The sequence below is a fragment of the Bos taurus genome, chromosome 7, assembly GCF_002263795.3.
Source record: "Bos taurus isolate L1 Dominette 01449 registration number 42190680 breed Hereford chromosome 7, ARS-UCD2.0, whole genome shotgun sequence".
Lineage (NCBI taxonomy): Eukaryota > Metazoa > Chordata > Mammalia > Artiodactyla > Bovidae > Bos > Bos taurus.
The window spans coordinates 88,788,746-88,860,834 of NC_037334.1; the positions used below are offsets into that span (position 1 = coordinate 88,788,746).

A 72,089-nucleotide genomic window follows, 5' to 3' on the forward strand; every position below is an offset into this window, starting at 1 on the left:
AGGTACGTGATTAAGAAGAAAAAAAAAAAATGTCTCTGCCTGTGTGAACTCCCGTGTGAAGAGCTTGGAGGCAGATATTTAAGAGATTTGTAAAGTGTATCCTGACTGCACAGTGACTGGACAGGTGACCTCCATTTCCTGCAGCCGGGATTGCCTCCTCGTGTTTTTGCTTTAGTACTTTGCCAGCAACTCAAACGGGTATAGTTTATATGCATGGCACCTTTACACTTTTAAGGAGCAGAAAGAAAATAAGTAATGTTATTAAAAGCTGTGTTTGTCAGTTCATGATATGTCAGTTACATTTTCAATTTAAGTTTTTAGTATCTGTTTCTTTAGCTGTGGTGTTTTCCTTTATCTTGATTCACAGTCAATAATAAATACAAAGTCAGTGCTGGAGCCTGGCTTTGAAGGAATCAGAGCAATTTCTCTCAAAATTCTTGTCTTTCCACCTCTTAATTCTTTTTTTTTTCGACATGAAGAGCATTACCAGTGGAAAGTGAGGCTGATTAAAAATAAATAAATAATGTGTGCATGTGCACACGCATGCACACACAGACACACACACACTTTACTTCTCAACAGGGGGTTTGGGAGCCTGAGGTGTCTGAATCTGTCTCCCATGCTTGTTTCTTGTTTCTGGTGAGGAGCCATTTTTCTTGTTTTTTCTTTTGCGGCTCCACCTGGACTCCACTTGCTGCCACAAACTCGGCAATTATCACACACTTATTTAAGATTTGGGGGTGTGATCTGATAGTGACTGATTGAAAGGTGAAGCAACAATTAGCAGTTGGTCAATATCAGTCTCCTCTCCTGGTGCTGACTACAGAGTGAGTGTTTCATCTTTGACAGAAAATTCTCTCTCCACAGATAGCCCAAGCTCTTGGATCTCTAGTAAGAACTTTCAGTGTTTGGGGGCCTCCACATTTAAATCGCTCTTGGCCATTTTAACTTTTGCTTTCACGTTTTGAGTGCTTGAGTGTTTCCGCAACAGAGCATGGAGCCTTGAAGTAACCCATGTGGTGTTTGCTTGTGAAGAATTTCTCATTCCGCTTTTACCACAATTTCTTTATGATTCAGAGTTGAAGTATGCTGGTTCTCTCCCATGCAAGAGAGCAAATGCAGGAAACAAGCAAGAGCTCTTCTTTTCCTGGTGGAGCACTGGTGTGAAACACCGAGTTTTGAGACTGGTGATAAGCAGCCATGCACAAGTGTGGCTAGTGCAGCAGGGCCTGTCTTCCCAGCAGGCTGAGTCCTGCAGAGAAGCTTGCGGGGATGGAAGGTGTCATGAATCTTGTTAAAGGAGGCTTGGAGGAGTTGGCCACACTGCTTTTCTTTGTGTAGGTGGTATTAGCATTCCCAAAGCACATTTACTTACTCTCATTTGCTTCCTCAGCTAGGAATATGTCACCTGGGTGCTGAGTCTTAAGAGATGAGCAGCTTGCTTTCAGATCACCTGGATGGTGAAGCAGCAAAGCTGTGCTTTCTGACTCCAAATCCGGTGCTCTTTGTCCTACCCCATGATTGCTTATTATTAGAGCCACAGACTTGGAACACGTTTGTGTTTCAACTCCCAATTAGATTGTTTAAGTGTGAATTTCTTAATAATACTGATATGTTTTATGACAGGGCTTTGCACATGGTATACACTAAATGAGTACTTTTGATTAATGAGCTATCTGGTTTTCTTCCTCCCTTTGTGTGGTGTGGCGTTTAATCACATCATAGACATTTACAGACATCACAAGGACTTATGTTGGATATTGGGAATGCAAGGTGAACGCTATGGACTAGATGTTTGTGCCCCCCTCCCCAGCATTCATCTGTTGAAGCTTTAACCAGCCCCTACCCAGTGTAGCTGTATTTGGAGATGGGGCCTCCAAGGAAGTAATTAAGTTTGATGAGTTCATAAGGGAAGAACCCTGATCTGACAGGATTAGCACCCTTAAGTCCTTAGAAGAGACAGCACAGAACTCCCTCTCTTTCTCTCTGCTATGTGAATGTACTAAGGAAAGGCCACGTGAGGACAAAGCAGGAAGGCAGCAGCCTTTAAGCCAGGAAGAGAGCTCTCACCAGAAACTGAATTGACTAGCACCTTGTTCTTGGACTTCTCAGTCTCCAGAACTGTGAGAAAATAATTCTCAGTTGTTTAAGCCATCCAGTCTATGATATTTCCTTATGGCAGCCCAAGCAGACTAATACAGTTATTAAAACCAAACCTTGCTCAAGCACTGCATTACCCTGCAGAGTAGAAAGAGAATAGCCATAGTCAAACAGGTGGGTGAGTCAAACATGTTCATGTGCGTGGTCCCTTTGGGAATCAATCTCAGGGTTATCATCATACCACTGGGGTTCAAACACCCTCAAAGTCAGAATGGTTCAAAACATGCTGTAGTTTTTAGAACTGCATGTAGCAGTACTTGAGTGTGTATGGTCAGGGTGAAAGTGAGAAAGATGGCAAAAGCCTTCAAAGAGATGATGTGAATCTGTGTCATGGAGAGTGACTAGTGTGTTTCCAGGGAATAAGGCAGAAGAAAGTGCTCTGTTTTCGTCAGAGGAAACAGAAGTATAAATGAACATGGTGGAATCCTGGATTCTGAGACTTTAATTAGTTCATTAGGGCTGGAGCTTAGGATGGACATGGAGGAGTTTGAAAGATGAGGTTGGGAAGATAAGAAAGAGCTAGTTCCTTAAAAAATGTTCATGCGTTCAGCTTAGAAATTGGACTTTAATCTGTAAGCGATATGGGTGATATAAAAGAATTTAAACCTGTGTAGTTTTGTAGTTCTGAATCAGATTTGTAGTTTAGAAATCTACTTTGTATGTACTGTGGAGATTGAACTGAAACCTAATCTTGGGGTTAGGGCTTGGGATGGGATTTCAGGGAGTGATGCTGGCTCATAAATTCTCTATGAAAGATTTCACAAAAAATCAGGATGCTGCCTTTGATTTACCTCCTTAGCTAAAAGACACACTTCGAATTTTCAACCATTTTAGAATTCAAGTAAGCCTTCTTGCTTTTAATTATGGCATTGGAATAGCTCTTTTTAAAATTTTTTTCTGGAAGAAGAAGTGACTTTTGTTCATGGGAATGCCACACATCATGAGTGACACCCATGGCTCTGGTCCTCCTCCTCAAAACCAGAGTGGCTCCGAAATGAGCAAACCAGGGGCCTGGTGTGAAATTCAGCATTCTCTACTTCTTCTTCTGAACACTCTCTGGTTTCATTTTTAGGAGGTACCCCATTTTGCTATGCTGCTCACTGGAGCAACTTGAATGTTCTTAATTGGATGTTTCAGAGAGCAGTTAAAGAACAAGTAAACGTGCTCACTGAGCAATTCCTAATTCAAGCCCTGAGCCCAGAATTCATAAAAGACACAATCTCACCTTCACCTGGTCAGGGCGATTTAGCCTGCAGTTAGTTGAAGCACAGGGAAAAGTTCAAGCTTTTGTGGTATGAATTGGATGCTTGTGTGTGTGCCTAACTTATGTGTTTATAGCAACTGGGAACTCGCTCCTCTTTGACTCTCTGAAGAGTAACTCACACGTGGAAAAAGGTGGACAGACTGTCCTGTGGTCACTGTGCCTTCCTCTCAGCCTTCTGTTCATTCTTTCCTCTTCAAAGTGTCAGTCCACTGGAGAGGGACTGTTCTCACTTTTATGTGTCACACAGAATCCTAAAAACTGACGTTACCTGTTGGTGCTAACGACAGTGGTGACTGGGTGTTGTGACACCTGCAAACGCCTTTCTTCCTGGGCGCTCATTGTCAATCTGGGAATTTTGTCACCCCGGTTACCCCAGAATGTTTCCTTATGACTACATTCTTACTAGCTCTAAGTAACTCTTTTACTCAACGGGAACAAGGGCCAGATGGCATGCAGACATGTGCTTGAGACTGGGTGAGTCTTATTTGTTCTCTATTTCTTGTTACTTACTGTCACTCCTCAGCTAACCACACATAAGGAACCCACCCTGTGGGCTGTGTTTTTTTTTTTTGCTGTGCATATCTGAAACATGATTATAGTAATGTGCTTTTTATTAACATTATTGCTATTATGGGTTTCTTTTTGTTGTTGTTGTTTCAATCCACCTCATTTTTTGAGGGGGAAGGTGAGATATAAATAAATTCAACAATGTCAGCAGGTCAGCCAGAACACAGATGTGTAAATACAATGAATTTCATCCCCTTCTAATTAAAAAAACCTTGAAATTGTTCCAACAACACTGTTATAGCTCAAAAATAATTTTATTTGGAAAATTCTCTTTTGAAAAATGTCTTCAGAGCTTTTGCCTATCAATCACAGCAAATCATTGTTCTCTGAGGGTGGATTTGATCTTTTTTTTTTTAATTATTGAACAAGTAATTATTAGGTGCTTACTAAGTGGCAGGCAGTATACCAGGTGCAAGGAGCAAGACAGACATGGTTTCTGCCTTCAGAGACATTTAAGATCAAATCTGAGATGAATGTCTGAGCCCTGGAAAATACCTTTACTGATAAGAACAAGATGTGACTGTACAATGACAATCTTAACTGCCGCAAATGACAATTTTAAAGAAGAGATTTAAAACATTTTGAGTAATGGCAGCATCTCTGGAATAACTCAGACACACTGCGTGGAAGACAAGCACTGATTTTTCTTCATGCATCCAGTATAGTTCTATATAGTTTATAAAGCACTTTGTATATATTATGTTAGTCTCTTCTCTCCGGAGCTTCAAATTAGCAATCAGGTTTGAGTACCAGTTTCCTCCACTGGAAAATGAATGATCTCTATGTAGGTGTCTTCTAGGCTAAACATTCTGTAATTCTTATGTCTCCGATCCCATGCATTTATGCTGTGTCCATCACTTAGAATAGTTCCTTGTGATGTCTTTTGCCAAGGACTTTCCAAGCAGAGATGGAAGTCTAGTATATTCTCCTGGGGTGGCGAGCAGTGGTAGGTGGCCTGGCGTTCCACTGAGCTGAGCATTTAGAAGCCTGGCAAGGGATGGATTGAGCTCATCTCTCAGCCATAGAAGGAGGAGCAGAGGGAAGCTGAAGTTGAAGTACTAAGTGAGGAAACTTCCTTTGCAGTGAAGAAAGTCTGAAACAGCAAGTTCAGGGGATCAGGCAGAAGGAGAAATAAGACTCAAAGACTGAAAAAAAAAATTGGCTAGATAAAGAAGTTGAAGAGGTAGAACTTAAAAAGCTACCTGAAGAAACACGATTTATTCTTCTGGGTGCTAGAGTGAGAGCCTAAGAACCACTAGAATGATAAACAAACAAACAAAAAAAAACGGAAAAAAAAATTAAGTTGATTTTTTCCTTAACACCATTAGTGGCTGGACACAGAAAATAAAGTGAAAATGTAGCTCTGTTCTACAACATTACCTTATCAAATTTCCAAACCAGAAGCCCATTCCTGTTAAAAAAAAAAAAAAAATGCAGAGTGTTCATCAAAGAGAACATCTTGATGATTTCCAGATAGAACAAGTATTTAGAGATTGAAATGGAAATTTGTCTTGACAGCTCATCCTCAGCATTTTGGACCTTCTTTGTCCACATCGAAAATAAGATGCCAGTCAAAGTATTAAGTAGATATAACAATCTCTTCTTATGAAAAAAAAAAATTGTATACAGCATAAAAAATACAGAAGTTTTATTTTAAGACTTTGCTGCTGGGGACTTCCCTGGTGGTTCAGTGGTTAAGAATCGGCCTGCCAATGTAGGGGACACCAGTTGGATCCCTGATCTGGGAAGATCCCACGTGCCTCAGAGTAACCGAACCTGTGAGCTACAACTACTGATGCCCAGGTTCTAGAACCCATGCTCCACAACAAGAAAAGCTACCTCAGCAAAACACCCACACACCGCAGCTAGAGAGTAGCCTCTGCTCGCTGCAACTAGAGAAAGCCCACTCACAGCAAAAGACCCAGCACAGCCAAAAAAAAAAAAATAATTACTTTTGGTTATAATTCTACTAAAAATCTTCTCATAAAAATACTTTGCTGCTCATCCCAGAAAAGTAAGTGGAGTATTTGCAAATGTCATAGCCATAATAAGAGATCAAAGAAGCCCCTGGTGGCTTTGGCCACACACACACACACACACACACAGAGACACACAGACAACACACATACACGTTATGGATTCAGGAGAAATTGTGAGAGCATCTCCAGGAGCAGTGGGTATGACAGGGCCTCTTTGCTGAAACTTTTCCTTTGGGCCCAGCATTCTGGCTCATTTGTACTGCATGTTCAAAGTTCATACCTGTGTTCTCCCGGCACGGCTTACCCATGAGCACAACAAATTGTTCCAGGTGGGAAGAAGATACAGCGGATATAAGTATACAGAAATCATGGGTGTAAAAAGCTGCTGATAATGTGTTTCTAGTTTTCTACTTATGTTTTTGTGTCATTTGCACCTCTAGACACATTTTGGTAGCCGCATTTCAGCCTCATCTGCAGTTTGATTTTGCTTGCTGTCCTGCTTACTTTTCAACCTTTTTCTGGAAGTTTCCTAAGTATCTAGGTGTTTTGCTAGTCAGCCACCTTCCAGAATTTCAGCACCAAGAAGTCTGCTCACAGTACTTTTTGTTTTGCTGTTGCTGTTTTCTCTCCCTCAACAAATTTGTAGCAGTAGGTCACACTTTTATCGAGAAACTTTATTTTACATTTGCTCTCCATTTTGGCTCTATTATTAGGCTATGCTTCTGGTATTCTGATCCCGCTTCATTTCCAGGATGCTTGTTGACGTCAGTGGGGGACCTAGGTAGAAAGGTGGGCACAGTCCTTGGCTGGGCTCCACGGACTGTTTTGGGAAAAAGTGTATGGCCTCCTGGAGGTGGGACATCTGTAGGATGGACCCCTGTTCATTTCCTACAGACAGTGGAGCCTCTGCGTCATGTTTAATGCAACTGCCGGTACAGGATGATATACTTGCTCAACCACCCAAATATATTGACTTTCTGTTAAAAGGCTTTTAACATAAATTTTAGGAGATTAACAAAACACATCACAGACTGTTGCTGAGAAGGCAGGCTTTTTAACTCTGTTTCTCCTCCATTGATTTTAGTTAATATATTTCCACCCCCCTCCTTAGTTTACTGTACCTTTTAATTTGTTATTCATTTGTTTGAAACCAGAACTCTGCTGAGGCGCTCTGGACCCACAGGAACTGAAATAGTTTGCCTTCATTATCGGGTAGACCTGCTCGAGTCTGTAGCCCCTGACAGAAACCACAAGACTGTACAAACTGGCAACTGTGGGTTTGTCTGTTCTCTATTGATTCTATTTCTGGAAAAAAACACGAACCAATGGGTGAGCCATGTGACTGTACAACTGACCCAAGGCTCCCATCAGAAGGGGGATGGAGACCTTTTTCAGACTGGCCGTAATGGGACCTTGACACTTTTCAGTTTGCTTCTTAACCATGGCCTTTGATAGCTCTGACTTAGAAGTTTAACTCCTTGTATTCTGGAATACAAAACTGCTATAGAATCTTAAGATTCTAGAGAATGTTATTCAAGATGCCATCCAACCATCTTGTCCTCTGTTGTCCCCTTCTCCTCCTGCCTTAAAAAAAAAAAAAAAAAATTGGTCATTTTGTCCCAAATATTTAATACAAACGTGATATAACTTTGCTTATAAAGTGTCTTTGTTCTTCTAATGTGAGAATTACAAGACAACTCCACCCAAACACTTCAAAAGAAAATGATACACGCGTACCTTTTAAACTATGGAACTGCAACTGCTGTAGTATTTATTTTTCTTGAGCTTTGGTACTGGCGCTAAATACCAATATTCAAGTAAATAGAACGCATGACGCCTATGTGGTATGGCCTAATGGGAGAGTTCTGGCCTTGCTGTAAACAAGCTCTGTGTCCTTATCTTCTCGTTCCTTCTCCCATTACATGTGAGATGACCAGATGATCTCTTAAGATCTATTCTAGCTCTAAGATTCAGAGTGAGTAAAAGCTCTTGATAACACCAGAGAGATCCAGGTAGGGAGAACACATCCTATTAAACACACACACACTCAACAGAAAAACCAAAATAGCTCCCCACACCTCCTCCCCCAACAATGACAATGCAGCCATCTGTTGGACGTTCCATTTCACTTAGCAGCTGCTTGCAGATACAGAAATCTGCATTCCTCCCGCTCTCGTGCTGGTATGCATGCAGCATGTGTGGGTACTAGCATTTGACTCTCCCACCCAAAGGAATGGCTTTCATTGAATAAAAATGATCACAGAAGGTTTCCGTACTCTCCCAATGCTGTTTTCCTGATAATAAGCATTTGGAACTATGTCTCCTCCCCTGTGTATTAAAATAAACCCTCTTAAAGATATGCACATCAAACAGTCATCTGAAAATTGAAGAGGACAACCAGGAAAAGGCTTCCGTGAAACTCCTGTTTTGTCAGAAACTTCCGCTTTGCAGGAGCGTGGGAGAGGTTGGAATGTAAAGTTCCATTTTATTTCTATTTTGTCAATACCTCCAACACTGCACTTAAGCTCTGAGAAATAAATATTGTACAAAAAGGAACCAGGAGGCTTTTAAAAGCAATAATAATCTCACCCTCAAACTAAATGAAAAAAAAAAAAAATAGGATGAATCTCCAAAGGGGATAGAAAGTGAAGTCCTTTAAATCCTTTCACCCCCACCCCCTTGCCTCTTCTCCAGGGCTGAATTTTGTCCTCTACGTGGTGGACTGTATAAAGTGGTATATCATTTAAAAAGAGGCACTTGGGTTGGGGGTTGAGAGGAGCCGCAGTTACGAACAACAAAAAGGGGTCCTACAAGCCATGCAGACGGAGAACCTTGGGTAAAATTGGATCTGCTTTTGAGTACATAATTTAGGACATTTGTTCCAAGATTACTGTGGTTTTCTATAAATGTTAGTTTGCCGTATTATTTTCCATGAACTACTTTTCCAAAATGCAGAATATTTTGCCCCCCAAACATGGAAGCACTAAAGCTCAGATGAGGCACTGATTCATGGGGAGTCACCCAGAAACAGCTGGTCAGCCATCTGCAGCCCCAGAGCCCTCTTATTTTTACTTTGTTCAGCTAATTCTTTATGTAGAGGGGAGGAAGATGCGTTGGTCCTGGGAGAAGTGTGTGACTCGTGTAAGAAAACGATGACTAACTCCTGCCCGAGACTGGGATCTGGTGGCCTGATGTGCTGATTTGGAGGGCACACGTTTCCTATGTGCATTAGGCTCTCAGCTCTTGACTACATGTGCATTATTTTCTGTGCATCCGGTTCTTTGGGAAAAGGAAAGAAATGATGATATGCCATTGATCGTTCTGTGGGAATTGTTCCAGGTTAGAGCACCCCAGAGAGCCATAACCAGTCTTTTCAAGGCAGGCAGAAGAGCCTGCAGAATCCAGGACTGGTCTGGAAGTCAGACCCAAGAGTCTGCTCCTTCCTCCCTCAAGGGCCCCCTGAATTAGGCCTTCGAACTGCCCTAGAGTCTGTGGTCAAAAAATGGTGGGGATAAAGGCACTGGTTGACACCATTTAAAAGAAAAACCATGGCTCAGTGCCATAGTCATGTGAAGTCAAAACGCGGAGTAAATGTTTAGGTGGTGCTGTTTGATTTTACATTTTGTCGTTACTCTCATAAAGCTGTGGCTAATTCAAGCAGAATAGCCGTTTGCCTTCCAGAGTGAGTCAGGGGGTCTTGTTGACAGAAGGTGGATACTTCCATTATCCCTCCCTTGTGGTACCCAAGGCAGTTCATTCAGATGACAGAGCCAGATGACTGTGTGGGAAGGAAAATGCTCTTCCGGTTCTAGAAGGAAGGTTTTTTGGTGCACAGGTGTATGCTGCTTACAGGTAGGTGTAATTATAGTTTAATCAGATTCTTCAGTGTCTCTAGAGACCACTTTTGGCACACCATTTAATATTTTCCTCAAATCATCAAAATCTTTTACCCATTCCCCCCAAAACATGAGTATATGTGTGTGTACGCACACATACACAATACATATGTATGTGTATCTTCCTTGTTTGATTGAATTTTTTAATTGAAGTATAGTTGGTTTACAGCATTGTGTTAGTTTCATGTGTGCAGCAAAGGGATTCAGTTACACATATATACATATATATATATTTTTCAGATTCTTTTCTTATATTGAGTATAGCTTCTTGTGCTATGCAGTAGGTTCTTATCAGTTATCTATTTTATATATAGTAGCATGTATATGTTAACCTCAAACTCCTAATTTATCCTCCCCCCTACCTTTCCCCATTGTTTTCTATGTCTGTGGGTCTACTTCTGTTTTGTGTATAAGTTAATTTATATGTTTTCTTTTTATATATCCCACATACAAGCAATATTTTACGATATTTGTCTTTGGCTTACTTAGTATGATAATCTCTTTTTTATTTTGGCTTGTTTTCACTAAGGTTTTTAGTTTCCTTAATGACTTTCATAACTACATTGCAAGATAAATCGTAATGTTTCTCCATAAAAGGTAGAGAAGAGAAGCTTTTACTGCTACATGTCACCTGTGGGGCATTAACCCAGGATCTAATTCACCAACCACTTCTAACTTTTCCTGGTGTACAATTATGAAAAGGCTCTCGGACAGTTAACCAGAACAAAAGACAAGCACCTTTAATTGATGAGGCATACAGTTTTTAAAAAAGAATTGAAAAACCATCTGTACTGTCAACTTTTGTGTCTCTTATTCATTCCTGTTTACTCTGCTATTCAATCCAAATAAAGATTGTTTCCACCTCAGCAACACAAAAATCCCATGGACTACCCTTCAGGCTGTCAGTCAGAGGAAAGATATACATATGCCTAGAGTATACACTTGTGCTTGTTCACAGTGTTATTTGGGGAAAATATGTTGCATGTTCTCCTGGCTCTCCTAGTTTTACATTTTGAATTAATGCAATTTATTCTAATTTATGACAACTGTTTGAAAGGCTTGCTCTCCATTTTCCCATTTATAAAGAAGTTATTTACATAGAGGGGAAGAGCAGTAGGAGAGAATTGCTCTGTGTGGTCAGCTGGAAAAATCCAGTGGACTCTGTCTTGGAGTCAGCATTGTGCCCTGAAGCTGATGGTAACTCTCTCTTCTGCCACTTTGGTGATAGGAATGAAATTATGAGAACCTTTCTCCTACTTCTTAAAGAAAGTCTTATACAATTGAGCTAATTACCTCCCCCTCCTCTCTCGTTCTCTCTTCCTGTATTTATATAGCAGCTATCACCATAGTACCTACACTCGTTGATAAGAGTGCTATTTTAGAAAAAAAAGAAAAAAAGGCACAAGGCAAGGGGGGAAAAAAAAAAACCTAGATTCTTCCTTGTCATAGTATAAGGATCCTGTAAGGCCAAAAATCATAAGTCTGAATGATTTTAGAGATTTTTAAAGAGCCCTAAATAAAAGAGATTAACCTCATTGTACCTGGAACAGTGCTTCAACTATAGTGGGTATGCATAAAGGATGTTTGTTGATTGGCATCACTAGTATCTATTCTGGAGAAGGCAATGGCACCACACTCCAGTACTCTTGCCTGGAAAATCCCATGGACGGAGGAGCCTGGTAGGCTGCAGACCATGGGGACACGACTGAGCAACTTCACTTCCACTTTTCCCTTTCATGCATTGGAGAAGGAAATGGCAACCCACTCCAGTGTTCTTGCTTGGAGAATCCCAGGGACGGGGGAGCCTGGTGGGCCGCTGTCTATGGGGTCGCACAGAGTCAGACACGACTGAAGCGACTTAGCAGCAGCAGCAGCAGCAGCAGCAGCAGCAGCAGTATCTATTCATCTCAAAATTCTTATTTAAAAATACAGTCTCATCCCTGAGTGCTCTGCTCTGCCTTCATTCTTACCTTCTGAGCTTGTTCACCTCATGGTGAAGAGGGAACTCAGAAAGATGGGCAGGAATATGTATTGACTTCATTATAGAATTGGAGAAGGCAATGGCAACCCACTCCAGTACTCTTGCCTGGGAAATCCCATGGACGGAGGAGCCTGGTGGGCTGCAGTCCATGGGGTTGAGAGGAGTTGGACACGACTGAGCAACTTCACTTTCACGCATTGGAGAAGGAAATGGCAACCCACTCCAGTGTTCTTGCCTGGAGAATCCCAGGGATGGGGGAGCCTGGTGGGCTGCCGTCTATGGGGTCGCACAGAGTCGGACACGACTGAAGCGACTTAGCAGCAGCAGCAGCATTATAGAATCTGGTTCTTACTTGGGGCTTTCATGAAATTCTTTTGGCATATGGTGCTTATCCAGCTAATTGTGCATACACACAAAGTTGTATATGGATACTTATAACTTCAATTACTTATATCATTAAAAGAAATCACAAGTCATAGAAACTAAGACTTGTTTTTATGGGCCAGATATTGTTCTAATTCATTCATTTTATTAACTCACTTAATTCTCATAACATCTCTGGGAGGTATCAGTTCAGTCAGTTCAGTCTCTCAGTAGTGTCTGACTCTTTGCAACCCCATGAACCACAGCACGCCAGGCTTTGCTGTCCGTCACCAACTCCCAGAGCTTACCCAGACTCACGTCCATTGAGTCGGTGATGCCATCCAGCCATCTCATCCTCTGTCGTCCCCTTCTCCTCCTGCCCTCCATCTTTCCCAGCATCAGGGTCTTTTCAAATGAGTCAGCTCTTTGCATTAGCTGGCCAAAGTATTGAATTTTTAGCTTCAACATCAGTCCTTCCAATGAACACCCAGGACTGATCTTTAGGACGGACTGGTTGGATCTCCTTGCAGTCCAAGGGACTCTCAAGAGTCTTCTCCAACACCACAGTTCAAAAGCATCAATTCTTCGGCGCTCAGCTTTCTTTATAGTCCAACTCTCACATCCATACATGACTACTGGAGAAACCATAGCCTTGACTAGACAGACCTTTGTTGACAAAGTAATGTGTCTGCTTTTTAATATGCTGTCTAGGTTGGTCATAACTTTCCTTCCAAGGAGTAAGCATCTTTTAATTTCATGGTCACAGTCACCATCTGCAGTGATTTTGGAGCCCCCAAAAATAAAGTCAGCCACTGTTTCCCCATCTATTATAAATTAAGAAGCTGAGCAATGGAGAGGTTAATTAAATAGCCCATGATCATACAGTTGGTAATAACCAGTGAAAGGGATTTGAACCCAGGCATACCACATTATCATGGAGTAGGAAATGGCAACCTGCTCCAATATTCTTGTCTGGAAAATACTATGAATAGAGGTGCCTGGTTGGTTCCGGTCCATTGGCTCGCAAAGAGTCCGATGCAACTGAGCACATACCACGTTATGCCTTCTCTGTCTCAAACAATTTCATATTAGAAACTAGGACTACAACAAAAGCCCTCAGGGTAGTATGATTTTAGGGCCTGAATCTTGCCAGTACGTACTAATCTGCTGAACCTCAAATTTAATCTAACATCAGGGTAGGTAGAACTGTTCCATATTATTATTTGTTTATGTAGCTTTAAAATGTTTAATGCAGGGCCTACTTAGTCTGTGAAGTCCATGGCTTTACACTAAAACCATACATTCATTATGTAGACATTTATTGAGCAACTACTATATAAAATGCTGCACATAGAATGAGAAATCATTTTGCTTTTATGGATAGCTCAGTCTGTTGGGTGGGAGAAACTCAAATACATTAACAAATGGTTTAAATGATGCTTAAGTGTCACTGCCAGAATCTACAAAATGTGGCAGCAAGGAGGAAGGACTTTGGTGTGTGGATAATAGGGGCTAGGGCTGAGTAGAGGCCGGGCTACATGAGAACTAGATTCTTGAACTGAAGGTTTGCAGAGGCAACTCAGTGAGAACAATCTAGGGAGTGGAAGCAGTTTGTTTAAAGACTTGAAGGTATGAAAGAGCATGATGCTGAATGTGGTAGAGCTGAAGCGAGATGCCAAGGTGATGAGCCCTGAGGTTAGAAGCGTAAGCAGGGATCAGACCGTGAAGGACCACCTCTGCCCCTCGTCTGTAGGTAAAGGCAAACGTGAGGGATGACAAGAAGGGTGCTCCGCCTAATCGAGTTTCTTTTTTGGAAAATGAGCTCAGAATGACCTCATGACCTGGAGGTCCTGATAAAACTAAGGGGAAGAGGGACAGTGAAGGGATATTCTGGCGTAGTATTAGAGACTGAACATGCTTTTAATGCTCATACCAAGCTTGTGTACCAGGTATTATCTCCAGTGCCCTGCACTGTCCAGATCTTCTTCCTAACCCTTCGACCACATCTCCCCAGCCGCTTCTGCTGCCTGTCTTCTTGAGCTTTCTTCTTGGCTCCTCTGTTTCTCACACTTCTCAGCCCAGCACACTCCTCTTCTTGTCCTCTGCTCATGCCCTTCTCTCCCCCTTGAAAAGCACTCCTTCTGAAGCAAGCCCCTACATTTCACACGTTCCATTCAGAAGTCCGGGAATCAGAAGCTCAGGAATCATCTTGCTCTCATGACTTCTCTCTCAGTACTGAACTCAACCCCATGTCCTGTTTCCAGTCTTAAGTATCTTTTGACAAGTCTCTTTGTTGCAGATTTGGTTAAAGTGAAGCTTGTTCTTACCTCTACTCTTGCAGCAGCATTTTAGCTAGTCTTAACTATATCTGGCTATCTGAGTAATGTTTTTTACTAGTAACCTGACCTCTACTCTTCTATTTAAAATTCATTGGCTCCCTATTGTGTTTGTGTGTGTGTTAGTAGCTCAGTTGTGTCCAACTCTTTGTGACCCCACAGACTGTAACCTGCTAGACTTCTTTGTCCATGGGATTCTCCAGGCAAGAATACTGGAGTGGATTGCCATTCCCTTCTCCAGGCTCCCTATCAAACAAATATATATATATATATACACACACACACAAATATATATATAATATATATATATACACAAATATATATATACACACAAATATATATAAACATATATATATATATATAGTTTTCTAAGAATGATCTACAGGGACCCCTAGATTGGGCCAACAATTTCATCTTAAACCTCATTTCCCATTGCTAGCTAGCACATGGCCTGGCAACAGTAAGAACTCAAAAAACATTTGTTGGATGAATAAATGAATGAATGAATGACCCCCAACTTGCTTAAACTGCTGTGTTTAAAAGAATTAGAGGTATAGATAATCTAAAATACCTTCATTTTCATTTTCAGTTACTATCCCAAGGTAGCTAGTGATACTCAAAATATTAATAATCAAAGCCTCAGCATTGACCAGTTAGAAGGGGCATGGGCTGCGTGTCACTGTACATGTTCACTATCAACCTGGCTGGACTTCTCTTTTCAACACAAGTTGAGTGTGTTCTCATTTGCACCAGGCAGAAGTGGTTCTGCATAGAGTTCTCTGCCTTTGGACATTATTCTAGAAGCCTCCTCCAGCCCCATTTTGATTCTTCTCTGAAGCAGCTTAAGGGCCAAGAGACTGGAAGGATGGTTTTATAGATGAGAGATTCACAGATCTTTAAGATGAGAGCAGCCCCAGTGTTCCTGGTGGATGTGATTCAGGGAGGACAGGCACTGTACACATTTTGTTGCTGTCCCTCCAGAATAGCCTTGGAGGGTACACATAGACTTTCCCTTTTTTTGAACCACTAGTGTTCCGTGAACTTTTCAGTCAAACCCTCTTTTCTCCCATTATACTCACCCCTTTCTCATCTTTTTCTGTTACCTATGAGTGTTTCAACCCTCCCAATGCTTCTTCCTCCCTTTCTTCCTCTTCCACAAACATTCCCAGATCCTTACTTGAAGAAAATTGTGATCTGTCTTATGAATTGCGAAAGGAGTACATCAAGGCTGTATATTGTCACCCTGCTTATTTAACTGTACATGATGCAGTGTACATCATGCGAAATGCCAGGCTGGATGAAGCACAAGCTGGAATCAAGATTGCCGGGAAAAATAACGATAACCTCAGACATGAAGATGACACCACCCTTATGGCAGAAAGTGAAGAAGAGCTAAAGAGCCACTTGATGAAAGTGAAAGAGGAGAGTGAAAATATTGACTTAAAGCTCAACATTCAGAAAACCAAGATCATGACATCTGATCCCATCACTTCATGGCAAATAGATGGGGAAATAATGGGAACAGTGAGAGACTTTATTTTGGGGGCTCCAACACTGCAAATGGTGATTGCAGCCATGAAATTAAAAGATGCTTGCTCCTTGGAAGAAAAGCTATGACCAACCTAGACAGCATATTAAAAAGCAGAAACATTACTTTACCAACAAAGATCCTTCTAGTCAAAGCTATGGTTTTTCCAGTAGTCATGCATGGATGTGAGAGATGTACCTTAAAGAAAGCTGAGCACCGAAGAATTGATGCTTTTGAACTGTGGTGTTGGAGAAGACCCTTGAGAGTCCCTTGGACTGCAAGGACATCCAACCAGTCCATTCTAAAGGAGATCAGTCCTGGGTGTTCATTGGAAGGACTGATGTTGAAGCTGAAACTCCAATACTTTGGCCAGCTAATGCAAAGAGCTGACTCATTTGAAAAGACCCTGATGCTGGGAAAGATTGAAGGTGGGAAAAGTGGATGACAGAGGGTGAGATGGTTGGATGGCATCACTGACTCAATGGATGTGAGTTTGAGTAAGCTCTGGGAGTTGGTGATGGACAGGGAGGCCTGGCGTGCTGCAGTCCATGGGGTCACAAAGTCCGACACGACTGAGCGACTGAACTGAACTGTCTTACATATTTAGCATATTCATTAAGAAACATCACCTAAGAATCAAATAAATATTGCTTTTGTGCCTCCTCTCACAAAACAAAATTAAAACAAGACAAAAAGGTAACTTTTTTACTTGACTAAAAAACAAAAATAAAAATTGATTTTTTTTTTTATTCAGTGAGGCAGTGATTTTTATTAACGAGGCAGTGATTTATTGTATTAAAAAACAAAAGAAACCAAAACCCTATTGTGGCCAGAGTACTTAAACAGATTAAAAAAAGGCGAATGAAAAGAGAGACTGATAAGGAGGAGGAGGAAAAGGTGCAGGAAGAGAAGGAGATTTCACAGGTCAAAAATTAAAAGGGAAGAGTGAAGTCAAAGAAAGGGAACTGGACAAATATATAAGTAGCCTGTAATGACCACACCCCCTTTCTGGTTGTCAATCTTTCCCTTCTCAACTCACATGGAATCCCTGTTCAACCAAAGGAAGATGAGCCAGAAGGGAAGAAATTACATCTGATTTTGTTCACAAACAGGGTAGAGGACCCACTGTGTACTCGGTATTGTTCTAGACGGTTGGGAATCTTTACCAGTAATTTATGTTGTGGATCTTCTGTGTTTCTTTTTATGTTAAGAGGATGTTCTTTTCAGAGGAACATTTATTTTGTCAGCCTCCCTTTTTGTCAGTTGCTTTGTGCGCCAGCCAAAACCAAAGGCAAAAAAGTAGGTAAAAAAAAAGCAAAAGAATAAAATCCTGCACATAAAAACCTTACAGAGATTTATATTCAGTATGCTGCAGCGAGAAGGTTCAGCCCTTTTCTTGTCGTATTTGCATCTGTTTCACTATCTCCAAAAGGAATTAGCAGAATAAACCCCCACTGTACCTGGTGGAAGTAATTCACAGCGGCAACTTCACTGGTGCGGCTGGATATTCATGCTAATGTACAGGAGTTAAATATAGCACAGAACAAGTGTGTCAGAAGGAAAAAACAAAGCAACTGACTTGACACTGCAAGGGGTGGGGTGGGGGAGGCGAGATGATTATACTTTTAAGCACCAGCATAAACTGCAAACTCGGTAAACTGATGAGACAAGAATGTGGTGACTACATTGAACTGAGTCATGCTAACCTAATATCCTCAGTGGTAAACAAACAAACAAACAAAACCCCCCAAAAGAACAACTAAAAATGCTGCCTAGATGAGTGTGGATAAGAGAGTCTGGAATAGAAACAAAAATGTGGTAATGTTGATTAATAAGCAGGTTCGATAGGAGAGATGCGGTTCTCTTAAGTTTTCTGGGGTTTTCCCCCATTTCTAATGGGAGACGGCGCTAAGACCACACACCATTGGGTATAATCAGCAGTTGCATATGCTTGTCGTGTAAATCGTATAGTTCCCGTTGCCTGATTGTTACATACCACTTTGAAAACTCTAGAGGAAATGCCTCATGGGCAGTGACTTAAAGGAAGGAGCTCTGTTCTGAGAAATTGATCCACGGTCATGAGATTTTTGCCTCTGGCTGTGGAAATGTGGCTTCAACACGTAAGTACCCCATTCTTCCCCCAGGAGACCGTGTGATGTATGAACAAAAGCACTGGATGCGGAATCGCGACAACGGTTAACGCTTCTTTCACTAACGTTAGTGCCGTCTTGAAAAAATTAACTTCTTAGATGTCATTTCTTTATTTCATTTCTAAAGTAAGATGGTTACGCCAGATAACCTCAACCCCTCTTTCTGGCTCTGACATTCCAGATTCTCAGTAGATTGAAATGCCAAATGCCCCGTTCATCACTAAATGTAGAAATGGGGGAGGGGGAAATGCCTCAACCACAGAGGATGGAGTATGGCTTTCTGTGCTTGGAGGCTGCTGTGGACGAGCCTACCCTTCCTCAGGGCATTGAACACCATCTTTAGGGGGACTTATTTACGTTAAACCATAACTGCATTATCTATACCTTAGCACAGCTGGTTCTGTATAGCTACTACCTCTTTAGTTAACTGATATGTTCCCAGGGCTTGGTACAGTCACTAGCACTTACTGAGTACTCAGAAAATCTTTGGTGAATGAGTGAAATAATTATCTCCTGGGAAACTGATACCTAAATGAGATTTAGAAGGCTGTACAGGATAATGAGCACTTTCAGGGCAAAAGATACTGAGTGCAGCCATGGATAAGAGCAAGACCTTGGTGTTCAGACCTTGACTCTTATCACTTACTATCTTGTTGACCTTAGGCAAGTGACTTAATCTCTCCAAGTCTAATGCTCTTCCAGAGAAAGTGGGGTTAAAATGTTATCTCTCTCATATGGACAAGGTGAAGGTTGAATGAGTACTGAATTATGAGGAAATGAACAGATTGCCAGCTAGTATCCAGAGAAAAATAAATTCAGCAAAGAGAATGTACAGGATCTAGATTGGATGCAGGATGTGATATGAGCTTTGGCTGAGGCATTAATACAGGGCTTTCTGTGGGGAGAGTGAGCTGGAACCATAGTGAAGCTCATTTCCTGGGGCAAAGGGCACTGGCCAGGTCAACTCTAGTGCCTGGCTAACGTGAAGGCAGAGTATTCAGAGAATATTGCCCAAATTCATGTTGGGTCCCAGAAAATATGGGACTGGTGGTGTGCACATGGAATGGTAGAGAGTTTTCTGACGTTCTCCAGATGCTTTTGGATTTGAAGGTAGCCTCTCTGTGTAGGGCAGGACCAGTTTCCCAGGTGGCGCTAGTGGTAAAGAACCTGCCTGCCAATCCCGATGCAGGAGATGTAAGAGACGTGGATTTGATCCCTGGGTTGGGAAGATCCTCTGGAGAAGGAAATGACAACCCTCTCCACTATTCTTGCCTGGAAAACCCCATGGACAAAGGAACCTGACAGGATGTAGTCCTATAGAGTCAGACACAACGGAAGTGACTTAGCACAGCAGACAGTGACTGAAGGGCTAGGAAGCAAGGGATTAGAAAGTGTTGGACAGGGTGTTAGACCTGGAACAAGTGAGGCTGAGATTCAGGATGGGCCCAAATCTTCTAGAACTAACACCAAACGAAGATGCCCTTTTCATCATAGGGGATTGGAATCCAAAAGTAGGAAGTCAGGAGATATTGAAATAACAGGCATGTTTGACCTCGGAGTACAAAATGAAGCAGGGCAAAGGCTAACAGAGTTTTCTCAAGAGAACATGCTGGTCATAGCAAACACTCTTTTCCAACCACCCAAGAGATGCTTCCACACATGAACATCGCCAGATGGTCAATACTGAAATCAGATTGATTATGTTCTTTGTAGCCCAAGATGGAAAAGCTATATACAGTCGGTGAAAACAAGACCTGGAGCTGTCTGTGGCTCAGATCATGAGCTCCTTATTGAAAAATTCAGGCTTAAATGGAAGAAAGTAGGGAAAACCACTAGGCAATTCAGGTATGACCTAAATCAAGTCCCTTACAGTTATACAGTGGAGGTGATAAATAGATTCAAGGGATTAGATCTGATAGAGTGCCTGAAGAACTACGGACAGAGGTTTCTAACACTGTATAGAAGGCAGTGACCAAAACCATCCCAAAAGAAAAAAAAAAAAAAAAGAAGGCAAAATGGTTGTCTAAGGAAGCCTTACAAATAGCTGAGGAAAGAAGAGAAGCAAAAGGCAAGGGAGAAAGGGAAAGATATACCAAACTAGATGTAGAGTTCCAGAGAATACCAAGGAGAGATGAGAAGGCCTTCTTCATTGAGCAAGGCAAAGAAATAGAGGAAAACAATAGCCTGGAAAAGACTAGAGATCTCTTTAAGAAAAGTAGAGATATCGAGGGAATATTTCATGTAAGGATGGGCACAATTAAGGACAGAAATAGTAAGGACCTAATAGAAGCAGAAGAGGTGGCAAGAAAACACAGAAGAACTATATAAAAAAGGTCTTCATGACCCAGATAACCATGATGATGTGGTCACTCACCTAGAGCCAAACATCCTGGAGTATGAAGGCATGTGGGCCGTAGGAAGCATTACTATAAACAAAGCTAGTGAAGGTGACAGAATTCCAGCTGAGCTACTCAGAATCCTAAAAGATGATGCTGTTAAAGTGCCACCCTCAATATGTGAACAGATTTGGAAAACTCAGCAGTGGCCACAGAATTGGAAAAGGTCAGTTTTCATTCTAGTTCCAAAGGCCAGTGTCAAAGAATGTTCAAACCACTGTACAGTTGTACTCACTTCACATGCTAGAAAGGTTATGCTTGAAATCCTTCAAGCTAGACTCCAGTGTTATGTGAACTGAGAACTTCTAGATGTACAGCTGAATTTAGAAAAGGTAGATCAACCAGAGATCTAATTGCCAACATTCATTGGATCATGGAGACAGCAAGGGAGTTCCAGAAAAACATCTACGCTAAAGCCTTTCACTGCGTGGATCACAAAAAATTGGAAAATTCTTAAAGAGATGATAATACCAGACCACCTTACCTGTCTCCTGAGAAACCTGTATGCAGGTAAGAAAGCAACAGTTAGTCTTGGACATGGAACAATGGATTGGTTCAAAATTGGGAAAGGGGAATGTTAAGGCTGTATATTGTCACCTTGCTTATTTAAGTTCTCTGCAGAGTACATCATGTGAATGAGAGGCTGGGTAAACCACACACTGGAATCAAGATTGCTGGGAGAAATATCAACAACCTCAGATATGCAGATAACACCATTCTAATGGCCGAAAGTGAAGAAGAACTAAAGATCATCCTAATGAGGGTGAAAGAGGAGAGTGAAAAAGCTGGCTTAAAGTTCAACATTCACAAAACTAAGATCCTGGCATCCCATGACATGGCAAATAGAAGGGGAAAAATTGGAAATGATAACAGATTTTACTTTCTTGGATTCCAAAATCACTGTAGACAGTGACTGTAGTCATGAAATTAAAAGACATTTGTTCCTTGGAAAAACAAACCTAGACAGCACATTAAAAAGCAGAGACATCACTTTGCCAACAAAAGTCCGTATAGTCAAAGCTATGGATTTTCCTGTAATCATGTACGGATGTGAGAGTTAAACCATAAAGAATGTTGAGCACCAAATAGATGATACTTTCTAACTGTGGTGCTGGAGAAGACTCTTGAGAATCCCTTGGACTTCAGAAAGACTAACTCAGTCAGTCCTAAAGGAAATCAACCCTGAATGTTCAGTGTAAATACTGATGCTGAACCTGAAGCTCCAGTACATTGGCTAGCTCATGTGAAGAGCTGACTCATTAGAAAAGACCCTGATGCTGGGAAAGATTGAAGGCAGGAGGAGAATGGGGTGACAAAGGATGAGATGGTTATATAGCATCACCCACTCAGTGGGCACAAATTTGAGCCAACTCCAGGAGATAGTGAAGGACAGAGGAGCCGGTTGTTCATGAGGTCTCAAAGAGTTGGATATGACTTAGTGACTGAACAACACCACCACCACCAATAGCAAAGCTTAGAAGAAAACTAGGCAAGAGGCTTGGAAAAAATCAAGGACATGGCTTTCCATTGAGTTAAAAATAACAGGAGGGGAAATAGAGATTTAGGAGAGAGCACTTTAATTTAGAGACCGTAGGGCCACCTACGTCTTACTCTGCTCATGGATTAAATATCTCGTAGGCATAAGAGATTAATTCCAAGTTGCACCATGTGAGATTGACAGTACCCATATGCGTTCTGCTTTGACACCATTGGCTCAGAAAGTTAAGCTGGCTGTAGAGACAGATGATAAAGAGACTTGGCAGGGGCTAGCAGCAGAGCTACAGACAAGAAATAAAAGCAGAGAGGAATAAGGAGAAAAAACATGAAGCTAAACAACACTGACCACAGTAAAGAGAACTAAATGGTAAAAAAAAAAAAAATGAATAAAAGGCATATTTCTCAGATCCAGGAGGCAAAACAGACTGATCCCAGTGACTGAAGAATTTTCATCTGTTTCCAAAGGGACCAGACCTAGGGCTTGATAAATGATAAACAGAATGCTTTCTTCCCCCACCTACTTCTCTTGGTGATCTAAGAGGCTAGGAAGAGTGATCTTATTAAATCAGGATAAAAGGAGGCTGATGTTTTCCAAACAGTCCATAGGTCAGGGTTCAAAGAGAAATCTGGAAAAGGAAAGTGACATCAAGAATTACCTGGAGCAAATCACTGAAGGCCAAAAACAGCAAGCATCATGATAAGAGAAGAGAGAGCTTGTCAGTGTAAAGCCCACAGGCATATTATGTCCCCATACAGGGCAGACATCTGCTGATCAGTTGCCATAGGAGAGGTACTGAATATGCAGTGGTGGGATGATGTAGCTGGGATGAGCTCTCAGCAGGAAATATGAAGTATACAAAGTAAGAAAAGGCCTAGGAGTCTGGGGTGTAAGTTTTATAATAGTAACCTCACAGATTTTTGAGGAAAGGTAAGTGGAATATGCAAACCCAGCTAGAGTGTTCCATAGGGGTGCCGTGTTTTAGTACCATCTTAGTCCATTTGGACTGCTATAACAAAAACAGCATATACCGAGTGGCTTAAGTAATAAACATTCATTACTCACAGTCTGCAAAGTCCACACATACTTAAGGCACCGGCAGATTCAGCAGAGTCGGTGTCTCACGAGGGTTTTCTTCCTGATTCATAGATGGCCGTCTTCTCACTGTGTCCTCTCATGACAGAGGGGTGAGAGAGCTCTCTGGGGTTTCTTTTCCAAGGGTACTAATCCCATTCATGGGGGCTACATCCCATGACCTTATCACTTCCCAAAGACCTCACCTTCTAATGCCCTTCCGTTCCACTGGGGGTTAGGACTTCAACGTATGAATTCGGAGAGGTAACAGAGCATAACACCAGTTCAGCTATTCTGTCAAGTTTTAACTCCTTGATCAGATCTTTACTGTTGCCCACTTTGAAACTTTACAGACATCTAGAATATCAGTTAAAATGCATTATAGGTCCAGGTAATTTTAGATCATTCCTTGCCTTCCTAAGGGCTTCCGGGTGGTGCTAGTGTTCAAGAATCTGCCTGTCAGTGCAGGAGATGCAAGAGATGTGGGTTTAATCCTGGATCAGGAAGATTCCCTGGAGTAGGAAATGGCAACTCACTCCAGTAATTCTTGGCTGGACAATTCCATGGACAGAGGAGTCTGGTGGGCTACAGTCCATGGGGTCACAGGCAGAGTCAAACATGACTGTATGACTGAACATATGTGCACGCTTGTCTTCCTGCATGACTTCAGGTATTCTTAGATGCCACCCAACTGATATGATTTGCAAGATGCCGGTGACTTACACAAATTCCTTTATGTCACTGTCAAGATGCAGCTATTTTCCTTGTGGCACCACGTGCTGGGAATTATGAGTCATGAGCTTAGTTTTGGCAGAAATTTGCCTGATAGATCTGAGGGGCTGAGGTCTAGGAAAACAGGAGAAACAAAGCATGACCAAAGTGGACTTGCACTTGAGTGATTGGTAGCAAAACTTAGAAATGATCTAGATCAGTAGTGATAATCATGGGGCAGCTTTATGAGTTCAAATAGAAGAATAAAATTATAACACTACCGTCTCTGGGGTTGCACAGAGTCGGACACAACTGAAGCGACTTAGTAGTAGTAGTAGACTTCCACTCATTTACTCACTAAAAATTTATAAATAGTTAACAACTATAGGAATAACATATTATTGACTCATTCAAAGCATACTTGAAAGTATTCTTTTATTAATGTCTATTATAATGAAATTTTTTTGTCAGCATTACGGGAAATTTGCAGAGCACAGTCAGGGGGTATGATATGACCAAGCAAAGGATCTGTGTGATTTGAGGGGCAGTGGAGAACAGAACATTTGTTTGGCTTAAATTGGGCAGCTTGATTTAAGAAGCACCAGAACAATACACAAAACTACATATGCCATCCAACCCTGTTAAGAAATACCATTCCAATGCTGCAGAGCTGTGCCAATTCAGCGTAGAGTGCCATCTTCAGCCAGCCTCATATGGCAGTGAAGACTCAGTGAAGAGTCAAGCCATTTCCAGTTTTCTTTAATCCTGGGAAATGAATTCAAGCGGCCAGCATGTCTTTTCCACATTGCTGGGAAAATAAAGCAGCAAGCACAAGCCTCTGTGAGTTCTGCTATCTTCATAATGCTATACAGAGCAAGGAATCTTCTGATACATGTTGATTTTTATTGAGGACTGCAAACTGACAAATTCCAGTTCTTTGTAAAACAAAATAAGACAATGAATACTGAATAGCAGCTTCAGGTTAGGCCAAGTGAATTGATTGGTAGGAGTTGTTTTTGTTTTTGTTTTAGGTGATGTTTAGGTCAGTCTACCATTGTCAAAAGCTTACAGTCCTTGACAGTTAAGGTTCCTTCATAACCAGGAGGGATCCTGGAGACTTAATTTTGACAATATGATGGATTCTGAGATTCCATCTTTAAGAGTCTTAGCCTCATGGCCTCCAGAGGATTAACAGTAGAAAGGGCACTTATTTTCACTAGTGACCAGAGCAAAAAAAATCTTATTGGATAGCACAAATGAATTCAGTGTTATAGTAGAAATGGATTACTTTTGATTTTTATAGACACAGACACAGCCTTCAATTCAGCCAGGAAGCTGGAGCATCCTGAACTTTTTCTTTCTAATCCCCTGAATTTAGATAATCACCAAGCCTCCTCTGACCTGCTTTCTAAACCGCTCTTTTGCTCTCCCTTGCTCTGCATCTCCACTGCCACTGCCTGATCCTCAGCTCTCATCCTTTTTTCTGGGGTGTCCGATTGGCCTTGTTGGTGATCCTGCCTTTCTGTTCACAGCAATCCAAATCAGCTTGCATACTCCTGAAAGTGCGAATTTCCTGACATTCCTGCCAAATGACGTTAACTATCCTGATTTAAAATAAAAAACAATGACAACAGTAAACCAAGGAACAAACTTTGGTGACTGCCCATCACTTGAAAGACAAAGTTCGATTGTGTATCAGTTCAGTTCATTTCAGTCACTCAGTCATGTCTGACTCTGCAACCCCATGGACTGCAGCACGCCAGGCCTCCCTGGCCATTGGCAACTCCCGGAGTTTACTCAAACTCATGTCCATTGAGTCAGTGATGCCATCCAACCATCTCATCCTCTGTCGTCCCCTTCTCCTCCTGCCTTCAATCTTTCCCAGCATCAGGGTCTTTTCAAATGAGTCAGCTCTTGGCATCAGCCGGCCAAAGTGTTGAAGTTTCAGCTTCAACATCAGTCCTTCCAATGAACACCCAGGACTGATCTCCTTTAGGATGGACTGGTTGGACCTCCTTGCAGTCCAAGGGACTTGCAAGAGTCTTCTCCAACACCACAGTTCAAAAGCATCAATTCTTCGGCGCTCAGCTTTCTTTATAGTCCAACTCTCACATCCATACATGACTACTGGAGAAACTATAGCCTGACTAGACAGACCTTTGTTGGCAAAGTAATGTCTCTGCTTTTTAATATGCTGTCTAGGTTGGTCATAGCTTTCCTTCCATGGAGTAAGCATCTTTTAATTTCATGGCTGCAGTCACCATCTGCAGTGATTGGAGCCCCCACAAAAAGGACTTCTAAATAGATTCCCATGCTGGGCCCTGCCTATCTTGCTAGCCTTAACTTCTGCCTCACTTGCTCATGCTTCCAGTGTGCTAGCCAGACAAAACTATCTGCATTTGTCTAAAAGCTTCTATGGTTTCTCCTGCCACTGTGCCACTGTACAAAATGCTCTCTGTTATCTGCCTTGCAAATTCATCTCTGAATCACCCTGGTGGAATAGAGCTGCTTACCACCAGGGACATCCTCTTTGGAATATTGTGTGAGCAAGGGATAACCTTCATTTATATTTGAGCAGTTATGGAAACTGGAGTCTTGTTGCTCCTATGGTCTGTATTGTCCTAATTCATTCATTCATTTTACAGCCATGACATACAGTTGCTCACGTGCATGATCATGTAACCTTCTTGTTAATCATCACTACGCCGTGTTTTCTACTTGGTGAAGGAGAGTGTCTGTTATGGAGAAGCCAGGATCTTTGAGCTTTGAGTATTCTGCCATAGCTTCATTTGTATCTTCTGTCACAAGTCTGTGACAATCTTGATTGGTTTCTTTAAGAACTTATTATGAGTATCCAGAGTCGCTGCTATTCAAAACTATAACTGAGCATAATTTAGGAAAATATGTTCCTTCCAGAGGTACATGGCTTATCAGAGGGAGTGGAAGGAGGCAGTCCTTTTGTGGCAGACTGGGTAGATGGGTTAGGAAAAGGGTCCCCCTTTTTGGTGACACAGACTGTGTCATATGGGTTGATCAGACAGAAGGACTATCCTTATTTTTCATAGGTCCACTCCTCAAAGTTTGTGTGTATGAATATGTAACCATGAAAAAATTTCATAGTCATACACAGTGGCCCAAGAGTTACCCGTGTGTATATGAAGGACTTGACTAGGAAGAGCCAAGATGGACGTGTGGATTAAGGCCTCAAGGAGGCCTGAATAAGAAACTCTAGCCTAAAGGGCAGTGTGATGAATTCTTACAAGTGTACAAGTCACAGAACATCCAAGGAGGGAAAGAGCACTTATAACTCAAAATAGTTTTATGTAGAAATTTGCATCTCTGCTGGGCCCTTAAAATTGGTAGATTTTGATATCCAGAAAATAAAGAGTACAGGAACATTCTATGTAGTTGGAAGAGTGTGGGAAAGATATTAAGATGCCTAAATGCATATAGTTATCTAGTTTATCTGGGATATGAGAGTGGAGAAAGATGAGAGTGGAAAGATAGGTTGGAAACATCACAAAATTGTTAAATGTCATTATAGGGAGCTTAGAGGTTGTTTTGGGCAAGGAGGATCCATGAAAAGTGAAAAAGTGAAAGTGAAGTTGCTCAGCCATGTCCCACTCTTTGCGACCCCTTGGACTGTAGCCCACCAGGCTCCTCCAACCATGGGGTTTTCCAGGCAAGAGTACTGGAGTGGGTTGCCATTTCCTTCTCCAGGAGATCTTCCCAACCCAGGGATTGAACCCAGGTCTCCCTCATTGTATGCAGATGCTTTATTGAGCCACCAGGGCAGTCTGAGGATCTATAGTAGGATTTTAACACAAATGTTCTGTAAACTGTATAAAAATGGAGTTGGAGGGAGTAACCTCAAGCTACAAAGACAAGTTAGGGAAGTTTGGAATTATTTGGGCAAGCAGTTGAGAGAGTATAAGTTAGGCCAATGGCAGTGAGCAGAGAAAGGAGGCAATTGATGTTGGGAAAAGCCTGGAATGCTTTTAGAAGTGAGGGAGAAGACAGAGGGAAGAAAAAGTGAAGCTTAAGCTTTAGAGGCTGAGTGTGTAGAAGAAAGTGATAGACTTAACAAAGATTGGAATGCCATGAAAAGGCACAAGTTTTTGTAGAAGATGAGTTGATTTGGGACTCAGTGTGTTTGATTGGATCTATACACAGAGACAAGTTTTACATCCTGTGTCCCTCTTTGAGTCGTAAATAGCAAACCCTTAAGAAACTCTAACTGTATGCCAGGCACTGCTCTAAGCACTTTAAACATATTAACTCAATAAATATTCCAGGAACAGTGAGGTACTTCCTAATAGTAAACTCATTAGGCTGAGAGTTGACAGGCTTAGAGTTACATAGGGAATGACAGAGTGGGGATTTTAACTTAGGAAGCCTGACTTAAAAATCCATGCTTTTGGAACTAGCATAATACATGGTTTATTATAAAATCAGGGAAAGAACACTCCAGAAACAACCAAGAAAGTATAATGTGAACATTTAGTAACGTTTCTAATAATTATTTCTAACTCCCAATTCTGCTAGTGCCTTTGTTTCTCCTTCGTTGAGTAGGAGAAGCGTTCTTTGGAAGCTTCCAGACCAGTTAGGGGCAATTAAATAGATAGTAATATTTTTCAGATGGGGAAAAAAATGTACAGAAACATATGGGAATGAGGAAAAAGGTAGAATTTGGTGTTAGGTTCTGTCATAGAGGTGATTTTCAAAAATAATAGCATGTTAGTGGCCCATGACAAACGTGGGAATAGTTTGTCAGGCTGGGCTCTCACACTCGCCGTCTTCTCTATGGTTGGCCTTTAGCCAGAGCCAATCCTCCCAACTGGCAGCTGTCAACTGTCACAGGTTACTGATTAAAGTGGCAAACTATTCAGAATGATGGATAAAAATACTACAAACTCAGAAGTTCTTGAGAAGAGTCCCTTTTAACTAGATTCCGAGCATTAGGAGTAGATGTCTCTCTCTCATACCCGTCTCTGGAGCAATTTTGGCTTTGCATGGAAATAATTCATTAATGTTACTTTATAGCTTATTTGGACCCTTAGTTTCTTCACCGCTTCTCTGTCTAATTCAGATACATGTGTGTCCAGTAGTCCAATTCTGCCATGTTTTATTCATATCCTAACATTGGAAAAGACTCTGATGCTGGGGGGGATTGGGGGCAGGAGGAGAAGGGGACGCCAGAGGATGAGATGGCTGGATGGCATCACTGACTCGATGACGTGAGTCTGAGTGAACTCTGGGAGTTGGTGATGGACAGGGAGGCCTGGCGTGCTGTGATTCATGGGGTCGTAAAGAGTCGGACACGACTGAACGACTGAACTGAACTGAACAGAACATATTTCCAGTGAGAAATGACTGGTTAATTATTAGTAAACTGATACTTATATGAGATCTGGCATGTGAAGGGATCCAGTATAGAGGGTGATCTGGATGAAAGTACACCCCAATTTGCTCCCAACCATCCTAATTTGGTCTTGATGTTCCAGTGTAATTATTATGACCTCCCTTTCACACTCTCAAAAATATTCTGGTTTGGTCCCTAAAGTATATGGACATCCTGTTGACGGGGAAAGCATCAGAATTCTTGGCCATAAACTTATAGGCCTAATTCTATGTCTGTAAGTAATTAAGTATTGTCAGTCATTTGAAGGCAGTCTCAGAACTGCCTTCACACAAAAATGAAGTGTAATAATGAGCCGGGGTCTTACTGATGTACCCCAGAACTTTATTTTTATCTTCACTTTATCTATAATTTGATTATTGAATGTTGAACATCTGGATTATTAAGACAATTAGGAATCTAAACCTGAACAAATGATAGGTAACGGGAGTTATGCTATGATTGTAGGAAGAGAAGCAGAGGTGGTGAGCTGCCCATCCCAACATCTATTCTCCCCCTCCTCTTTCGTGTAAGAACTCTGAATACATTTCGGGTGGCAATGTGTCAAGCTAAAAAGACTATGTTTCCTAGAGTAATTTGCAGCATGATTTGGCAGTGTGACTAAGTCGTAGTTGAAAAAGTATATTCGAAGTGTATGGTACTTCCAGGAAGTCTTATTAATAAGGAAGGAGCAAAACTTTTTTATTCTTGCTGTCTGGAATGCAATGGAATGACTGGAACTGAAGCCATCTTCAGCCATAAGTCAAAAGACTGGGAGTGATGAAGGAGCATGAAAAAGGAGGCTGGTTTCCTGAGAATCTTGGAACCACTAAGTTATAGACCGTTTGCCTCTGGGTATCGTTCCTATGGACAAAAATAAATTCTTCTTGTTTATGCCACTGTTATTTTTCCTTGTGGTTACTTGCAGGCAGACTTAATTCCAGTCAACTCAGGAGAAAAAAAAAACAATCATGAAAATTCCATACACAGGGTTCAGAGTGAATAGCATTGACCACTGAGGAAAGTGGGATGTAGTGGAAGGGAAGGGTGCAGCAAGGGAAGAATTTCTTTAAAGTATTCACAGTACTTAAAATGGTTCAAATTACCATTTGGAAGAAATGAAACTACTGAAAAAAAAAAGTCATGTAATCTTATGTGTAGCAATGGTGGTACTTCAGGTACGAGCAGTCGAATGCCCTAAGTAGATCACAAGTGTTCCTAGCTTTCTTAGCTGAACTAAAACCAATCAAGCATCCAAGCGTCCATGCTTCAGCCTGGAGCCCTGAAAGGTCCAGACAATTTTCTTTAAAGGAAGGCATACTCTAAAGTACTATGGTATCAATAGACTACAAAATGCTTTCACAACTTCCCAGAAGAGTTTCAGCTCATTTCAGCATAACATGACCGGGTATGACTACCCATTACAATATGCTAGCATGTGCGTTCATTATGTGCACTATCTAAGCCCATCAATGTTGATCTAAGCATTTCAATGGCCGGAGCTCATAAATCCATCTTAATTCAAAGTCTGAAGCTTTGACTTTCAGGAATACATCACGGACCCATTGCCTTACCTCTTTGTGGAATCAGAGGGCTTACACTTGGGTATCTAAGGGCTTGCTAGGAGTGGGAGCAGATGGTAGTTTTTATATGTTCTTTTTATAAATGCATTTTGAGCAGGTTTTTTTTTTTGCATGAATATTTCATTTATGACAGGGTGCTGCTTAGTTATATAAAAAGTAAATACATAACGAGCGAGGTGTAAGTATAGCAGCAATGTAGTGTTGAGGCTAATGGGTGGAGAGGATTTTAAAAATACAAAGAATTCTCATTTTCAAAAAGTACTTTGCAAACTTTAAGATAAATGACTTGTTTCTTTCCTACTTCCTTTATCTCCATTTCCCACCCCCATTCTGAGTACTTGTCCAGGGAAAGGAGGAGCATTATATTCAAGAAGCCAAGCATTGGATTTTCGATCCTTATTCGGAGCACTATTTGACAAGTTTGGGAAAGGACAGAAACAGCCTACATAAAGTGAAAATAGTAAGGGCAAGTACCACAAAGAGTAGCAGTGGGAGGTTAGGAGACCCTAGATAACTGGATATACAGCCAGCAGCAGGAAGAAATGAGGATGGAAAACAACAGCTGCCATAAGCAGAAACGATGGGCCTTCATCTTGGGAAGGGACAGGTGGCCAAGATATGCCATATACTTCCCATTGGGCAACATCATGTATATGGTCACCATGTTCTGGGCTTCAAAAAATATTTCCAGCCTTATTCTACCTAGAAAAAAAAATGGTTTCAGGCAACAGGAGAAAATAGTGATATGTCAAATCCCATTTTTCTATGGAGTTGTTTTAGTTCATGTCTATTTGATCTGTTGCCACAATTAATTGGAGTAGATATTTCTGATTCTTAGCCTTATTTTAACCCAAGCTGTATTAGCTAGTACCTACAACTAAGAAGGCCTTCACAGGTCGCTCAGTGGTAAAGAATCTGTCTGCCAGTGCAGGAGACGCAGGAGACACGGGGTTCAATCCCTGGGTCGAGAAGATCCCTTGGAGTAGGAAATGGCAACCCACTCCAGTATTCTTGCTTGGAAAATTCCACGGACAGAGAAACCTGCAAAGAGTCAAATGCAACTGAGCAACCACAACTAAGAAAAAAAAACCTACCCCCCCACCCCCCAAAAAACAAAAAAACAGCTTTAGTTTTTAGTCAGCATCTTAAATCTTGTGTGGTAGGAAAGTAGATACTGTAGTGATTTTGTGCACAATTTTTAGAAAGATATAAATAACATGGATGTCCTGATCTTAAGGTGTAATTAAAATGGCATTCATGTCTGGAATACTATGAAGACAATTCAGGTTGTAAAAAGGTAACTTGGCAAAGAATTTTATATTTTTCTAAATGATCCTTGAAGATAAAGACTTTATTATTTTTTATTAATTTAATTTATTTATTAATATTAAGGCAGGCCCTTAATATTCATGAGGGATACCGCAGTCCCAAATTCATTAGCATCAGTTTGGCATGTAATTGTCTCCATAAAGCTCCTATTTTCTGGTTGAGAACCATCACTTTCTTGGATAGTTTTCCTTCCACTTTACTTTCATCACCAGAACTAGCTGATTTTATTTTGAAGAAAAGTATTCACAAAGAAAATATTTTTTTTTTTTAAATCATGTCATGAGAAATAGTACAGAGTAACTTGACCACAAGTAGAGAATATCTAAACCACTGTGAGAAGATATATGAGCCAGTCATCTAAGCACGCTCCAGCTAAAGGATTCCTGCTAGAGACCCGCCTCTTGCCACATGTAATTCAATTTCATGCCTCAGCAGAATTACAAATTGCTGCATGTCATGAACCTTTGACTATTGCTTGAGGGTAGTCAAAGTAGCAGTATAAATCCTGTCAGTAACATATTTCTTTGTATTCTTGAAAAATTGCCTACTATAATGCCTTATGTGTAGTAGATCATCAGTGAGCTTTTGGGTTAGTTGATCATCTGATTGATTCCTTTAAGTGTATCTATTTTAGTAAGTACTGAATGGATAAAATGTTGGGCAGGCCAATGGAACGCCCCACACCAAGTTACTCTTTGGCCCCCTCTAGTGCTTCTCTTCCAGGCAATTTAGTAATTTTAGTTAAGAATAGCATTAGACTAATGGGTGCTAAACAATGCCACAGCTGTTGTTAGGAGGGGGAGAGGATTACACAGAAAACAAATGTGGTCTACAAAGAAGGAATGGATGAAAACATTAGAATGCCTTCTAAACTTTGCTTAACTTAATGTTAAAAATATTTTTAGAGATTCCCTGGGAGTTAGCTTTAGTAATAAATCAGTGAATCAACAAGTCAACTTCTTCCCCAAGCCAAAAGTTCATTTATTACAAACCTCAAGAAAATGCATTATGGATAATCTTTTGGTTCAGTCGTAGATCTTGGGTTACCCACAGTAGTTACTTATTAAGAGTAATGGAAGATGTACACACAGGACTCAACCAAAAAATGATACTCTGTACTTGAACTTCCTATCTCCTCTACAAAGAGTTTTGCATATTTATAAATATTAATTGAATGTAAAATACAAACAATAATTATATCATCTTTTCTTAGCTTTCAAAAGTGTGGTTTGCTCCAAATTTCAATTTGCCCTGCAAAATTATTCCTCCTCACATCTAACTTTCTTCTTGGTAATCCAAAAATTTGATTCGATTGATTTCTGAATCAGGAAAGGCATAGTTTTGTACAAAACAATAATACTTAGAGTTTCATAAAAACTCACATTTCCATAAAAACCAAACAAAGGTTTTTAATAAAGAGAAATATATTAACATTTTTGTTTCAGTTCCACTTTTTGATTCTTACTAGGTCTTCTTTTATTTCTTTCAGGCGAAAGGCCCAAAGTCTAATTTCTATTTTTATAGCTGATTTACATGTTGTGTGAGCTTTCATCTCTTTTGTTTTGTCTTGGTGTTATAAAGAGCAAAGGGGAAAATGAATTACATTTCCTGAAGACTACAGAGTGAATTAATGGAAATAATCATTGCATTTAAATATGAATTGTATTAAATTGTTGTATGTTGAGAGTTGTATGAATTAGGGGGAAAAGATGATTCTGAATACTGGTAAAATATTTCAAGTGTAAGGACGATGAAGGCCAAGAGTAAGAGAGATGATTGCAATATAGGTATACTTACTGATTAAAGGACAAATACGGAATGGAGGAAAAAAGAGAAGTAAAATCAGGGCAAGTCAGTGAAGGAACTTGAAACTGAGGGTTTAAAGTCTAGTTTTAGAGTTTGGGATAAACCAAAGACTTAACAAAATACCATTCTATATTTTTTTTAAAAAAGCACACCATAATACAGTGCGGTTGTAAGAACGTTTATGAGATCATTTCCTGGGGTAAATTTTCCTTCTGTTATTTGGGCAGTGATTTCCAGTGCTACACAAAACTCCTGAACTCTCCTCATAAATTGTCAATATTTCAACATCAGCATGAATAATGTATATAAGAGATAGCATAGGAAGAAGAATTCAGATTTGTAAAAGAGGAACAGCAGATGCTGGAAACCCTAATTGTGGTTATTGGGCAATGTTGTCTAGTCCATAGCTCAAGACTTTGACACTTACTGACTTTAACAGGGTTGTGCAATTCATGGACGTGGGAATTTAGCTTGGCTGAAAATGAATGTACTTTACCTGATAGTTTTCTCAAGGAGGTGATGGTTCCCAAATGTCTAAATTAATATTTTGACTGAATTCCACCACATATGCCTCATCTCTGCTGAGCACAATGGAAGAGTTGTGTTTTGGGGTTGATTAACGGAGGACACAGGATTAGCACATAGTAGACTAAATTGTAAATGACTGAAAAGAAGCTCATTTGTGTCTATTTATTCATCCTTATTAATAGTTTTGGGCACTTAGAAATGCCTCAAGGAAAGGCAGAACTGCAAGTAAATAAGTTTGTGAATACTACCATTAAACTCTGGGGTATTTGAAATACACAAAAATGGCGAAAATTAATGGATACCAAAATTTCAAAAAATCAGATTTTCTAAAATACATTTATAATTCCAACTTAAATTATTGCCTTTTGCATACCAAATATTTACCTGTTAGCTTGTAGGTCATATAATAGCTCAATGAATTATTTATTCAGATGTTGATTTTGAAGGCTATTAAAAGAGTTTATTTAAGTAATTTTTAGTGAAATTCTAATGTTTTCTAAACCATTGAATTTTAAAGATCATTACTGAGCAACAGTTTCTATTTTCTTTCGGTAAAATTGAGATAGCTGGCTGAGGGCCAAAAAATGGATGAGTAAATCAACTATCTTTTAGTGACAATCCAGAACTTCAACATTTTTATCATAAAAACTGAAAAATCCTTTCATGCTTTTTGGATGCCTTTAGAAAAAAATTCATGTTTAAGTGGACGGTGGAAGAGACTGCTGAAAAAGGAAAATTGTGTTCAATGGGGAATCAGAATACCCATGTTCTTGTGTTCTCGTTCTATCTAGTTATATAACATGGAAATTCACCCAAATTATCTAAGCCTCATTTTTCACATCTGAAAAATTAAAGGGTTAGAATAAATAATGTATAAGCCATATTCCATCCCTTATATTTTACAGCTTTACGACTCTCTAATCTAACACAGAAGTTTGCAACCTCCTTTCCAGAAAGTTTTCCTCAAGCTGTATTAATGAAGAAGTTCTATTGTTAAAGTTGTATTTTCCCAATCCATTAGGAAAAATAGATGTAAGTTTTTTCCCAATTCAGTGCTGTCTTTGATAAAGGAAACATTATGGCCATCATTTATCTATATAAGAATAAAATATCTGATTTAGCATAAACCTGTATTTAGTTTAATACTACATGATGGCTAAGAGATGCTGTACATCTGGTTTCACTCAGGAGGCAGTGTTTAAGTCTTCTCTCTCTCTCTCTATCTAAGCTGAGCAAATCTTGAACCTTTCGGAGTCTCATGTCTTCATGATAAGTTGGTCCTTCTTAGTGATAAGGTAGCATTTCATATAATAGCATATACTCAGTGGGATCGTTCAGGAATTAGAACTCAAAAGAGGCCCAGAAAAATAGGAGAGCCCCCTCAAGAGCTTACCAGGTGGAGAACAAAGAAGAATAAACATACATAACTTTCACAGCATGTAAAGAAGTTCATAATTGATGATAGATATAACTTGGTAGATAAAGTAATTTAGGACGATGTTTTGTGTTCCGTCTATGGGGGCAGGGGGTAAACATTTGAACCAACAACTAAGTCTCCCATGAAAACTATACCATCAAACCTTGCAAGAAAAACTTATGGGCTGAGAAAGAAGGTTTCTTATTCACGGTAATTTGTTTGTTGCACTAAATTAACTCTCTTCTAATAATCATGATCTTTTACTAACTTTGCATTGTTCCTTAACTGTTTCTTAGGCAAGAGGCAGAAAACTCTTAGAAAATAAACATTATTTCTATCATATTTAGCAGATTTTCATGTTGGTGCTTAATAATTTTACAGTGACTTGTGCATCACAGATGTATTCTGAATTGGAAAACTGATTAGCATGGCTACGAGTCTGCTGGTGACTGTTTTCATGTGTGCACATACGTGTGCACACGTGCACACACACAGACACACTTCACTAAAGCTCCTCTTAAGTAAAAAGATGATAAATAGCATTTTATTTTGCCTAAACTTAGAAAACCTAAGAACCACCTGAATGATATTTTAAGGAATTGGTTGATGATGAGGTTCTGAGGACTAAAACAAACTGCTTCCTCTCAAATGTCAAAACCCAAAACATACAGGTGACTCCCTGATTAAAACACCTGTTCTGTAGGCATGTTGCCATTGGGTCAATGAGGAAGAGAGATTTGTCAGAGAAAGCATGGTTAGGAGATGGAAAACCAAGGCTATCCCATGTCAGCAATCCCCATGGAAGAAATAATAATTGTAAGATGGAACTGGCGGTAAATCATGTTGAAAATTGCAAAGAAAATTTGGAGAGTTTTCTGAGGATTTTTTCCCCATTGATTGCTAATGATGGAAGCCAGATTAAAAGTACCTAGGTGGGGGTCATGTCATAATTAGGAAGAAACATGAAAGGATGCCCTTAAGGAATTTATCATATATGTGAGAAGAAAAAAATACCACTGTAGGCTTAGAAGAACATAGCTGTATCAAATTGAAAACTGGCACCGTGGTTTTAATATCTCATGAGATTTGCTTCTGTATATAATTCTGGTTAAAGAAATATTTTCTTTTCTGTGTGGGAGCTCTCCTCCTATTAATCAATATTCTCAGTGCCAAAGATTGCATGTGTGACTTATAATGTCATTTGAGCACCCACTGCTGCTTTTCTGAATTTGGTGATGCCTGTGGTTAAGCAGTCTCACATCTTGAGTAGAGTCACAGAGTCACAGTGGTCTCGGTGTTTCTGCCATACAGACTGGAGAGAGGCAAGTTCACCTCTGACCCCAGCTCTGTCTCTTTGGTGTGGGTAGACTGTGGGCAGAATACTGCTATTTCTCATAAATTTCTTATAATCACAGCCATCTTTCACGTGCATCACTGAAGAAACCACAGAGACGTTCTGTTATTTCAGTACTGTGATTCTACTTGACAGAGACAAAAATTGCCCTCAACTGTCTGGCGGGTTCCTTTTGTTTTGTTTTGTATTCTGTGCTGTAGGTTCTGTAAATTCAAGGCAGACAGAAGCCAATAGTCTGATTTTCTTCTACTCTTTGGTCTCAGAAGATGTCCTCTACATTCACTAACGGTAGATCTGGATAAGACCTTAGATTGGAAGAGACGGCTGTGTTATAATTATTTAACTTCCAGAACAGATTTGAGTATCACCTTTGTTTTTACTATTTATTTTCTTTTGGTAGATATTCCTTTAAGGTGCCTAAAGTAATAGGGTGATGTTTGAACGTTTCTCTCAAAACAGGATTTTCTTAAAAACTCCTCACAAGAATTTTCTCTTTATTCCTTTGTAAAGAGGCATGTTAAATTTTTTTTACAGCTATATAAAAATAACCAATGTTTTCAAAAAAGCTCTATGGAAACTTTTTCTATGATCTCTTTTCAAGAACATGTTCAAAATACACAGTAATGTTCTTTATTTATTTAGTCTTGTTAAAGTTTCTTCGCATTCATGTCATCTCTTTTTTTCTCAGGGTTTCTAGAGAAAACACTTTTTAGAGTCAAATGCTGGTTATGGTTATCAAGGTGCTCCCCATCTATACTTTCCACTGAAATACAGACAGGAACTGACAGTTATACCTGGATGAAAATATTTTCCTACTGGTTGTTGACTCATCTCTTAGGTCTCTGACAATAAAATATTCTGCTTTTGTGTAGAAAATATACATGTTTTCACATGCATAAATGTTACTCTTTGAATTTTTTCGGGACATTTCTTGAATCTTCCCTAGCTTTGTGAAGTGAGTTATGTGGCCTTGTCGATTATTGGCTTGCATGCAGGCAGAAACTGAGGCGTTCTGAACCTTCATTTTCACTGAAGTAATAAATTTTCTGGACATTCATTAACATGACATTAAGTTCACTTTTTCCTGTAGTTCGTGTTCGCTCATAGAGTAACCATTGTTTTCGACAAAAAGAAATTTTATGACATGGTATATTGGAAACATGGTCAGCAAAGAAGGATGTGTGCATGCTAAGTCACTTCAGTCTTGTCTGACTCATTGCACCCCATGGACTGTAGTCTTTTAGGCTAATAAGTCCATGGGATTCTCTGGGCAAGAATACTGGAGTGGGTTGCCATTTCCTTATTTGCTCATAGGGTAGCCATTGTTTCTGGCGAAAAGAAATTGTATGACGCGTTATATTGGAAACATGGTAAACAAAGAAGAGTCAATATTAAACCATTTTATGAGAAATGTTGGACTGCATGAAGCACAAGCTGAAATCAAGATTGCCAGGAGAAATATCAGATATGCAGATGACACCACATTTATGGCAGAAAACAAAGAACTAAAGAGCCTCTTAACGAAAGTGAAAGAGGAGAGAGAAAAAGTTGGCTTAAAAGTCAATATTCCTAAAACTAAGATCATGGCATCTGGTCCCATTACTTCATGGCAAATAGATGGGGAAACAGGGACAGACTTTAGTTTTTTGGGGGGCTCCAAAATCACTGCAGATGGTGACTTCAGCCATGAAATTAAAAGACACTTGCTCCTTGGAATAAAAGTTATGACCAACCTAGACAGCATATTAAGAAGCAGAGACATTACTTTGCCAACAAAGGTCCGTCTAGTCAAAGCTATGGTTTTTCCAGTAGTCATGTATGGATGTGAGAGTTGGACTATAAAGAAAGCTGAGCACCAAAGAATTTATGCTTTTGAACCGTGGTGTTGGATAAGACTCTTGAGAGTCCCTTGGACTGCAAGGAGATCCAACCAGTCCATCCTAAAGCCTGTCAGTCCTGAATATTCATTGGAAGGACTGATGTTGAAGCTGAAACTCCAATACTTTGGCCACCTGATGTGAAGAACTGGAAAAGACCCTGATGCTGGGAAAGATTGAAGGCTGGAGGAGAAGGGGCTGACAGAGGATGAGATGGTTGGATGGCATCACTGACTCAATGGACATGAGTTTGAGTAAACTCCGGGAGTTGGTGATGGACAGGGAGGCCTTGTGTGCTGCAGTCCATGGGGTCGAAGAGTTGGACACGACTGAGTGACTGAACTGAACTGACAAAATAGCATTTTTGCTTTCTGTGTTTTAGATCTTGCTATTTTGAAAGGCTTAACTTTTGGATCGGTCAGGGTCCTCATAGGAATTATAATTTGCCAGATGGTTCAAATACAGTGACAAGGAATTAGTTAAAGAGGTATGAGAGAGGTTCGAGATCAACCAAAGGCTGACGCAGACACTGGGACTAGCAACAGTGGAAACTTGCTACTCTTGGGAGCAGAAGGCAAGGGAACAGTGTTTCTAGAGCCCAATGACAGCTGGAACTGTGGAGAAGGGTCTGCCCCTGGGAGCCATGAAGGGGGGGATGCAATTACTGCCATAGATGCAGCCATAAAGCAGATAGGGATTGAAAAAGAAATCAGGACCTCTTTATCTTCCCACAGTCTGATCTCCCTCCACTGCCTTCCATTGGTTGACCCCCAACTAGAAGCCAACTAACAAGGAAGTCCGGGTGATAGGTAGAAGATAGAAGGGAGGAGATAGAGCTGGGAGCGCAAACAGAAAACTTCTAAGGGTAAAACTACTCTTCAGTCAGAGTTTTATTGATTTATTTTACTCTGGATTAAGCCACGACACCATAGATGAAAGAGTAGGTGTGCTATAATAAAAAAAAATCCTGTTAGATGTAATCATATATATAAAATATATATATAATTATAAACAAAACTCCTAAGGCTCAAGATTTTGCAGTTATTAATTGGATCTATTGGATTTCTAAAGAATTTAAACATATTTAAGTCAATGTTTTTAAAAGTATTATTTTGAATGCCAGAGCCCCCTTTTTTCAAATAATACCTTATAAAAAGTACTGTTTAAAAAGAAAAAAGTACTTGTATTAACCAAGAAAATTGGAGATGTTTGGCTGAAATAACAGGGTGTAGTCCTCCAACTTTGACTTCCCTTTTTGAATTTCATACTATAAAAACCAGTACAGATCCCACTGGAACACCTGAGTTCCAGGGACCCATTTTGAGAGACTTGTTTTTTTTGTGAAGAAATTATAAATTGAATTCTGTATTTCTTTGTTAATTCAGCTTCTTTGAGTGGGTACAGGAATACCTATAGTAGATTAGCTGTTTCTTTAGTTTGAAACTGTTTCTTCAGTTTTAGAAGTATTTGTTTTTGTTCAGTCACTCAGTCATGTCCCACTCTTTGCAACCCCATGGACAGCAGCACGCCAGGCTTTCCTGTCCTTCACTATCTCCCGGAACTTGCTCAAATTCATATCCACTGAGTCAATGATGCCATCCAACCTTCTCCTTCTGCCTTCAATCTTTCCCAGCATCAAGGTCTTTTCTAATGACTTGGCTCTTTGCGTCAGGTGGCCAAAGTATTGGAGCATCAGCTTGCCCATCCGTCTTTCTAATGAATATCTGGGGTTGATTTCCTTTAAGATTGACTGATTTGATCTCCTTGCAGTTCAAGGGATTCTCAAGAGTATTCTCCAGCACCACAGTTCAAAAGCATCAGTTCTTCAGCATTCAGCCTTCTTTATGGTTCAACTCTCACATCCATACATGAATACTGGAAAAACCGTAGCTTTGACTAGATGGACCTATGTTGCCAAAGTAATGTCTCTGCCTTTTGAAACAGTCTAGTTTTGTCATAGCTTTTCTTCCAAGGAGCAAGTGTTGTTAATTATGGCTGCAGTCACCATTTGCAGTGATTTTGGAGTCCAAGAAAATAAACTGTCACTGTTTCCATTGTTTCCCCACCTATTTGCCATGAAGTGATGGGACCGGATTCCATGATCCTAGTTTTTTGAATGTTGAGTTTAAGTCAATTTTTTTCTCTCTCCTCCTTTACCTTCATCAAGAGGCTCTTTAGTTTTTCTTCGCTTTCTGCCATAAGGGAGGTGTCATGTGCATATCTGAGGTTATTGGTATTTCTCCCGGCAATCTTGGTTCCAGCTTGTGCTTCCTCCTGCCCAATATTTTGCATGATGTACTCTGCATATAATTTAAAAAGTTTTAGTGTTATACTTCAAGATGGAGCAGTCTTGTGTCTTTGTTGTTGTTTAGTCACTAAGTCATATCCAATTCTTTTTGTGACCCACAGACTATGGCCTGGCAGGCTTCTCTGCCCATGGGATTTCCCAGGCAAGAATACTGGAGTGGGTTGCCATTTCCTTCTCCAGGGGATCTTCCTAACCCAGGGATTGAACTCACATCTCCTGCATTGGTGGGTAGATTCTTTACCACTGAGCCACTAGGGAAGCTTCCTTGTTCTTTTGCTTTTTCTTTAAATATGGGATGTGTCATTGAGAATTTTAAAACTGAAGGTTTATCTTTGTAATAAAATGGCAGATAGGTGGTTAGTCCCTAGTGGGAAATGTGAAGGATGTTGGTAATTCTTGATTAGTATTTTCTCATCTCAAAATAAATTTGATCAACCACCTGCTCAGTTTATTCCTCCATCAAACTAATAATTAATGAGCATCTACTCTGTCCCAAATACTGCACTAAGCCTTTGCAATATAGAGAGGATGAGAATGACAAATTGTCAGCTCTCGTTGGTATTACAGTTTAGCAGGAGGCACTGACGTATGTTCAGCAAATATATACCTAAATTCATTTAATCCTATTTATAATGTGTTGTTAAAAAGTTCAGTAGGTATAGAATACTTAAAATTTTATACTTGTAATATGTATATAAATACATATATATATGCATGTATACATGCATAGATAAGTAGATAATATGATGTGTTTAATTCATAAAATTGCAATGCATAATTATGTGTACTGTGGAGAATGCTCAAAAAAAAATTTATCACTCCAGTGGACCCAGAGTCTGCTGGTCCAGAGTAAGTTCTGAGGTCCTCAATATAGCAACCAAGGCCTTTGTCATATGTCTCCAATCCATTCTGTTCTGTTCCTTCCCCGCCTAGTCACCCTGAATTGGTCTCCTGTATGCTGCCCACATGCCTGTTGCATTCTGCCCCATGCCCAGATAGTCTTGTTCTTTTTGTTTTCTCTGCCTGAGACACCCTCTCTTATTTCTGCCTGCCAAATGATTCCCTGTTTGAATTCTTTCCTAATTTTAATTCTTACCAATTTATACAACGCTGTGAACTTTTTACTGATCGTTCAGTGAAAAGTGATTCCTGCTTCTTCTGAAGTCCCGTAACATTTAATCATGTTTGGAATTTATCTCCTGCATTATATTGAAATTATCTGATTTTATGTTTTATACACTCTCAGTAAGCGTATGTACTAAGTACCTATTGTGTGCCAACAATGAGCAAATATATCTCGGCTTTAATGGGACTTGCTTTTTATTTCTTTGGTGAAATTTAGCTCCTGAAGAGTACAATTATATTTATGTATCTTTGCAATTGTATCCACTTTACAACAAACAAGATGCCTTGACTTTGACAGTTGATAGAGAAACTGGTGAATGTATGAAGTGATTTCATATAGCCATTAAATTAAAAACTGCCATATTGTTCATCTTTCTAAGTAGCTATCCTTCTTGCTAATTTTTTCTTTATGTAACACGTCTGTATTAAAACAGTTGAAGAATTCACCTTCTGAAATTTATGCTGAATTAATCTATATATATATATATGTATATCTGTATGTATCAGAAGGAGAATTGTGAGAATAAATGAAAATACTCGGAAATACTTATATCTAAAAGGTATTGTCATTGGAATTACTTTTAGTTTGATTCATATAATAAATAATGCAAAAATTTTTGAAAGCCTTCAGTATTTCAATAATCTCAGTTCTCTACTTTATAATATATACACTGAGACTCAGTGATTCCTTCATCAAGGCTGATTCCCATCAGTGCCCAACAGAAAGAAAAGAAGAATAGAAAGGAGAAGTAGACACATCAGATTTTGCTTAGGTCTGCTGGCAAATTTCCATGATGTCAGCCCAGTTTTCTTTTTGTTCCAAAGTTAGAGGGTCATGGGCTTCCTTCTGTCTGTCTATGTCATTTCTCAATCATTAATCTGAGAGTCTTCCAAATACAGAGTGTCTGATTACCTGTACAAGGGTTCCAGTTGTAAAGCACATTTCTGAAGACAGAAATGGTTTTATATGTGTGTATTTTTTTGTAGTTGATAGGTGGTTCTGAGTTGCAGTCTGACTGACCTCCTGAAAACAGTACTGAGAAGCTTGTCTATAAATAAGTAGTTTTGTTTACAGGAACTTACTGGGGAACTGGACTTGTACCACCTGCCATTTGGGCAGTGTTGAGAAGTAAGAGGAAGGGGTTTCAGTCCTCTAAGATAATTCAAATCAACCAATCCACCTCCCTGTAAGCTAGTTTCTTTTTCTTGCTTTTAACTGGATATAGACACCCTTTCTATCATTAATGCCCTTTATAGCTATTTGATAGCATTAAAAAAATTTTTTTTTCTAATTATACCTGGTCATCTCATCTATAAGCTTTCTAAGAATGCATTTCCTTTGCCTAATGTGTCAACTAAAAGAGGATTAGGTAGGATGAGAAGAACTATATGAAAATAAACTGCCTGGAAATATGCAAATAAATATCTTCAAAGTTTTATACTTATCCCCAAATTCTTAATTTAAGCCAGTTAAGAGATTTCAATTCTGTGGGCTAGTGGCAAACTGGAGTCCATATGGAGTTTCTCAATTAGTCCTCTGAGTAGGTGGGATATAAATACCATGGCAGCGTTTCTGTTGTGTCCCTTCCGTGGTCGGAGATGCTGTCTTTTCTGTCTCGTTGGTCCTATGCTTGTGTGTCATGACAAATATCACTGGTGAGTTTTGTTTCATGAGGTGACAGTTAGCAAGTGACTGAAGCCAGATACTTGTTTCCCAAGGTGTTTTGTAAACCTAAATGCTATTAGATGAGGGAGGCCACTCTGTTACTAAATTAAAGCTCACTGAAAGCTTGCTATTTATTAAGGCAAATAAGGAATGAGTAGACAAAATTTTCCATACATTCTTAAAACGTGAAGTAACGTGAGATGAAAGGAAGAAAGTCTGGGGGGGGGGAATAAAGCATTTCATTCTCTCCAATTTTTAACCCGTCTAGCCCACACTTACCAGTGTCATAGCCCACACTGACTCTGATGGTTGGGAACATCTGTAAGATGAAGAACTAGAACTGTATTCTGAGTCACATGTTCTATTTTTGTTTTAAAGTCCTATTTGGAGTTTGGTTACTATTAGGCTTGTCCTGATTTTCCTGAGTTAACTGTGAATTAGTCTTGATCATTTGCAAAATTAATGTTAGTAGTCAGAGACAGGTTTTCATGGATGTCTAGGATTTGATAGCTTGGAGAAAGGGTTAAATAACTTTAACCAATAGAGTGTTTTTCTTTAATTAGGAAAAGACAGAATTTCTTTTATTGTAAAGTAATTGGCCTCCAATTAAAATAAATAAATAATTTTTTTTTTAAGTGGAAGAGAACTGTTCCAAAGCTTTCAGAGGAAGCCATCATTGAAAACAACAGAAGAACTGAAGCAGAGACCTATACACTGCCCTTAGCCTGCTCTTCTGCTGGCTCTGTTTTCATTAGCAATTATAAGGAAGTAGATCCGGAAATAGAGATGCATGATAGCGAGACATCAGTACAGTAACCAGTCCTTTCAGGCATCACCACAAAAACATACACTCAGGATTTCACAACCCTCTCACATTGGCAATGTCACAATGCTGCCTCGGGCAAGGTTTTCATCTCCTTTTTGGGTAATGTAGGGTTCCTTTTCTTTCCCCTCACACCAGCTCCTATAAATCACGCTTCTTGAAGGGCAAACTAAAGTTTCTTGGTTTCAAAATCGTACTTGTCCTGAGGAGGGAGATCCTGTTCATGCCATTAGAAAGAGAGCTTAACGTGACTGGTGAGTTTCAGAGAGTAACTGGATGCATCGTTCCCGAGCAAATGCCTTCAGACATGGAAAACCTTTAAAGCCAATCTAAGATGTGTTATTGATGACACAATTTACATCATTCTTGTGTATTTATAAATATATATATATATATATATATATTACCCTGTAGTTTTTGCTTTTTAAAAAGTATCTTAAGTCTCTGGTGTTATCACTGAATTCACCAAATCCCATCACATCTCTTCTTGTCAATATATTCTTCTTACCCTTATTAGTATAAAACCCTCTTGAGATACTCCTCCCCCCACCCCAAGCTTAACAAATACTAAGTGAAATGGAGAACTAATACATTCAGCAGTTTGAAGTAAAAAAAGAAAAAAAAATTTAAAATACCTGACTTTCACCTTGGATATTCAGTGGGTTTTATTTTTATATTTGAATTAAGTGAGCACTGGCTTGAGTACAGCCCTAGTGAAGTGAAAGGGCAAAAAAAAAAAAAAGGTGGTCATTTTTTATTTCTGGCTACTAGTAGAATTTTACAGGAAATCAGCACTAAGCAAGCTGTTTCTGAAATTAAAGACATTGCCATATATACAAAGGGCTTCCCCGGTGTCTCAGCTGGTAGAGAATCCAGCTGAGTTCCTGTTCAGTTCCTGGATTGGGAAGATGCTAGAAAAGCAAATGGCAACCACTCCAGTACTCTTGCCTAGAAAATCCCAGGGACAGAGGAGCCTGGTGGGCTACAGTCCATGGGGTTGCAAAGAGCTGGACACGACTGAGCACGCACACAAGCATATGTACAAATGGCCAGGGTTTGGAGCAGTGGGACCCAATTTTGCAGCTCTGTGAAGTGGTAGAGTTTAACAAGTCATCATGAAAGGAAAAAAAGAAGCTAGAGTTTCATATGGTCAATTCATGCAGCAGGGCTTGAATGGTGCCTCTGGAAAGTCGCTGTCATAGCAGCTCTGTGGTACTAATTTGATTCATTTTAGAGCAGTTCATCAATTCATGAGGAGGAAAGAAAGTCTATAAAGAGTTAGAGTTTCACCTCTAATTCTTACTGAAGAACAGGTTGCATGGTCCTCAGGAGAAATCTACTCATTGTCTTGTTTTCCTCATTCTATTATGTATTGGTGATAATATCATCATAAAACTCATTTTAAAATGTAAAGCATCATGGCATCATTACATATGTAGTACTAGAGATATGTTTTCAAAATACCCATTTAAAAGAACTGCAATTCTCATAATATGCTAGAAAAATAATGACAAGCTACAAACATATCTAGAACATGTCACAGTATGAAAAATTTCAATCTGATGAAAATTGTGTCTTTGTCCTGCATCATTACATTCTGCAAGACAATTAGTACAAATATTGCTTAATTTTATTATACTTTTTAAGCAAACAGACCCTTAATTCCTAAATGAAAGTTAGAAACTAAGTTCAAGCCTAGAGTTAACTTCCAGAGCAAGTTACAGCTATTCTAACTTTTGGATTTTTTCAACTAAGATATATCAGTCCTGAATATTCATTGGAAGGACTGATGCTGAAGCTGAAACTCCAATACTTTGGCCACCTGATGTGAAGAACTGACTCATTTGAAAAGACCCTGATGCTGGGAAAGATTGAAGGTGGGAGGAGAAGGGGACGACAGAGGATGAGATGGTTGGATGGCATCACTGACTCAATGGACATGAGTGTCAGTGAACTCTGGGAGTTGGTGATAGACAGGGAAGCCTGGTGTGCTGCAGTCCATGAGATTGCAAAGAGCTGAACACGACTGAGCTACTGAACTGAACTGAATGTTGATTTATCTGAGATGAAACAAACCATATAATAGTAAGATAGAAAATACAGATAGTTTTAGGTAGGTTCCATCATGTTTGAGAGGGACTCATTCCTTAAGAGTTAGTTGAAAGAGTTTTCTTTGCTCTGGAACCTTTTCCAGGAATGTTACTAGTCCATATTGAGAGGAGATAGGCTTGGTTCCCACACAGAGTCACAAACCTCAGAGAAACTGAGAATTAGATGAAATACCTGTGTAATCTTTGAATAGTGGTAACCATGCCAGGAAATAGGAAGTGTATTTAACTTGCTGTAAGGTCCCTCTCTGCCTGTTTTACCAATAAAACATCAAGTTTGTCTTGGATATTGAATAAGTTGGGGGAAAACATCATTCATTCATTGACTCATTCTTTCATTGGATGAGCAAATATTTAATGAGCCAAAGTATAGGACACGACTGAAGTGACTTAGCATAGCATAGCATAGCATAGCACTTCAAATGCTGATGTCTAATTTACTGAATAGATTATCAACAAAATTTCTTGAAACATTATTTGGCAATAGATGAACTTCAGATGAATCTGTCATCTCAATTATCGTAAGAATGAGTTGTCTTGGTATATTTGGATTCACGGTATGGTTCACATTTCTCAATGCTGTACTTTGTGAAGTCTCCAAATGTGATGCACTGTGCCTACTGACTTGTCCTGTTCTGAGTTTTGTGCCTGCAACTGAAGATACGTGAAGTACGAGGTTTGTTGTATGTTGAAAGGTGTGTGTGTGTGTGTGTGTGTGTTAACCACAGATAATGTTTTAGATCGCTCTTGAGGAATCATATGAGAGTAATATCTAGCAAAGAACCTGGTACCCAGAAATGTTCCCTAAACTATTTTTATCAATGACCAGATGAACCGTTCTACTTTGTATGTCTTTCTATGTGAGAATGTGTTGGTCATGATCATTATAAATCCCACAAATAACACTTCTCCACTTTCACCCACAACTTACTCCTTTTTCTGTATTTCTCATTTTAGTAACTGGCATCGTTAACATCATTGCAGGCAGCAAAGCAGAATGTTTCACAGAGTCCCATATTCTAGACTTTTGTAGTCTGGTGGCAGGAGATGAGACCAGAAAGAGATGGCAGGAGATGGGATGAGCCATGTGGACAGACAGTGTATGTTACTTAGAGTGTTGGGTTCGGTGAAGGCACTGGTGTCAATGGAAGGTTAATCAGTCTGTGGCTGAGTGTGTCCTCATGAGTGCTGCCAGCTGAGCCTCATTCTGCCATATGTTTTTTTTTTTTAAGGTTTATACACTTTTAAATATAAACCTTAAAAAAAAAACCATATGGACATCACCAAATGGTCAATACCGAAATCAGATTGATTATACTCTTTGCAGCCAAAGATGGAGAAGCTCTATGCTGTCAGCAAAAACAAAACCTGGAACTCACTGTGGCTCAGATCATCAACTCCTTATTGCAAAATTCAGGCTTAAATTGAAGAAAGTAGGGAAAACGACTGGGCCATACAGGTATGACCTAAATCACATCCCTTATGATTGTACAGTGGAGGTGGGAATAGATTCAAGGGATTAGATCTGGTAGACAGAGTGCCTGAAGGACTATGGAATGAGGTTTGTAACATTGGGACCAAAACCATCCCAAAGAAAAAGAAATGCAGGAAGGCAAAGTGGGTGTCTGATGAGGTCTTACAAATAGCTGAGGAAAGAAGAGAAGTGAAAAGCAAGGGAGAAAGGGAAAGATATATCCAACTGAATGCAGAGTTTCAAAGAATAGCAAGGTGAGAAAAGAAGTCCTTCTTCAATGAACAGTGCAGAGAAGTAGAGGAAAACAAGAGTGGGAAAGACTAGAGATCTCTTCAAGAAAAGTGGAGATATAAGGGAATGTTTCATGCAAGGATGGACACAGTAACAGAGGCAGAAGAGACTAAGAGGACATGGCAAGAATACTCAGAAGAACTATACAAAGAAGGTCTTAATGACCTGGATAACTGAGATGATGTGGTCAGTCACCTAGAGCTGGACATCCTGGCATATAAAGTCAGGTGGCCCTTAGAAAGCATTACTACAAACAAAGCTAGTGAAGGTGATGGAACTTCAGCTGAGCTATTCAGAATCCTAAAAGATGATGCTGTTAAAGTGCTGCACTCAATATGTCAGCAAATTTGAAAAACTCAGCAGTGGCCACAGGATTGGAAAATGTCAGTTTTCATTACAATCCCAAAGAAATTCAGTGCCAAAGAATGTTCCAACTATTGGATTATTGCACTCATTTTTCATGCTAGCAAGGTTATGCTCAAAATCCTTCAAGCTAGGCTTCAGCAGTACATGAACTGAGAATTTACAGATGTGTAAGCTGATTTAGAAAATGTAGAGGAACCAGAGATCAAATTGTCAATATTCATTAGGTCATGGAGAAAGAGAGAGAATTCCAGAAAAACACCTACTTCGGCTTCATTGACTACACTAAAGCCTTTGACTGTGTGGATCACAACAAACTGTGGAAAATTCTTAAAGAGATGAGAATACCAGACCACCTTACTTGCCTCCTACAAAATCTGTATGCAGGTCAGGAGGTGGCAGAACCAGAAACAGAACAACTGATCTGTTCAAAATTGGGAAAGGAATACAACAAAGCTGTATTTTGTCATCCTGCTTATTTAACATATATGCAGAGTACATTACACAAAATGTCGGGCTGGATGAATCACACACTGGAATCGAGATTGCCAGGAGAAATATCAATAACCTCAAATATTTAGATACTACCACTCTAATGGCAGAAAGGGAAGAGGAACTAAAGAGCTTCTTGATGAGGGTGAAAAACAAGAGTGAAAAAGCTGGCTTAAAACTCAGCATTAAAAAAATATGATCATGGCAACCAGTCCCATCACTTCATGGCAAATAGAAGGGGAAAATATAGAAGCAGTGACAGATTTTATTTTCTTGGGCTCCAAAATCACTGATGGCTGTGACAGCAGCCATGAAGTTAAAAGATACTTGCTCCTTTGAAGGAAAGCTATGACAAACCTAGACAGCATATTCAAAAGCAGAGACATCATTTTGCCATCAAAAGGTCTGTGTGTGTAGTCACAGCTATGGTTTTTCCAGTAGTCCTAGATGGATGTGAGAGTTGGACCAGAAAGAAGGCTGAGCACAGAAGAATTAATGCTTTCAAATTGTGTTGGAGAAGACTCTTGAGAGTCTCTTGGACAGGAAGGAGATCAAACCAGTCAATCCTAAAGGAAATGAACCCTAAATATTCATTGGAAGGACTGATGCTGAAGCTGAAGCTCCAATACTTTGGCTGCTTTATGTGAAGAACCAACTCATTGGAAAAGACCCTGATGCTGGGAAGGATTGAAGGTGGGAGGAGAAGGGAACGACAGAGGATGAGATGGTTGGATGGCATCACTGACTCAAAAGATATGACTTTGAGCTAACTTTGGAAGATAATGAAGGACAGGGAAGCCTGGCATACTGCAACCCATGCTATCACAAAGAGTCAGACATGATTTAATGACTAAACAACAACACACTTTTTAATAAAATTTTTATATAAGAAAAACTTCTATAATGAGTTCTTGAGTGAGACTGTTCCTGTTATCTCATTTTAGTTTAAGCCTCAAGGCTGATAAATGATAAATAACACTGTAGTCTAAAGAATAAAACAAGTAGTCAGTGCTCCCTCTGCTGCTGCTGCTGGTTTTTAGTTGCTCAGTCCGGTCTGACTCTTTGAAACCCCAGGGACTGTAGCCCGCCAGGCTCCTCTGTCCATGGAATTTTCCAGGCACGAATACTGGAGTGGGTTGCCATTTTCTTCTCCAGGGGATCTTCCCGACCCAGGGACGGAACCTGTGTCTCCTACTTGGCAGGGGGACTATTTACAATTGAGCCACCTGGGAAGTCCAAGACTCCCTCAGAAATAGTCAGATTTGTCTTTCATATTCACCTCCATGACTCCAACCAGGCTTTATAATGATAAGACTAAAAATTCAAGGAAAGTGGTTGAAATAGTAAGAGTTTGTGAGAAAGCAGACGACTACAGCCAGGGGAAAACTGCATACCGTCTCCTCAGCCACGTGAAAGAGGCCCCGAAGAAATCACTCTTAGAGGTTGGGGTGGGGGTGTTGCTTTTTACAGAGACTGACATTTCATTATTGGTTGGATATTTGTGTATGCAGTTGACTCTCTGATCTGCCCCTTGATACTGCCTGAACAGGTAAAGAGGCAATTGGAGAGATGAGAAGGAAAGGGAGGGTGGTAGTCTCACATCCTATACCATTGCTGTTAGGCAAGACTGTGAAGGATTTTTGTGAGCCACATAGATGTCACAACAGGTGATCAGACCTGAGCTATCTAAAAGTAGCCCAGCCAGGAGGCTGGCTTGACATTTGTGCAAAAGAAGCTGTAGTAGGGACCTCAGCGCTCAGGAACTAGAGGAGAGGTGGTTTAAAGAAGTCTTCTGAGGTCATGTAGAGAGAGCATTGCCTGTGTCAGGTAAGTCTGCCCCAAGAACCCATGTTATATGCTTATCCCAGAGAGCTAATCTACAGCCAAGAGGAAACCAGTGGTATGAAGTGCTTCTTTCTTGCAAGCCTCCTCTTCTGTGCTAACACCGGAGGGATGAGGGGTAGCACCAAGTGAGGGGGAAGAGGACAGTGAAAGAATAGACTAGCCCCCTTGCTTCTTCCTATGCGTCCTTGAGGCATATACTGCCAGGATAGGGGAATCTAGGTTTGTAGGATCTTATATAATTCAGGGAACCATCTTTACTGAGTCTGAATACATATTTACAGTTTTGTATGAGGCCCCTGAAAGTTCAGAGCCCTGACCTTCATTATCTTGGCGGGAAATCCAGTGCTTAAGGGGTCAAAGAAAAGAACCATGAATTGCGTATGACATTGATGTCTGTCTTTAGTAGAGGCAGACTTTTAAAAGTCCCAAATCAATCAATCTATCTATCTGTCTATCACCATAATGGGGGTGTTCCTATAATTGAAAGTAATGGAAATCTCGGTTATGCCCAAGATGTTATCAAAGAGCACAGAAAGTAGGTCTGTCGTGGTATATTAAAAGGCAGCGGTTAGAGAACAATAAAGTCACTTCCTGATTGTACTCCCAGAATATGTAATAGCCTCAGCTCTAATTCCTTGTAAAACAGTCAGGAAAAAATTAGTACTTTATAATTATCTAAGCTAAACCCATTAATTAGATGTTAATAATTATAGATAAATGATTAATGATAAAATGAGTACAATAACTTCAGAGTTCCTAGAAGTGGACAAAAATCCCAGAAGAACAAGATCTGGAAGGCAGATTGTTGGTTAAGACAGAGGTCGCCTAGGTTCATTTTATTTTTGATATCACAGAGGACATAGGGACCATTCCTTTGCCTGAGTCATTTTGCATCCTTGTCTTAACAGTTTCAATTGTGAACAGGAATTTTTTTTTTCAGAAGGCATTCTCTACTAGTCTTATAATCAAATTATAAGAGACTGTGACCACCCTATTAATTCAGCCCATGCCCCAAAGCAGAATATCTTCTTTAGGCACATGATATCTGATCAACTTTACCCCATACTTCTGTGTCCACCTAGTCCCCTGTATATAAATGGGAACATAAGAACTCCAGAAACAACTGTCCAGGAAGCAGCCTTTCATTTTTATGAGGATTTCTGACAGCAAATACATGAAACATTAGAAGTCTGGCTAAAGGCTATAAAAAATACTCAGATAAATAATATTTAGAAAGTTCATCCATGAGTTTATACTGTAAGGTAGTAACCTGTATTGTCTTAAGACTTCATTGGACACTTAGTGGATAAGATAGCTTCTCAAATTTTTGGACAAAAGAATTCTCAAAAAAGTGTCTTTGTTGTTGTTGCTTGTTTCTGGCCCTAGGCAATAAACAACTTGAAGATAAAACTTTTCTTCATATTTCTGGTGAGCCTCAAATCTGGCTTGGAACACAACAGGTATGCAAGAATATTTGTGAACCAATCATCTGAATCATCAAACCTATTACCAGTGTGATGAGTTGGGAAATGTAACATTAATAATTAGGATGATGACAAGAGGGATGAGAGACTCGGATGTAGCTTTACTTCCGAATGTCCATTTTGGTAGTTGCCCAAAATTTAAGTTCACACAACTAGACAACCTTCTATGTAACAGGATTGATGAAGCCTAGGTTTCTAAAGTAGAAATTAACCCATCCTGGGTTAAATGAGTTTGTGACCAGAATCTAAAATATAATTAGAGTCCAAGGCTGTGGGATACCAGATCACTACCACTGGCGTTGCACTGAACTGGAATCAGAGTACAGACTGAAGGGCACGGCTGTCAATCACTCAGAAGTGACAGCTGTAAGTGACCGTAGGGGTCTGCTCTATTGAGAGTTTTAGAAAGAGCAAGAGCAGCACAAGAAAACGCACACTCTCGCTGACCTTAGCTTGGAAAGCCAGGAGCTTTGTCAGTCTTGTCTATAAGACTTTTCCTTCCAGTCTCAGTGAGAGACTGCATCAGGTGCTCTTTTTATCAGGGGAACACTCACACCACAGGAAGTAACACTCTCAAAGTAGAACACATGTAAGTAACAATAGTAGCGCCTTCAACTTGAAAGCTCAAAGTTACCCAAGTGCTAGCACTTTCATCTGGAACAAAAAGACCTGGAGGATATTTTTAGTAATAGTCCTGATCATGGAAAATGCATCTGCTCTGGTGATTTCAAGTTGCGAGTCTACTTTGGTGACTAAGCTGGGGTGGGAGTAGGGTTTGAGAGGTCTTTTAACAGCCTTACACACACTAAACTGCCTGCGGCCTCTAATAAATGGATCCTTAATATTAGGACCATCTCGTTTTACATCACTATTTCTCCCTGCGATGTTCCTTGTACTCTTCAAGGCTTAAAAACATTTTAAGAATTCATAGTCCTTAACTCAGGTTGAAAATCTAATCAGATGACAGATTCTCTAAGTTCCTCCTCAACAGTGAATCACAGATCCTCTCTTGTCACATTCCTCCTGTTGCCTTTCTAGACCCTGAGGGCTCATCATGTTACCCTAGTTTAACACATGTGTATGTGCTTCTGATTAGGCTTTGCTGTCTGTCTGTCTAGTCTTCCTTCTAGTTTATCCGTCTTGCAAATCACTGCCGGACATACTCGCAAAAAAGGTAACTCCAATGACCCTCCTCGAGATTTTTTTTTTTAAGACAAGAGATGAAATCCAGAGTAACTCTTCATTTTGATGTTTAAATCCATTTTTCTCATTTTATAGTGCTTCAAAGGCACTATACCTCTGTTCAATTTGTCTCTCTACTGTTTTTCCATGTTTGACACCAATTTTTGACTTTTGGATTGCTTATTTCATTGCAAGGCATGTACAAGCCTTGGCCCATTTTTCTACTTTCTAGGACCTCTTTCCAAGCCTATTTTGAGCTATCCATCCATCACTCAAAGCCCCTCTCAGATGCATTCTCTCCCTGAAACATTCTGATGTTTGAATTCATTTGAATTCTTCAAATATATTGTTGACATTTTGATGGTTGTATTGTTGACAGTATCCACTGTTAATTATCAACAGCTCCTTTTATAGGAGGTATTCTTATACTTCTCTTATTCTTCCCTCGAAGCTGTAAATTTCTGGGACTAAAGGTCTGGGACTCTCTCATTCAGCCTGCAGTGCCTGAAGTGGTACCCTGGTTAGGAGTCAATCTGTATGACTACAGCTTATGTAACTGCATGTTTCATTACATATATATTTAAACATATTTGAATTAAATAGGTAAAATAATTAGAGTCACATCAAAGAGAAAATGGGCCACATCTTACTTTGTGGTTACTTAATTCTTCAGTTGGCTTCCTTTTCTTTTCCTATTGAAAACAGCCCCTAAACTACTGTGTAAGTGGCAGGTTTTTTGTTTTCTGTTTTTTTTTTTTTTTTAATGGAAAGGTTACAAAGCTTGAACACATGATTCAGAAGCCGAAAAGGATAATTAAGTCACTCTTGCAATGACATGTTTTAAATGGAATGCTTTTCTATCAGTTATATCTACCTGGAGAAGAGTATTAAGGATTTTTTTCCCCACCTACGACTTTGTCACATAATAAATTGTATTGGAAACTTTTGTGTGCTCCTTCTTTAAAATAGCTTACCCAACTTCAACATTGCCTTAGATGGCATGCCGATCACTTAAGAACATCACTTACAAATTATTTGCCAAGTTATTTTTACAGACCAGAGTTTCTACTGAGGGAAATGATTTTAAATGTTTGGCTGACTTGGGCCTCCAACAAATAGTGCTTGTCAATAAATATTAAAGAATCATATGAATATGGAGCTGGAAGTCTGAATTATACCTCCGCCACGGGATTTATTATCCTCCTCTCACCATACCTGGGGTATGGAGGCTAAAAGGTCTGTTGCAAATCCTGTTTTATTCATTGAGAAACATCCACTGAGAACTATTCTCGAAACTTCTGCAACTGTTGAGGACTTCTATAATAAAGCAGGTTTTTCCTTATCAGAAAAGAAAAACGCTGATGAGACTGTAGTGCTGCTTTCAAAAATGCCATCTTCCTTTTGAGTTCTGGATATAAAATGTAGGATCTGAGATACTAAGTGAGGGAATTTGGAATGTGAGACTTTGTTTTGTTTTCATTGAACACTTCAGGAACAAAAGATTAAATAATTAACCTAAAAAAAGCCACATTCAAAGGGCTGGATTTTGTCCAGGGTAGCTTGGGCCGTGGAAGAACTGACGGACATTTCTCAGCTCTCTTTTGGCTGTGTTTCAGAGGCCTAACCACAAGTGGTCAGGGGTTCAGAAGTGGATGGATTGTCTTCTTGCTTTTATCATCAGCGTGTACTGTGACCTCAGTAGTCATTTACCCAGCACTGTTTCTGTTCGTGTTTAATGATCCTGGAATGTGAGAGTGCAGTGATTAGGGGCCTGGACTCGGAGCCAGGCTGCCTGGCTTGAATCACTGCTCTGCCACCTACTAGTCCTCTAGCCTGCGGCAAGTCATTCGACCTCTCTGAATCGGTTTCCTCACCTCTTTGACCACTGCTGCTGCTGCTACTAAGTTGTTTCAGTCGTGTCCGACTCTGTGAGACCCCATAGACGGCAGCCCACCAGACTCCCCCGTCCCTGGGAGTCTCCAGGCAAGAACACTGGAGTGGGTTGCCATTTCCTTCTCCAATGTATGAAAGTGAAAAGTGAAAGTGAGGTTGCTCAGTCATGTCTGACTCTTCGCGACCCCATGGACTGTAGCCTACCAGGCTCCTCCGTCCATGGGATTTCCCAGGCAAGAGTACTGGGATGGGTTGCCATTGCCTTCTCCAGGAGTGGGTTGCTAGGCCTGGGTAAAACATCAGTGCAGCTTAGAACTCCTCTCACCTGGGTCCTTGCCCATGAGTCTTTTCTGATTGTGCTAAGCCCCAGACTCTTGAACTGAAGAATTCAGATTGCTCTTCTGAAGGAGTGTGAACGCCATGACTTCTGAATGCCTGAGTAAGTTAGAACAGAGAAATAACCTGGGCTCCTATGATTTTTCTCAAGAATGGGGGTAGGGGTTATCCAGACTTCATTTTGAGCCTCTGTTTCTACTGCTAATGGACCTGAAACCCTGGGGGGATTTCCAGCTCTGACTCACCCTAACCTGAACTCACTGGATACAGTCAGAACCCACTGGGTTGGAGAATGAAGCAAGTTAAATCCTTTCTTGACTTACTCTTCTTGACTCCCTCTAAACATGAGGCCTTATCTTTTCCAGCGTCTCATCTCACCGTTGGCCTTTTCTTTCCTGAAGTGGAACTTTAGCCATGCTAGAAAGGCTGACCGTCTTGCTACTGCTTTTCTGCAAGGGCTGATGCTGTTCTCTGAGGCTGGTTGTCTGAGTAGCAGAGCGTGATCTCCCATGCCCAGGGCTGAGTAACAGTTTCTGGGAGACTGTGGAAAGTATGCATTATTGGCATAATAGATCAAGACTTTCATCAACATAAAAGGAAAGGAATTACAAGGTACTTGCTGACAGGGAATTGTAGCTTGAGAGGGCACTCAGGGGCCAGATACACTAAAAGCATTTTGGCACAGCGAAGTGTATTTCCTGGACAGATGTGTTTCATTCGTGATGGAAGGGCCTCACACTTCTCTCACGTTCTAACACGCTGGTTACAAGTCAGCTGCGGCCATGTTGTGTCAGATACTGTTATCACAGGAAGTTCAATGTTGTCACCCCTTACGGGGACATTGCTTCAAGGAAACCAGACCAGAGCTGTCTTGCGAGAGGAGAAAACGTTTTTATTTCGTGTTTTCTCCTTTCATCTTGGTGGTCAGATCAGGTTAAAAGTGGCAGTGTTGGTCTTGGTGTTTATTCCACGTTTTGCCTTTTCTGATTTCTCCTTATAGATTCCATGCAGTGTAAGAATTGCATTCAGAAGGGCTAGCTTGCAAAAGCGTCGCTTAGAAAGAACGGAGGTGTTTTGTTTTGTTTTTTTCTCATTTTCTCACAGAGAGAAAGAAAGAATTCTTTTATCAACATTTTATTTCATGGAAGTATAATTGATTTATAATGTTGTGTCAGTTTCTGGTGTACAGCAAAGTGTTCAGATACACACATATATAATATAGTTTGTATTTGCAAATCCTAAACTCCCTATCTACTCCCTTCCCCACTTCCCCTCCCCCCTTGACAATCACAAGTCTGTTCTCCAAAGAATTCTTCATAAAAAAAAATTATTAACATGTTAGTGAAATCACAAAATATAATCTTTTCTTATTGTTATGTATGAGAAAATCTGGAAGGTAGAAGTTATTTTCCTCCAATTTTCACACCGACTACAATGTTTCAGCTCTTCTTTATGCCCGTTATTTTCTGCAGAGGCAAATAAGTAGATTCAGAGTTTTCCTTGCCCTCGAGAGCCCCTTTTCATCATAAAGTCTAATAAGAAGGTCCCAGACATAACTCCAGTGTCCCAGACTGCCCTTTACACCAGATGAAAGGTAAAACGAGCCGATCAAGTAACAAACTACAAATTGATGCAGGCAGTGAGAACAGAAGACTGGTTTTGTGCCCTGTAACGTCTGCATAAAAGTGGAGAATATGGTTAAAAACATTGGCGGCAGCCAGTTACCGGAATAGCTAGCACTTCCAGGAACAAATGCATTCCTAATGAATCTGCGGACACTGCATTTACCGCAACAACAGCAGACTTTCTCACACATGCACTCCACGGTGCCCGCCTGCACGGGCTTTATTGACCTTCTGCAAACACTGATGGAGGAGCAGGCTGCCAGAGAGTGAGAGGCAGAGAGCCATCCAAAACATCTTGGAAAGGCCTCTGAGAGAATTTTTTAGTGTTTAGAAGACATACTATTCTTTTCTCTGCCAAAAGTCTTTTTTTTTTTTTTTTTGGTTGTTGTTGAAGAATTCAAAGACTGAAAAAAAATATATATATATGGTTTTCTAATGACATAGTCACGCAATCCTTTCCAAGACCCACAATACCTGCTGAGATTTTGTATCATTCTAAAGCGGCTCAAGTGTCTTGATTATAGTATAAACACACATTCTGACTGACTGAGAAAGGCTTTTTTCCCCCTTTCACTGCTCATTTACATGGTTTTATAATCTTCCTGTGTAATGAACAGTAAGTCTAGCATGAAGAAATATCTTCTACAGAACACAACCTTGCTTAAACACTAAATAGTTTGGGCCTTGGAACTGAAGAGAGAACAGCTTTTTCACATCTGACTACAGCCAGAGGGATGAAAGGCTTTATAGAGTATTTTAGACAGCTCAAAGTCACCACCTGATTCACTGTTGGCTACTAATGGCAACTTAATACATCCTGATAAATATGAAGCTACAAGTTTCATGTTGGAGGAAAATTCTCTATAAATGAAACATTTTTTTCCATATATATAACTGAATCACTTTGCTGTATAGCAGAAATTAAGACAAAGTTATAAATCAACTATACTTCAAAAAATATTTTTAACAGAATCAGAAAAAAAAAATAATTCTTTTCCTGAGAAGTGTTTTACATTTTTACACTTGGCCAAACTGGCTAAAGGTTAAAAATTTCAGGTAATCAAACATTACCACCTTGTTTTTCTTTATGGAAGAGCTGACCTCCCCCCAAATATCTCACTAACTGAAATAAATTAGTTCTTCTGGCAAAATACTATAACTAAAACTGGAATCCATTTGCCTCTTCTTTTAGGCACTGAAATTAAAGTCACTGCATTCTTCATCCAAGATCTGTTATGTCTGTGAACAGTAAAAACCGATGGTGATATTAGTTGCTGGACTCCAGGTAAATTACTCATAGCTGTCATCACCATCATATTCTCTGCTCCGCCCTAAACCAAACACAGAGACAATGGTGCCAGAACAAATTGCAATAAAACATCGAATCCTCAAGCAGCTATTCTGTATATAGATCTGGGGTAAATAAATTATACAACTGCCACGAATGCACATTTATCATTTCATTTTATCTGTGATGTTACTGACTCAACTAAAGACCACATCCAGTAAAACCCTGTTTTAATGACCAGCTCCAGACATCAAATTTATGCTGCTCTGGTTGCTTGTGGTTGGAACTCTTAACTATTGAATAAATGGCTCTATCTTCAAAAGATTGGGTTGACCTGCTGATTTGAAACCGCTTCCCAACAGCAGTTAACGGTGGCCACCCAGCTGAGATCAGAGGAGTTGAAACAGGCCTTTATGACAGACACAAGGGAAGAAGTTATCTGTCAGACAATCATGACTAAAAAGCATCCCGGAATCCTAGATCTGTAAATACCCAAAGGCACTACCTACCACGTGTTCACCCCAAACATCACAGTTCCTGTGTAATTGAAGAAGTATCTTTAATTTTCACCCTGACTACAAACTCATTGGTCCATTTCTCTGCTTGTTAGCATGTGAACCAATGGTAATCAAGGCAAGTGAAAGAATAAACGGCTCATATGTGAGACTTAGTAATAACTGAGCAAATGAAAAGAGATACATACTTGACTAAAATATTGTGAAAATAATGTTTTGAGACTTTGCATTTCAAGGGTATGAGATACATAAGAATATGATACCTTGAAAGATCTCCCCTACTTAATATATTTCATTAACTCTAGTCACCTCTTTCTAGTTTTTGTTGCAGTTATTCTCCCTGACTCTGGTTATTGCTGCATTTGGGAAACATTTCTTTTCAGCATGTAAGCAGCTGGTCCAATGTGTGTTGTATTTGTTTATGATTTTTGCTGATGTTTCTTTAAATTAGCCTATTGGTAATATTATCACCTAGCCACATTTTATGGTGGGAGATTTTTATTTTCCTGTAATATCTGCTTGGCTGAAAAGATTAGTTGGTATAAAATTATCCATAGACTTGAGTGGGATATAATATGTTTGAACTTTCCCTGGCGGCTCAGCTGGTAAAGAATCCACCTGCAATGCAGTAGACCTGAGTTCGATCCTTGGGTTGGGAAGATCCCCTGGAAAAAGGGAAGGCTACCCAGTCCAGTATTCTGGCCTGGAGAATTCCACAGATGCAAAGAGTCAGACATGACTGAGCAACTTTCACTGTCTTTATAACCTACAAGGAAGAGCTTTTATAAAGACTTCTACCTAGACCCACACACAAGGCTTATGATTTTACTGGCCTGGAGTAAAGTCTGAGCATTGTATTTAAAAAAGAAAATCTCTTCACATACATTGATTAGGGTTCCAAAAAAATGATTCAAAGGAAAAAGCTTTATTGAAGGGATAACTTATAAAAGTATGAGCAAGATTAATATGACAAAAGAAGGTGGCCAGAAATTAGTAACATCTGGAATCCATTTAGCTTCTAAGCCAGAACTGTAAGGACAAAGCTATTGCTAGAGAAGTGATTCCCCAAAAGAAAAAGACTTAGGAAAAAATACTCTGATCTGTCTCCTCTGTCTACCTGTCTTCTATCAGGGCCTCCCATTGGCTAAACCCAGTGGGCAAGGGAATCCAGGTGGTGCACTGTGTGGGGTTATCCTCCCGGGGCCAGAACATGGTAGAGAGGATGAAGAATGTATAACAAATGGAAAATAACAATATTACAGGTGACTTTTCTGTACAACCAAGTTTAAGAACTTCTTCTATAGACAGTGGGAGGATCAGAAAGCTCCGCTTCACACTTGAAACAGAGACCAGAGAGGAATACTACACTACACATCCAGTGTCACACAGTTAGGGCACACGAGGTTCATGGGTTGAAGGTCTCCCAAGTTACCAAACATGCAGCTGCTGTGATGAAAATGATATTCAATGAAAATTAATTTGGCAATAAGGTACAGAAATGTCTTTAAAGAAAAAGGTGTTACAGGCAAAGACGGAAGTTTGGAAAATAGGTGAGAGTTCAAGGGTGAAATTTTAGGATGCTATGGATGTGAGAGTTGGACTATAAAGAAAACTGAATGCTGAAGAATTGATGCTTTTGAACTGTGGTGTTGGAGAAGACTCTTGAGAGTCCCTTGAACTGCAAGGAGATCCAACCAGTCCATCCTAAGGAGATCAGTCCTGGGTGTTCATTGGAAGGACTGATGTTGAAGCTGAAACTCCAATACTTTGGCCACCTGATGCGAAGAGCTGACTCATTTGAGAAGACCCTGATGCTGGGAAAGATTGAGGGCAGGAGAAGAAGGGGATGACAGAAGATGAGATGGTTAGATGGCATCACCGACTCAATGGACGTGAGTTTGGGTGGACTCTGGGAGTTGGTGATGGACAGGGAGGACTCGCGTGCTGCACTTCATGGGGTCACAAAGAGTTGGACACGACGGAGTGACTGAATTGAACTGAACTGAACTGCAACTCCAATGAACATTGGAATGGAAAGGAGGAAACAGATTTTTCAGAGTGTGCAAAAAAAAAAAAAAAAGGATAAACTTTTGTGTATTACTGTGTTGATGAAAAAGGTAAATGAAAAAGAATTTGGAATCGAATATGACTTGGGTAATTCTAGTCCAGGAAAATAGGAGAGAGGTGATAATAGTAATAAAATAAGGACAAGAGTAGAAGTTGTTTCTGTAAGGAAGAAGAATTCACTTTTGGCCAACTTAACAGAATATATGAGTTGACAAGTCCGTTGTTAGTTGGTCATATAGGAACTGGAGTGTGTGGTTTAAATATATAGTGTGACAGTAAGCATGTCTGCAGCCCTTAGTTATTTGTAGTTAAATTGAAATACTTAGGTCTCAGTTTTTATCCATGTTATACGTTGTGCTAATTTATCAGGTAGGGAAAATTCTGGAGCCATGTTAAAACATTTATTTTACTAAGAGAACGTGGGGGCCTTTCCTAGCTGTTTTCATCCCTAGCTTACTAGACCAAATGAATTATGTGTCCTTTAGTAAGTTTCAAGACTGTATTATTCTTGAATTTGATACTGATGCATCTGCAGGTTTCTTAAAAAATCCAATAGAAAATTTTCCTATATCAGCTTATGATAAATATAATTTATATTTTACTTATTCCTTTTCTGTTTTTTTTTTGTTTGTTTTATGCCAACAAAGAATGAGATATATGAAATATATGAAAATATTAACTTGGCTAAAATTATGAGACATAAATGATGTATACTTAATTCAGGCTGAGTTCCTATCATCCAGATGAAGGGTTTCCAAGTAAATATGATCATTATAAATATTCTTAGATTCTTTGGGAAAAAACATACTATCAAGGAAGAAAGAGTGTTTATCACTCAGTCTCTGAATGTATTAATTTATTTTGCTATCTGTTCTTCTAGCTAAATAGGTTTATTTATCATCCATTAAACTCCATTTGCACCAAGCCAAACCAAACCAGTTTCTCAGAACTAAGTAGTCATTTGGAACAGTGTAACTTAACCTACTACTACTTTCTATGTTTTGTCCTATAACCCTTCCCCTGTAATTTCATTCATGTCCCTTTAATAAGGATGTTTGTTCTGACAACAGTTTCAAAAGATATTTTCTCAAAACGGTTATCTGTATTTCCCTTTTTATTCTACCATCTCATTTGTATTGCAGGAAAAAAGGGGGGATGGGAAAGTAAATTTTAAAATTCTAACTTTAGTAAAATTCTGGATTTTAAGTAAATCACTCAACAATTTTTAAAGAGCCATTCCAGTATGGAATAATGAAAAAAAAAAGATGGAAAAACTAAAGAAAGTCCTTTCAAATAAATCTTATTAAGTGGTACAAGAATATTTTCTTTATGCTGATAAGTATATTTATTTGAAATTGATAGATGTCTCCAATAGGCAAGTCTCTTTAAAGAGTTAACAAGTACTTCTTTCTTCTACTCTGAAAATAGTCATATTCTTTCTCAGACTTTTTTTAATCCCAGTAAAACCAGTGATAAATTACCTAGATGTATTAACTCATTCTGCTTTTTAAGTCATATAATTTACTTTGCATGCTTTGTTCAATTATATGCAACTACAGTCTCTTTGTTAAGGTCAATGTTAAGTTCTTAAGGCACACATTTCCATTTAAGCTTTTCAGAAATGTTGAACATATCAGGGTCTAAATTATTAGGATCTCAGTTAACCTCTACTGGGTCTACAGTTTGTTATTAAAAGACTAATATGGGCATTTGTAACCCACATACCATATTGAAATCATGGTAATTAATTTTGAAATATCATGAATTCAAGATCAACTGTATTTTTGGAGGATATTCTCTGATGAGTTTTTTGGTAACTCTGAAGTCTCTGTGAACCAAGGGAAAAATATAATCTATGTTACATTAATTCACATTCTACTGTCAGCCTCATTACTTTGAGACTTTGCTCTCAGTTTCACGCCTTGTCCTATTCCCAGATGAAGCTGACTTCTGAAGAAATGCACAAATTTTCTGGTCTGCCCACTCCTCAAGGGTAGATCATAAATAAAATGAGGCAGTGTGATTTTTTTTACTGCCCACTTCTAAAGGTTTCCACAGACTCTTGGAATGAAACACTTTAAGGCACAGTGTTTATTCTTGCCTCATGATATTTATATTTGCATGATGCTATAAATATGAATTCAAATGCATTTTTAAACAAGCTGATGAATAATACCGCCCAAACCTTTACATTTTAGTTTTTAGAAGTAAGATGTCATAGTCTAAGGTGTAAAATCCAAATGTAGTTTGTGGGAGGCAAGAAGTGAAAATGAGTGAGGAATTTTTTCTTTTTCTTTTTTGTAATGGAAAGTCCAAATGACCACATCCCTGACCAGCTGTGTCCTTGTTTGTAGGTTTTACTCAATGCAAGGAAGTCAGGTCAATTCGGTGTTTTTTTTTTTTTTTTTTTTTAAATACAGATGCACACAGTGGTTCAACAATCATAACCCTATGGGCTGTTATTACTGTAGTTAAGAGTCCTAAACCAGTCTCAGTTTCCAGGTAGAATGCTGTTCTGATGGTCCATCTCCCACCTACTCAAAGTTTCCTAAATGTTGAGCTTGGACTTAGTTTGGGAAAGCTTGGGAATGCAGGGTGGGAGCAAGAACAGTTCATGTTGTTCAATCATTATTTTCCAGCCCTGATAATTATTTTTCCATGATCTATCTGCATGATCCTCATCTCTCTGTCTCCAACCCGACCCAGTTCCTTTGTAAAGCATGCTTCTTACATGGCATGTGTTGGAGATAGTTGCTCCTGTGTGAAGACCACTGACTGTGTTACATGGGTTGAAAACTGTTGTCATTATCACTAGTTGTATCTAGATATAGGTTAAGCTTCTGTAACAGAGACCAAAAAAAAAAAAAAAAAAATGCCCTTGGTAGCTGTAAATTTCTTTCTCTACTTATATAATGCTGCAGGAGAAAATGCTCAGTGTGGTAGTCCAGAAGAATTCACACCGATGGGTTGACACCACTTTCTTTGTCATAGGGTTTCTGTCTCTGGGTCCAAGAAAATTTCCTTCTCTTGCCTTTTGCCAACCAATGGGAAGAGAAAAAGAGGTGACTAAGACAAATTAAGGATAAGACCTGAAAGTTGTACATGTATCTCCTCATATCCCACTAGAAACAACTTAGTTATAAGATACAAATAACTGGATGGGATGCTGGGCAGTGGAGAACATAACTGGGTAACCATGCAGGGAGGGTCTGTAACCAAAGGAAAGACCAGCAGGATGAATAATACAAGAAATTATCAACCTCCACTATAACACCCATATCCTAACCAACTGAGCTAAGTTAATATAAAATGATTGTATAATACAGTTTATTCTCTAAGATACTGTTAGGTAAAATAATTTAATAAAAAAAATAAGGTGAAATTCTATTGAGAAAATATTGTCCTTTCATATTTGTATCAGGAATAATATTCTTTTCATTATTGGTACACATTCTCAGAGAACTGAAATATGTATGAAATAGTCAATGTTCATCAAATATATCAGAGATATGTGTCTTATCCATACTCAACATGTGTCCTAAATTTATAGTTTTCTGGGTGAAGAAAAGTTCAATCTGTTATCTGGATATCTCCTTTGATGGAATTTCCAGAAGAATCTGTACAGCATATTTTAATATCTCAATGTTCTATCAATTATGTGTCTTATCTTTCCACTGCTATGGGTCCGTATAATGCAGTTTGTCACTGGTTGGCTTTCCTATCATGAGAAACTCTTTGGTGCATTTAAGAGTGACAGGTAAATGAAAGTTCCTCAGGGTAATAACCAGTGAAGTATTAGTGGAAAATATGTAGTTACCTGGCACCAAGCAGAGGAGCTCATGGCATGTCATCTGTCCAGCTCTTCACTTAGGAGGGTAAGGGGAGTGTGATATCAAAGGAACCAATGGATGAAGGGATAACTTTCAAGGAAAAAAAGTAGTGATTTTATGTAATGCAAAGCAGTAGCCCTGGAATCCAGTCTCCTAAGTGAGAAAACTTCTTGTAACCCACACCCCCTCTTCGTCTAGCTTTCTCTCAATTTCTAATTCACTATTAAGTCTTGGTGCATAGCCTACTTAAATATCTCATATCTATTTCCTGTTCTTCTCTCAATGTCAGTAGTCTACTCCACATCTAAATTATTGCCAAGAAATCCCCAGCTAGTTTTTCTTCTGCTCATCACATACTTATGTACTATATTCTATATTCCTGTCATAGTGCTGTACCCTAAATGCACATCTAGACATGTCCCATTGGGTAAAATAAAATGTTCATAGCTCAGCAGAGATGGCTTCTTAATCTGACCTTTGTCATCTATTCTTACCAGCAGCAGCTTCTAAATATAATATATCCCCACCAAGAGAATAAAATGATTAGTCATTCTCTGAGTGTATCCTACAGTTCTACTCCTCTAACCCTCGAAAAGCATCTTTAATATGTCCACTTGGCTTTCTTCAACTTCATCTTCAAGATTCGGTTTAGATTTCATTTTTTTTTTAATAAAACCTCTCCCAGGATAATTTTCTGCATCTCACATCAGCATTAAATGGTCCTCCTTAGGGCACTGATCATATTGTGTTCTTGTCCCTGTCATACCACTTATTTGAGCTATATTCTTTGTCATCACTCCATAGTACATTATATGCTCTGTATCAGTCTAGGGGCTTCCCTGATAGCTCAGCTCATAAAGAATCCACCTGCAATGTGGGAGACCTCGGTTCAATCCCTGGGTTGGGAAGATCCCTTGGAGCAAGGAAAGGCTACCCACTCCAGTATTCTGCTTGGAGAATTCCATGGACTGTATAGTCCATGGGGTTGCAAAGTGTCGGACTCGACTGAGGCGACTTTCACTTTCATCAGTCTAGTCTATGTCTTAAGAGCATAGGCTATGTTTTATATCCCTTCCTTGCATATGATTTCCTTGCACCTAGAATATTTATAAAAGGTAAGAGGTGCTCTTTGAGGACTTGCTTAAAATAATTAGTTGACATAGTAAAGAGAGAAAAATGTGGTAATATTTTTAAGGCTTGCAAGCATTTTTCCTATTTAGACAAATCTCTTCAACCCTATCTCCATCAGCTAGTGGTATCAAAGAGATATATGAGACGGTTTCGATTTCCAGGAACCCCAGATAAGATGTTATTCACTTTATTTTTTAAATTAATTTTTATTGGAGTATAGTTGATTTACAATGTTGTGTTAGTTTCTGTTGTACAGCAAAGTGAATCATACACATATATAATAAATATATATATCCACTCTTTTTTAGATTTTGTTCCATAAAGTCATTTCAGAGTACTGAGTAGAGTTCTTTGTGTTATTCAGCAGGTTATTATTAATTATTTTTATATATAGTGGTGTGTATATGTGTCAATTCCAGTCTCCCAATTTGTCCCTCCTCCACTGTTCCCTCTGATCATAGAGGTGACCATAGGTTTGTTTTCTACATCTGTGAGTCTTTTTCTGTTTTGTAAATAGATTCATTTGTACCAATTTTTTATTTTTTTAGATTCCACATGTAAGTGATGTCATATGATATTTGTCTTTATCATCTGACTTACTTAACTCAGGATCACAATCTCTAGGTCAATTCATGTTACTGCAAAGGCATTATTTTGTTCTTTTATATGGCTGAATAATATTCCATGGTATGTATGCACCACATCTTTACCCATTCCTCCCTCAGTGGACATTTAGGTTTCTTCCATGACTTGGCTATTGTCCATAGTGCTGCAGTGAACATCAGGGTACATGTATCTTTTCAAATTATGATTTTCTCCAGTTATATTCCCAGGAGTGTGATTGCTGGAGCATATGGCAGCCCTATTTTCAGTTTGAAAGGGAACCTCCATACTGTTCTTCTTAGTGGCTGCACAAATTTACATTCCCACAAATGGTGTAAAAGTGCTCCCTTTTCTCAACAACCCATGTGCCTCTTGTCCATCTATATGTCTTCTTTGGAGAAATGTCTATTCGGATCTTCCACCCATTTTTTGATTGGGTTCTTTGTTTTATTGATATTGAGCTGCATAAGATGATTGTATATTTTGGAGATTAACCCCTTGCTGGTCGTGGCATTGGCAAATATTTGCTCCCATTCTGAAGCTTATATTTTTACTTTGTTTACAGTTTCCTTTGTTGTGCAAAAGCTTTTAAGTATAATTAGGTCCCATTTGTTTCTTTTTATTTTCATTACTCTAGGAGGTGGATTAAAAAATATCTTGCTGTCATTGATGTCAGAGTGTTCTGCCTGCTTTTCTCTAAGAGTTTTATAGTATCCTATCTTACATTTAGGCCTTTAATCCATTTCAAGTTTAGTTTCATGTAGGCTGTTAGGGAATGTTCTAATTTCATTTTTTTTTACATGTAGCTGTTCAGTTTTCCCAGCACCACTTATTGTAGAGACTGTCTATTTTATATTGTATATTCTGGTCTCCTTTGTCATACATTAGGTGACAATAGAAGCATGCGTTTATCTTTGGACTTTCTATGCTGTTCATTGATCTATATTTCTGTTTTGTGCTGCTGCTGCTGCTGCTAAGTTGCCTCAGTCGTGTCCGACTCTGTGCGACCCCATAGAGGGCAGCCCACTAGGCTCCTCTGTCCCTGGGATTCTCTAGGCAAGAATACTGGAGTGGGTTGCCATTTCCTTCTCCAATGCACCATACTATTTTTTATTACTGTAGCTTTGTAGTATAATCTGAAGTCAGGGAGCCTGATTCCCCCAGCTTAATTTTTGTTTCTCAAGATTACTTTGGCTATTCAAGGTCTTTTTTGTTTCCATACAAACTAAAATTATTTTTTCTAATTCTATGAAAAAATGCTCTTGGTAAATTGGCAGGGATTATATTGAATCTGTAGATTACTTTTGGTAGTATAGTCATTTTGACAGTATTGGTTCTTTCAATCCAAGAACATGATATGTCTCTCCATCTGTTTCTAATAATCCTTGATTTATTTGACCAGTATCTTATAGTTTTCTGGGTATAGGTCTTTTGCCTCTTTAGGTGGGTTTGTGTGTGCTCAGTCGCTTCAGTGGTGTCCAATTCTGTGCAACCCTATGGACTGCAGCCTGCCAGGCTCCTCTGTCCATGGGATTCTTCAGGCAAGAATACTGGGTGGGTTACCGTTCCCTTCTCCAGGGAATCTTCCCGACCCAGGGATCAAACCTGCAGCATCTCCTGTGTCCTCTGCATCACAGGCGATTCTTTACCGCGGATGCACCCAGGAAGCCCCATAGGTAGGTTTATTCCTAGGTATCTTATTCTTTTTGATGCAGTGACAAATGGAATTGTTTTCTTAATTTCCCTTTCTGATCTTTTGTTGTTAATGTGTATATGCACTTTACAAACCAGACACCAAATTTACCTATTTGAATACTTACTTATATGAAACTAAAAAAGCAAAACAAAAAGCATAGGAAGAAAAAAGGTTTTCGATTACTCTGTATTTACATAGCAGGTATTGAAGATGTTGGGGTTTCCCACGTGGCTCAGGTGGTAAAGAATCTGCCTGCAGTCCTGGAGGCCCGACTTTGACTCCTGGGTTGGGAAGATCTCCTGGAGAAGGGAATGGCAGCCCCCTCCAATATTCTTGCCTGGAGAATTCCATGGTCTGAGGAGCTTGCCAGGTTACAGTCCACGGAGTCTCAAAGAGTCAGGCACAACTGAGTGACCTAAAACACACACACACATTAAAGATGCTGAATGAGAATTGAAACAAAAATGATTCCCTTGGTACAAATACTTAGAAGGCATTGTAGCTGAGTTTGGGATTATGTAGCAAGCCGTCAGTGAATCCATTAAATACCAATGCAAGTGTCTGTGTTTACATTTGGAAAAAAAGCCACATTGGTAAGACAGTATTTAATCACAAAAATTAAGAGATCTTGACCAAGCTTCTTTTACAAGGAAATTATTTTTAAAAATATTTCTAAACACTGAAGAGGTATTTGTAATAATATTTACTATACTGTTTTACTGCTGCTACTGCTAAGTCGCCTCAGTCGTGTCCGACTCTGTGCGACCCCATAGACGGCAGCCCACCAGGCTCCCCAGTCCCTGGGATTCTCCAGGCAAGAACACTGGAGTGGGTTGCCATTTCCTTCTCCAATGCAGGAAAATGAAAACTACTAATCTGCAAAATAATTTAAACACCCTCCAGAAATTCCCTTTAAGAAGATTTGGCCAGTTTGAACTATTTTTGCCTCTGAGTATTTCTTTTTAACCTTTTTACTCTCTAATTTTGTCTAGGGTAAAATGTGTTCTTTTTAGGGTGAACCAAGATTATTACCAGGTCATTTAAATAAAACTATAGAATCAATTGGTTTGAGTGAAATTTCTACTAATTTAATTATTTCTTCAATTCTGGTTCTTTGGTAGAATAACTACTTAGTTTTGTTTCTAGCATTTACTTAAATTGTCAGCTCATTTGATGTTAACCTATATAAGGATAAAGCTCATTTTGCTGGAACATTCTAATAAAATTGACAATCAGTTTTATTTTTGTTGTTATTACTGCTCCTTTCCTTAAGAAACAGGTATTGAATGGACACTAGATATAGAGAGTCTTTTCACCTAAAGAGAATTTCTTTGGATTAGAAGAAACTTAAGAAGTCAGTCGTTTCTAAATTATGTTGCTTTTAATTCTTGTTTTTAAAAAAAGGATATGGAATTTCTAAAATAACATTGTATGCAAAAAAAGAAGAAAATAACTTCTATTTAGTAGACTAAGGAAACTCATGGGTTGAAGCAGTTCTTTCCCCTGAATTCTTTATAAACTTCCTCTCTGTGCCTCTCTATACCACTTTCAATTTTAAATAAACATTTACAATAGACACTGAAATGGTTCTTTGATATTCTTGAAAACAACCTCCCACCTATTTTCCTCTTCCTCTTTCCTTCTACTTCCTCCTTTATTAGGTCTCATGTCTTCAAATATCTGATTCAAACATGAAAATTAATTCAAAGACTTTGCTGGGTCTTCATTTACCACTTTCTCAGAATGGAGGCCACGTTCTCTATAATGTAGAATTAAAACTACGGAAAAAAAAATCTTGATTTACATTTGGAATGACACTTTTATTCTTTAAAGCAGTATAATTCAGTCTTATGGATATTTGAGAGAAAAAGAAATCTGTTGTGTTTTTTATCAGAGGACTTTTGTGTGACCATGCTTTGTAATTATCAGAATCACATTTGTGACAAAGTCACCTGGTTTTCTTGTTTTAAATCTTAATGTATGCCTATAATGTTTCTTCCTGAGCTTAACCTTAACCCATAATGAAATATTTTGACTAATTCATTTCAACTGATGACAAAATCAAAGTTATTGAATAAATTTTTCTTTTCTTTCTATATATTTTCCATTCATAATGAATGTATCTAACATGGTGTAAGCATAACAAAGTAGATGCATTATTTAATTTCAGGACTGCCTATGAACAAAACACTGTTGTGTGAACACATTTTTTAAATCTTAAAGCCCTCTACAAATACCTGTTATTAGCATTAGTATTATCATTAGAGTGTCCATTGGGTGCATGTGACTCCTCAAACTTAACTCTTGCACAGACATTTTCATCTAATTTTTTCGTTACTTGTTATCAAACAACTAGAGGAAAACAAAACAAAACAAAACACAGAATTGTAACTCAACAGTTCCTAGGATTTATACAATTGATGTTTAGTTGCTAAATCATGTCTGACTCTGCACCCCATGGACTGCAGCATGCCAGGCCTTCCCTGCCCTTTACTGTCTCTGGAGTTTGCTCAGTCTCAGGTCCACTGAGTTGGTGATGCCATCCAACCATTCTCATCCTCTGTCACCCTCTTCTCCTGCCCTCAATCTTTCCCAGCAACAGGATCTTTTCAATGAGTTGGCTCTTTGCATCAAGTGGCCTAAGTATTGGAACTTAAGCTTGAACATCAGTCCTTCCAGTGCATATTCAGGGTTGATTTCCTAACAGGCACATTTAAGTAACTCACAAATCATGGGTGTTTGCCCCCTCCTT

At 39.4% G+C, this 72,089-nt stretch overlaps 1 long non-coding RNA gene across 2 annotated transcripts; it reads left to right on the plus strand.

Annotated features, from left to right (window-relative positions):
* Positions 1-3,773: 3,773 nt before the first annotated feature.
* On the plus strand, positions 3,774-59,652 carry LOC112447486 (uncharacterized). 2 transcript variants are annotated; one of them, XR_009495348.1, is made up of 3 exons: positions 3,802-3,898; positions 53,074-53,147; positions 59,400-59,652. It is a non-coding gene; the product is annotated as an uncharacterized lncRNA (long non-coding RNA). The 2 variants fall into 2 exon arrangements; XR_009495347.1 differs by lacking the exon at positions 53,074-53,147 and having other exon boundaries at positions 3,774-3,898.
* Positions 59,653-72,089: the final 12,437 nt, after the last annotated feature.